Source organism: Cryptomeria japonica, chromosome 2 (genome assembly GCF_030272615.1).
Source record: "Cryptomeria japonica chromosome 2, Sugi_1.0, whole genome shotgun sequence".
Lineage (NCBI taxonomy): Eukaryota > Viridiplantae > Streptophyta > Pinopsida > Cupressales > Cupressaceae > Cryptomeria > Cryptomeria japonica.
The window spans coordinates 87,118,974-87,191,062 of NC_081406.1; the positions used below are offsets into that span (position 1 = coordinate 87,118,974).

Sequence of the window (72,089 nt, forward strand, 5' to 3'; positions counted from 1 at the left end):
AATTGGGAATTATCATGATGAAGTCTTGTGTGATATTAATATGCCTATGTATATTTGTCATCTTTTGTTGGGTAGACCTTGGCAGTTTGATAGATAGGCAGTACATGATGGGAGGAAGAATAGATACACTATTGTGGCCAATGGGATGAAGCAAACCTTGTTGCCTTTGGAGGAACCTTTGAAGAATGAAGTCTGTACGAATGCTAGAATCTGTTTGGTAGATGGAAGGAAATTCATGGATGGATTGAGACATGAGAATGTGTGTTATGCCTTATTTCCTAAGAAGAATGAGAAATCAGAACCAGAAGGAGAACACCCAGAAGAGATAAAAGATTTGCTAACAGAATATGAAGACATCATTTCAAATAATGTACCCAATGGATTGCCACCTGTAAGAAGTGTTAATCATTGCAAGGACTTGGTTCCTGAAGCTAGTTTGCCTAACAAAGATGCACACTGGTTGACACCGGTAAAGAATGAAGAACTGAATAGACAAGTGTAGGAGCTGATGAAGAAAGGTTTGATTAGGGAGAGTCTGAGCCCTTGTGCAGTATTATCAGTATTAGCACCTAAGAAGAATGGAGAGTGGAGAATGTGTACTGATTCCAGAGCAATAAAAAAGATCACAGTGAAATACCGGTTTCCTTTTCCTGGGATGGATGACATAATGGACTGTTTGAGTGGAGCAAAATACTTTATAAAGATAGATTTGAAGAGTGGATATCATCAAATCAGGATCAGAGAAAGTGATGCGTGGAAGACAGTATTTAAGACAAATGAAGGACTATATGAATGTTTGGTGATGCCTTTTGGATTGACTAATGCACCGAGTACTTTCATGAGGTTGATTAATGAGGTATTGAAGAAATTATTGGGTAAGTTTGTTATTGTATATTTGGATGACATTCTGATTTTTAGTAAGACAAAAGAGGAGCATTTGTTCCAGTTAAGACAAGTTTTGCAGAGGTTGAGAAAAGAAAAGTTGTTGATCAATATCAAGAAGTGTACTTTCATGAAGGATGAGTTAGTCTATTCAGGATTTGTGATATCTGAGGATGGTTTGAAGATGGACCCTGAGAAAGTGAAAGCAATTGTTGAATGGCCTACACTGCAAAGCGTTGGAGAGGTAAGATCATTTCATGGATTGGCTAGTTTTTACTAGAAGTTTATCAGAAATTTCGGTTCAGTTTGTAACCCTATGACTGAGACCATGAGAGGAGATTGGAAGGAATTCAAGTGGACAACTGGAGCAAACAAAACTTTTGAACTGTTGAAGCAGAAAGTGACTGAGCAACCTGTGTTAGTTTTATTGGATTTTAATAAAGTATTTAAAGTGGATTGTGATGCAAGTGGAACAACAATAGGAGCAATCTTGAGTCAGGAAGGGAGAGCAATAGCTTATTTCAGTGAGAAATTGAATGATGCCCAGAGGAGATATTCAGTGTATGATCAGGAGTTTTATGCCATAGTTCAAGCCTTGAAGAAGTGGAGACATTACTTGTTGCCTAAGGAGTTTGTGTTATATATAGATCATCAGGCTTTGCAGTATTTGAACAGTCAGAGTAATTTGAATCAGAGACATATGAGATGGGTAGAATTCTTGCAGAGTTACACCTTTGTGTTGAAGCATAAAAATGGGAAATCTAACAAAGTTGTTGATGCATCGAGTAGGAGAAGGAATTTACCAACAAAGATGAGAGTGATAGTATTAAGATTTGAAGATTTGAAGACCTTGTATGATGATGACCCTAATTTTGTAGAACCTTGGAAAGCATGTAGAGAATCGATTATGGTAGATAGAAGCAAGTGGTTGGATTACTTCATTCAGGATGGGATGTTATTTAGAGGAGTTCATTATGCATACCTAAGAGTTCTATGAGGGAGAATCTGATAAAGGAGAAACACAGTGGAGGTTTAGCTGGACATTTTGGCATTGACAAAATAATAGCATTGGTGAGTGAGCGGTACTTTTGGCCCCAGATTCATAAGGATGTTAAGAGATATGTACAGAATTCTAGAGTTTGTCAAGTTGCAAAGGGTAGTAGTCAGAGTGTGGGATTGTATAAACCTTTGACAGTACCGGTAAGGCCTTGGGAGGATATAAGCATGTATTTTGTACTTGGATTGCCTAAGACATCGAGAGAGAATGATTCTATATTTGTGGTAGTGGATAGATTCTTGAAGATGGCTCATTTCATACCTTGTAAGAAGACATCAGATGCATTGCATGTAGCAGACCTCTTTTCCAAGGAAGTTGTGAGATTGCATGGATTGCCTAAGAGCATAGTTTCAGACAAAGACACTAAGTTTGTTGGTTATTTTTGGAGAACACTTTGGAAGAAGATGAAGAGATATTTGAAGTTCAGTTCTAGTTTTCATCCACAGATTGATGGACAGACATAAGTAGTTAACCAAAGTTTGGGAAATTTGCTGAGATGTTTAGTGGGAGATAAGACCGGAAGTTGGGATTTGATCCTTGCACAAGCAGAGTTTGCCTATAACAATTCAGTGAATAAAAGTACTGGAAGAACACTTTTTGAGATAGTTATAGAAGTGCATCTTAGAGGTATATTAGAATTGAGAGACATTTGTAGTGAAGACCGAAGAAGTTCAGAAGAAGAAGACTTTGAAGATTACATGGCAACATTGCATATTCAGGTTAAACAACATTTGGAAGACATGAACAAAAAGTATAAGGAGAAGGTAGATGAGAAGAGGAGACATAAGTAATTTGAAGTTGGCAATGAAGTGATGGTATATCTGAGAAAAGAGAGATTCCTGATTGGAACTTATAACAAGTTGCAGATGAAGAAGTTTGGACCTTCTAGGATTTTGAGGAAGTTTAGTTTTGGAAATGCATATGAAGTGGAGTTACCAGATAATCTGATTATTTCACCTATGTTTGACATTGCAGATCTACATGAGTATCGTGAACCAGAATTCAGTGAGGACAGTGTTGCAAACTTGGAGAAACAGTTGCCCCGGAAGGAACCAGATCAGATTGAAGAGATTTTGGATAGTAGGATTGGGCGTAGTACCCAAAGTAGTCAGTATAAGGAGTATCTTGTGAAGTGGAAGGACATACCAGTTGAAGATTCATCTTGGATTTCTCAGGTAGAGGTAGACTGCCTTGGTTTTCCTTTGACCCCAACAAAGTGCTCGAGGCTCACTTTTTCAATAACCCCGAATGTCTGATGCACGAGCATCCCCAGTTCATAACAATCTTGCATCAACCAAAAATATTTTATTTTTGTTTTGCTTTTTGTTTCTAGTTTCAGTTTTTCTTTATGTGTGTCCCAGTTTTGGCTCACCGGATCCTATGGAGTTGGATTCTACTTGAAGACTTGATCATCTTTCTTGCTTCCTGACCGCATCGCATTTGGATAATTTTTCGACAAGATATCGCTATTGGTTTCTTTGACAATTTCTTGTTACCGGTTGACAGTTCTCGTTACCAGTTGCTTGGACCTATTTTGGCAATCTACCAGAACCCCTTCCAAAGCTTGTAGAGCCTTGGGCGTTGATTCTGATGTTCCTTGGCGTGTGGTTGACCTTTTCCCACAATCTATGTTCCATCCTTTGGATTTTCTGGAGGAATCTCTTGGCAAAGGCCAACCTTGTTTATTTTACACATCAGGTCTTGTTCTTTGGGTTTTGATCCCTTTTGGGCCGACTGGATCCTTTGGATCAATATATATAATTGTAATTGCACATTAGAATAAATCAATTAGAGAATCAAGTAGCTAGACTATGCGTAGAAGATAGATCTTATGATTCAAGGTCTCGGTTGTGACCTATTCTGTATGTTCTACCATGCCTGTGAGCTGGTATGTTGTAACCCGGTTGTTACCGGTTGGTTGTAATCAATTTTAATGCAATAAAACAATCTATTTTGCATTGCCTCCATCATATCTTATTGTCTCTGTTGTGTTTACTCTTGCTGACCGGTCCAGATTGACCACTTTGAGGTCCCTCCTCACTTATTACTGCTTCAATCTCTCTCTCTACCTCTTTTTATCTATCACTTCTTATCTCTATCTTTATATTTATGTCTCTCCCTCTATATATTATCTCTTTCATCTCTATCTATCACTCTCTCCTCTCTTTTTCTCTCCCTCTCCCTATCTATCTCCATTTCTATATCTATTTCTATCTTTCTCTCTATATCTGTCTCCTTAACCATCTCTCTCTCTATATAAGAAGATGCATTGTTGATTTGAATCTATCAATTCTCCATTAAGATATTTGTTGCACAAACAACATCATTTGTCTAATTGTATGTAAAAAATAGACCAATTTTTTTTTCTATATATTTATCTCTGTCTTTCTATCTTTCTATCTTCCTCTATCTTTCCTAGGCTCTCTCTCTCTCTCTCTCTCTCTCTCTCTCTCTCTCTATCTATATATATATATATATATATATATAAATTCACACTCCTTGTTTCGCCCTCCTTATCTCTATCCCTACATGTCTATCTCTATCTCTATCTTTCTATCATTCACCGTCTCTATCCCTGTATATATACCTCTTTATTAGTTGACAATCTGTCTCTCTCTGTCTCTCTCATGTCTCTACCTCTCTCTTATTTACTCTCTCTCTAATTTTCTATACCTCCTTCTCACTCCTCTCTCTATATCTTGCCATCCCTATCTGTCTACCTCTATCTCCATATCTCTCTATGTCTCTCCCTATCCCTCTTTATCTCTCCATATCTCCTTTTATTTATATCACTCCATCTCTCCCTCTCTATCTATTTAGATCTCCCTTTTATTCACTCCATAGCTCTCTATCTCTTTTTAAAATAGTGTTATTTTTTTTTTTTTATCTATATGTATCTTTTTACCCCTCTCTCTCTCTCTCTCTCTAAGTATAGATGCATAGTTGATTTGAAGCCATCACTTCATTATTAAGAACATTGTTGCATAAACAACACCGTTTCCTAAATAGCCTACCAATTGACAATATACATTGCACAAATGTATGCAAAAGGAAAACCAATTTTTTTCTTAATTGACGTTCCACATTTCAACGACATACCCATTACACACCAAGGTGCAATTGCTAGTATATTCTTCTTGTTATATTTACATTCATGTCAAATCTTTGTTTCACTTATATAAACTACTAAGTACTACTTTTACATAGGAAACACTTGTCCTTTATTACTTTCCATTTCAATTTTACATTATTTCTTAGAACTTTTATTAAAAAATTCATTAAACATTTATTTCATTAAAATATTTTATTTTCATTAATATCTTAAGATAGTACTTTTTACAATCATCAAAGTACTATTATGCCCCTACTTTCTACTTTTAAGATAGAAACTTATTATTACATATTTTCCAATGTTCTACATAGATAGCAAAGAACAAAGTTACATGATAACACCTTGCAAAATAAATTACTCTATACATGTTCTTTTTTCAATTTATTTTAATACCAAAATCATTTTAGTTAGATTTAGTTTTTACATTAAAATTTACAACTTGTCCATCATGTTACGCTCACATTCAATTTACTATTTAATAACATTCAATTTTCTACTTCCAATGTACAAATGAATTTTAATTAATCTCTCCCACTTGATATTTAAGCTTGTCCACCCTGTTATGCTCACATTGAATTTACTACTTAATAACATGCAATTTTCTACTTCCAATGTAAATGAATTTGAATTAATCTCTTCCACTTGATATTTGTTTCTTTTGGGATATATAAATACTTTCTTCTATTTTCTTATATGACTCTCTAGAATGTTATGATATTGCTATCACGATTCAACTATGTAGTTTTTGAGTCAAACTCATTGACCCATGATTCATGAGTAGTGTCAGCAAAACTCCGAGCTCCCCCCTACGGGGGTTCTAGAATCGAGCTTAATAAGTGAATTCGTGGACTTAAACCTGCTCTAATAAGGGCCAGAATCGTCGACTGGGGGGCCCGTAACCGTCAATATCGTTAAGGTTACGGCCCGTAGGGGCCTCCCACCCACCCCAACCCACCCAACCCTTCCTCCAATGCCAAGGATTTGAGTGAGCCCTACTATTCTAAAGGGGGACTCGTGCGTACAAGCAGTCGAGAAGATGTGATCGATCCTCCGTGTTTCCAACTGCCTCTCCTCTCCTTGGCCTTTATGCTCGGATGGGTCGATATGTGTACCAGCACCACTGGGTAGGTGGCGCGATCGCATGCGTGTATGGGAAAGTCTCGATCTTTTTTCTCTTTTTTCATTATCATCCTAGCTTTGTTGTAGCATTATCATCCAACTATCGGGCCACAGGATTACGATTTAGGGAGTGGGATTCGATCCAGCCACAGGTTCCCCTACAGCTACCTTGTTACGACTTCACCCCAGTCGAAGACCCCACTGTGGTATGCGCCAATAGGACCAAACCCAACTATCCAACTATCTTAGTAGGGGTAGGGCCACCCCTACCACTACTATAGTGGTGGGGGGGATTGGGATTGGTGATTCTTGGTCCGATGCTTCGGGCGAAACCAATTCCCAGGTTGTGACGGGCGGTGTGTACAGGGCCCGGGTACATATTCACCGCGGCATGTTGATCCGCGATTACTAGCGATTCCAACTTCATGTTCTCGAGTTGCCGAGAACAATCCGAACTGAGGCAACCTTTCTGGATTTGCTCCGCCTTACGGCCTTCCCATTGTCATTGCCATTGTAGCACGTGTGTGGCCCAACCCATAAGGGCCATGCGGACTTGACGTCATCCCCACCTTCCTCCAGCATATCACTGGCAGTCTCTTGTGAGTGCAGCACTGAGTGGTACGGTTCACAAGAACCCATCTCTCGTGAGAATGAATGGTACACTTAGCACTCATTGCATCTAGGTGATGCTCATAGGGGTGAAGCATTGATCCTTCCTCGGAGTTTCTTCCAAACCCATTTGTAAAACCTTGTTGTATGTTATGAACCATCCATTATAGAGCACTTCATCACTTATCTCTAGAATATATTATTAATCTCTTCTACTTATAATTATTTAAAATAATAATATTCAATTAATACAGTTGTTTTCACACATCACTACGCTGAGCACATCCACCGCAAAAATAAAATGAAGAGAGTAATATTGTGGTATTTAACTAAAGTCCGAATTTGCCATTTGAAATTGGAAGACCGTTGATACCACTCTGGTCTGTTAAGACATTTATTCATTTATATGTTTGAAAGATTTATTGAAACAAGCGATGGCAGCCTCGGCAGCATGCGGGCAGACATTGTCGCCATGTATTTCCACAGCAAAAGGATCTAACATGTTATCCACCGGGATCTCTGCTAGGCATTCTTTGAAAAGATTCAATTTTTCTAAGATTCAAGGTGGGTGCAGAACTAATATATTTTCAATTTCTTTACTTCTCATTCCATGTTGTCTGCTAAATGTAGCTCTAGTTATCTTTCTCCAGTACAATCACAATGGGCTTCCTTGTTTTTATATGAATCATATCGAATCGATTTCTATAAAATCCACGAGTTCAATCGCAGAGAACTGAGGAGGACACAAAGTAGTATGACTGACTTAAATCCACTATAACATGAGACATCAATAGCCCTAGAAATTTCTGTAACCAAAACTAGATTGCCGGGCTTGCATGTGAATCTGATATCAGGGTTTTACTTTTATCATTATCGTCTTCTGTCTTGGGCTCTGGTATCCAGGCTTCCAATGATTACCTTTTTTGCTGTTCCAAAGGCTTCCATTCACCAGGAGACTGAAGCTAATGGGCATTAAGAGTTCATTACTAAATACTTTCACCATTAATCCATGCCATGCTATATTAAATTTCTCTTACTGATTTTTTGGATCTCGTTTACCAAGAATCCCGACTCCAGTGATCTTCAATGGGCAAGAGCTGGAGTGTTCTAAGAACTCATAAGTGCCCTAAGAATTTTTTTTTGCTTGTTTTGCTCATGCTAATTTTAATAATGCTTTTGTTTTATATCTTAAAAATGAATTACAAAGCGGAAGGATGTAGTCAATCCCAAATAAAGAATTAGTAATAGATCTGAATGAAAAAGTCTAGCGGTATCCACAATATTTTCGCTTAGTAAATATTGGATGATGCTGCCGGATAACTTGAAGCACACTCCAGTGGTCTTCATTATTTCTAGATCCAAACTCATGAAATGTCTGGAGTTACAGACCACCTTATTGTGGTGGGAATACTTAAACCTGGGCATGTTCTTATGGATGTGCCCACTTAGCACTATCCATTCTTTTGTTACGGATTGTTGCTGGGACTTGTTTGTTGGCATCAAATGAATTAGGAATCTGAGGAATTTAGAAGCTGCCATGTCACGAGCTTCTTAGTTTACTGTGGTTACTGTCTCGACGTGTCTATTTTTTATGCTGATCAAAAACTCCATGGTAAAAGGATAAATATCCAAAAGTTTTGTTAAATAGATCTTGGGTTTTATTCAGTGTAAATACTCAACCAATCAACTGTACCTGTATGGCATAAACAACTGTATCATCTTTTTATCGGGTCATCTTCATTTCTAACATTTTCACAATACAATATCTTAGACAGGATGAGCAATAATGGAAGTCATGGGAGTAGTGTATCTTACCGTCAAAACATATCTCATCAACGTTATTCAACTGAACCTGTAAGTTGGATTCTTCATTGTTAGATGAACTGGATAAATCGAGCGAGATTTTAGGGATTATATGAAACTCCCCAAAGTTGGCTTATAGAATGCTACAAAATTAATCAATTTCAAAATCAGTAGAATGATACATTGATATCCACTTACACCAAAGGAAAGCATCTCAGAAAAACCCAAAGCTTGAAGAAGCATCTGAGCAATCTTCTTTTGTTTTGAAGAGCCTAATGAATATTACAATCTATTACTTGATAGTTACCTTGGTGCAAAATTATTTCAATCTCGTTTACAAATTATTGCAGAGTCTCCAGACAGAGAAGAGCATTGAAACAATAATATCCTAACTGATTCCCAAATGATGTCTAAAGAAGATCAAGACTCTTCAGGAAAGAAAGTAAAAATAAAATCAATATTTTATTGGAAAACATCCTCGGAGCCAGCAAAACAATCTTAATCTATATCAGTGTGCTAGAAACTCTTGTCAAACTGAAGCAAAGACCTTTACTGTAACTTTTCTAATGCTTTCATAGAACCGGGGATGATGTTGCAGTTGAACATCATCAAAATTTCAAGCCGGTTCACTGTTTTTATCTCTACTAAAGAACAGAAAACTGAATAAAGCCTCTGGATCAAAATATAACCACTATGACCCAAGACCTATCTGCAAGCGGTATCTCAGATCCTTTTGTTAGAAGTATGGTTGCCGTTGCACCAAAAGATTGACCTATTAATGCCCGATGCAACCACTAGACTTATAGAATCCACAGGAGGCGGTTAAGCCATGTCACAAACCTGAGTGTTGTGTTGCACAACACAAGGAGACCAAGGGTGCACACCTTGCAACAATCCCCCTCCAGTGCAAGTGAGGGGTTTGAACTTGTGACCTAGGCTCTGATACCACTTGTTAGAAGTACGGTTGCTGTTGCACCAAAAGATCGACCTATTAATGCCCGATACAACCACTAGACTTATGAAATCTACTGAAGGTGGTTAAGCTATGTCACAAACCTGAGCATTGCACTATACAACACAAGGAGACCAAGGGCGCACACCTTGCAACACCTTCACAGTGACTTTGAACATCTATTGTCATGTTATGATTTTGGACAAAGTTTATATTTATTAAAATAAGTAATTGCCAGCACACAATGACTATAATTTGCACACAAAGAGCACAACAGAGCAACTGCCAGAATCTTCTAGTGGAACATTAGGACCGAAGTAGCATATTTCAATATCAACAATGAACAAAACACCAGAGAACTGCATTACTTCCTGTATTCTAGACAAGTCCAGTAGGGCCCAGTGAGAAACAATCTTAACACTCTAAGTGATCTTGTCAGTGACCGCATACTCAAATGAATTTTATATCAAGTTAATGTGAAAGCCACAATGATCCCATACAAATGCTGGCAAGGTAGCCACAAACCTTTGACATTAGGAAGATTTTTCAAAAACTGAAAACATAATTGGCAGTAAACAGCAAGCATAGAGGAAAATAACTTCCTCGACAAATTGTTGTTCTTTCAAAGTTAATTAATCTGTTGACTTATTAAATGAAAAACCAATGAGAACCAGAATCTGGAATATGGAGAGAACCCCAAAATTGAAGGGAGCGATGTCTTTGAGTCACAAATATAAACATATCTTCCTATAGCTCTTGTTAATCCTGTATGATGATTTCCCTACCTCTCACCAATGGATTTCTCTTGACCAAAAATTATTGGTCTTTGATATGGTCTCCTTATTTCTCATCTTCATTCTTCATCTTGATCTCACAGTTTTCGCCTACTAATTAAATTATTAACGCGTCCCAACTCAAAATTTGTTCCTGTTCAATTTTGCAATCACGTGTTTTGACTTCACTATCTTGAGTTAAGTTTGAAGTTTTTTTCTAGGTTGTGTTTCAGCCTCAGGCATTTTAATATTGTAACTAGGTATCAAATTTTGTGCCCTGAAAATGGAAATGTGGTGAAGAACAATTTCAAGTCTTGAGAGAATGCTTTACGTATCACATTAAATATAGGGAAAAAAAGATATGCTGGGAAATTATTATGATGAATCAGTCCATGCAGAATGATGAATTTTAATGTCCTTTAAATCAAATTGGTCTATAGGACCTTTGAAATGAATCTTCAATTATATAATGTAACATGTCTTTTGACTTCACTATACAAATATCACCAAAGTCGTTCTTATCATTATACAATTTATTGCCATCCCTCTAGGCTCCAATCATTCATGTCTAAAATTTGTCATAGGTAGAAGAGTCATCATTGTGATTGCTATCAATGTTACAATCCTTATGTTTCTCATGGTTCGAAAGTGCCATTAAATGTGTTGGGAATGCACTATAAAAGGAGAGGGATATAATTTAGTAGCCATTCATTTCCATAGAAGACAAAAAAATCCTTATAGCATCATTTCTAAAATTCAACATCTTAGAAGTGAAAGTACTCAAGGAAATTTGATTCTTGTAAGTTAGAAGTTCTTGATTATTATTTGAATGATGAAATTGTTTGAATATTCTTCTTCCAATATTAAGGGTAGGGCAAGTTAGAAGAAGATGTTGTTCGTGCCTAACATCATTAGTATTGTAAATTTTACAAATTTGAATGTTCCAAGGAGTTTTTGGATTAGTCCAATGCCCATTTTCATTGTGCATGCTGTAAACATTAGTACTTATTTTAACAATATTCATTTTATTCAAGTTGACAATATTGAAACAAAAATTTTGATTGGTCAAACTAGGGTTAACAAAGTATTTGTAATATCGCTACTTCCTCTTATTAATAATTCTGTAATTTTTTGGAACTCTATTAGAATTTAGGATGTAAGGTTCAATTTTAACATTATTGATAAGATTATTGTCTTTAATATTCCATATCTACCCAAGCTTCAACGTCACCCTTTTTTAAGTTTATGGCGAGTGCTAATTATATTAGAAGCCATAAGAAGTTTATTTTTACAAGTTGAGCAACTTGTATTTATATTTGATATGTCTAATCATTGTGTTAGACTCCATTGAATTGCAACACAATTCAATTAAAAGAATGTGGTATAATGTATGTGATGTCCCCTTTTATAATTTTTGCTATTTTCTGATTTTTATCTAAATTATGCAAACTGAAATGGTATAAATATAGACAGCTGCAGCTGCTTATCACAACCTTGAACTGTAGCAATCAAAATGGAACTAACAATATAGAAAACTCAACTTATTTATTCACCAATAGCACTGGGATTTTAAAGAATATAAATATATTGATCTGGAAATGCTAAGTTAAGAATTACATGGGGTAGATACCAACTAACTGAACACCATATGGCAAATCTGGAAGGTTAGATTGATGATCGGATAATGAATGCGGTAAACTGTGAGCAGATTGTTTGGTATCTTAGACCCTTTTGCTGTCCCCCAGATCTCTGTTGATGTGCCCAATGACTCCTGAGTCTGGCCTGCAGTATCGATGAAATAAACAAAACTAAATTCATAGCGAAACAAAATTCATAGCACTCCTTTGATGGCACTACACTGTTTCTTCTTATTTCTCTATTGTGATGTTGCTCTCATAAACTAAAAATGCACAAATGCACGAAAGCAATGATGGACTGATATGATAACGAGAATATTGGAGAGGCATGGTTGTTGAAAATGAAGATTGTGACCTCAATTTATAGGCTGCGAAGGTTGATTGAATGGACAAGATTGATTGGCAATTAACAGACGAGAACACTTGAGAGGATGAGTTAAGCGATGGCAAATGGGAAAGCTGCATTTGCAAGTGGAGGAGGAAATAGAAATGAGGAAGAGTTAAATGAAAATATGCCATTTGAAAGTGGAGGAAAGGAGTAGTGAGGAATAAGTTAAGTGGAGAAAGAGAGGAATTAAAATAGAAAAAGGGAAGAGTTAAGTGTGGAGACAAATTAGCAAGTGGAAGAGTTAAGTGGGGTTGAAAATAAATAGAAAAAATTTATTTATTTTGCCTACATTTGGTAAATAATTAAATAAATTTCGAATTAATTTAGTTATGATGTTTTTGAATGAAGGGATTAAATAATTATGAAAACAATTAGAGGGATTAAACAATTAGGATAATTATTTAATCGTAGAAGAATGATGAAAACTGATTGATTAAGGACGAATAATGAATTTTAATTAAATAATATAAATTTTTTTAAAGATTTTAGAAGAAGTAATAATTAAATAATTAAAAATTATGTAATTATGAGGAATTTAGAAGAATAAAATTAGTCCTAACAAGCCTAGGACAATTTTCATTGTTGACAATGTGCACCATATGGATGTCAAAGCTGCTTTCCTTAGCGGAAACCAAAGAGACTCGTATGCAACTGTAAGGCTTTATTAGACCATTTTTTTTTTCCTTTTGCATGCAAATTGAAGAACTCGTTGTATGGTTTGAAGCAAGTTTCTACAACTTGCCAACAAAAGGTTTTTGTCTACTTCGTTATGCTGGTTTGGTTTGGGAGCAGTCCAACCGCAACTTGTACACATGTCAATGGTGAACTCTTGATTGCTCTCTTGCATTTTGATGACTTGTTTATCGTTGGGAGTGGCATTGACATGGTTCATGTGTAAAAAATAATATAAAATGAACCTTTAATGTGACAAATTAGTCTTTTTACTTCTCTTTCTCAATATGCAAGATGCCATTTTTCTTGTACATCGCAAGTGTGCATTGGGCCAAGTAAAAAGTCACGTATTCCTTTCGATTTTCAATTTTAATTGATTGCCTTTTGTATTCTAGAGGATGTTGGTGCTACACTGTATACATAAATGCTGGGTAGTTTGATTGACATGATTCATATTAGAGTGGATGTTTCCTATGTTGTCACTCTATTTTCTAAGTATATATTCAGTTCTAAGGAGAGGGCTATGCTTTGTAGACATAATTTTTGTGGGGGATGAAGTTAGTTTTCTTGGTTACATAGACACATTGCATTAGATATTTAATAATAGAAGGTCTTCTGCAGGATTGGTTTATCATCTTGGCTTAGACGTTGGTCCTTATTTTCAGTAAGAAGCAATGCAACATTGCTGTTTTGTCACCAAGCTAGAGTACAAAGGGGTTGTCACAACCTGGCTGGAGGCAGTTGGATTTGGGTTGATTTTTAAAGCTCAAATTTTGACAGGAGCAACCTATAATGTTGAGATTGGACAATTGAAGTGCTATCCAATATTATATTTAACAATTGCTCTAGGGTTATGTTGTTCAAATGGATTATGCTAAGACACAACACTAGGGCGTAGACAATTTTTGTCAAATCCCTTGATATAATCAAGCTTTCAAATTCAAAATTTTGTTGGAGTTGAGGAAAGTTAAGGTGGCTGGTAATGTAATGATGTCTTGCTTGGTTAATGTTTGCAAGCCAGCAGTAATGGGGATATTCATGTTGTAATTTTTTTTGTAACCATTAATGGACAACATTATCAGGTTCTGTTATTATACTTTATCATTAGGGTTTCTAATAAGCTGGTATCCAATAGGGCTATACCCTACTTGTGGTGCCTAATCTCTCACCACCATTTGATCATCTTGTAAGCATGATTTCGTTGTATGCCATTCTTTGTTTTAAGACAAATAGAATATTTGGTTACATCTGGTGCTCACCCTATTACCTTTTATATGTTTCTGTGCTCTTGTTATTACCATGTAAAGTGAATATTATCGATCCTACTATGATTTCACACTAAATTATTGTAAGGTGTCATTGGGTTTTTGTATTGTCACAACTATGATTCAATTCAAGGCACATTAGACTGTGAAGCTGTCTTTAGCATTTAAAAAGGAAATGAGGAAATAAAAAGGTAAAAGCTAAATGTAACTTTAAAGTCCCAACCTGGCCAGCATGGTCACTCCACGTATAAGGCCCTTGTGGGAACAAGGAAATTTTACACTTTTAAGTTTTTAACTATAAATATTAAAAGTTATGTCAAAAAGTGAGGAATTGGAGATTGCACTACATTTTTTGTGGAAGCAAGAGCAAAGGCGTGTCTATCTGTTAATTTTAGTACTTTCAGATTAGATAACACTCAGAAAATCAGAATTTGTTACTAACTAGGTTTAATTAGATTTATTGTTTTCCAGATTTAAGCATAGTAAGAAATGAATGCATAAAGACAAGACAAAGATACCCTAGGAAAACCTCCTAGGAGGAAAGACCTAGCCAGAAAAGATCCTCAGATCTGATTATGGTTTTAGATTCAATTGATAATTACACACTTATCTGGAGTATAGAGGTTGCAGTCACAAGGAAGATGATACAGAATGTTACACAACTAGCTTGCTGGCAGTGATCATGATTTGCAGCCCTTCTACCTTGTCTTGCTGTGCATAACAAGGGTTAATTGCACCTTCCAACTAGATCACAGTCCTTTGCTTGAGCCTCCAATGGAGATCACTGTTTTAATGATAACTTGCTGTCTGCTGTGATCTAATTGGTGATCTGCTGCACATAAATGGAGTTCGCTGTAACCTAACTGGTAATCTGCTGTGTATGAATGGAGTTTGCTGTGATCTGCTGTGTATGAATGGATTTCGCTGTGATCTGCTGTTCACCAAGAAGTTCGCTATATTCTGCTTCTCACAAAGGAATTCGCTATCTTGCATTTGTATTTCGCGTTTTACTTGAACTGCATTGATTGCCATTGTGAGGAGTGTATGCTTTATTTATAGGAGAGCAAACCCTCTAATCAAGTCGGCTTTACCCTTTTAATTTGTAAATTAATTTATTTAATTTCTTTTGTTTGTAGAGGATAGGGTCGACCCTATCAAGGTGTAGCGTGGAGACCTTTTGGAGTAGCCAAAGGGTATAGGGCCTGGTCCTATATATTGGAGAAGGGGCTAGCCCCCTTAGGCGTATTTCAATGTTGCCCAAGGCAATTGGAATCCGCTAGGCCCTAATTATAAACAACACTCCCTCTTAATTAGGGCAGAGAATCATAACCATAATCTTCCGTCTTGCACACAAGCATAGACTGGATCCACCTTGCATTGCCCGCAGAGGGTGGAGAGGATCTTTTCTACCATCTTACATTGCCCGCAGAGGATGGTCAACAATTACACTAATACCATCTTACATTGCCCGCAGAGGATGGTTTAACAATTACACTTCTCCCTGAGAAGTTTTTACAATACCATCTTACATTGCCTGCAGAGGATGGTTTAACATTTACAATACCATCTTACATTGCCCGCAGAGGATGGTTACTAATTACACTTCTCCCTAAGAAGTTTACAATACCACCTTACATTGCCTGCAGAGGGTGGTTAACATTTACAATACCATCTTACATTGCCCGCAGAGGATGGTTAATAATTATACTTCTCCCTGAGAAGTTTACAATACCACCTTACATTGCCCGCAGAGGATGGTTGATACAACACAATGAATCACTGAGATTAAGACTCCCTCTTAATTAGGGTTTCATTTTCCACAATACCAAGTCTGTCCTTGAAGTACACAAACTTCACTTTGGATAGAAGCTTGGTAAGAATATCTGCAACCTGCTCATCAGTGCTGACATACTTCAGCTGAATAGCACCTATTTGCACCATATCCCGAATGAAATGATAGTGGGTTTCCACATGTTTTGACCTGTCATGAAACACTGGATTGATAGACATTTTAATACAACTCTGGTTATCATAGTGAATAACGGTAGGATCCCATGGCTGACCAAACAGCCCAACAAGAAGCTTACGAAGCCACACTGCTTCTCTGGAAGCTACACTTGCTGCAATATACTCAGCTTCAGCAGTACTCAATGCCACTGAGGATTGTTTTCTGCAAGCCCAAGAGATCATTGCAGATCCCAAGCTAAAACAAATACCGGAGGTGCTTTTTTTGTCTTTGACGCTTCCAGCCCAGTCTGCATCTGAATAACCTTCCAAGGTTATTGGAGTGTTAAGTGGATACTTCAGCCCAAAACCAATTGTGCCTCGCAGGTATCTTAGGATGTGCTTGGCTGCAACAAGATGAACATGTTTGGGCATGCTCATGAATTGGCTGAGAGCATTCACAACAAAACATATGTCTGGTCTAGTGTTAACTAGATACATCAGTGATCCAATCAACTGCTGGTACTCAGATGGATCTGCAAAATCAGAGTTAGCTGCAGAAACACTTAACTTCTTTAAGTTAGATTCCATAGGAGTAGACATGGGTTTACAATCCATCATTCTAAATCTTTTCAAAATGTCAATAGCATACTTTCCTTGACTTAGAAAAATTTCGTTAGATCTTTGCCATACTTCTAGGCCTAGAAAATAATGCATTAGACCTAAATCTTTCATTTCAAATTCTGGAGCTAGTTCTTTCTTGCATCTAATAATAAGTTCATCTTTACCAGTAAGGAATAAGTCATCCACATAAAGAACTAGAATTAACATTTCATCATTGGCTACCTTAAAGTATATGTTAGAGTTAGCATCATTTTTACAAAAGCCTAGACTTAGCAAGTATTTATCAATTCTTTCATACCAAGCACGAGGAGCTTGTTTAAGGCCATACAGAGCTTTCTTTAACCTGCACACATGGGTTAATCTATCCCGAATCTCATAACCCTCAGGTTGCTCAATATAGACTTCTTCTTCAATGACACCATTGAGGAAAGCAGTCTTAACATCCATCTGGTGTAGTTTCCAACCCCTAGCAGCAGCAATGGCTATTATCGCTCTAATAGAAGTATATCTAGCAACAGGAGCAAATGTTTCTTCATAGTCTATGCCTTCCTTTTGAGAAAAACCACGAGCTACAAATCTAGCCTTATATTTTTCAATACTACCATCAGCATTATGTTTAATTTTAAATAACCATTTAGAGGAAACAACAGATTTACCTTTGGGTCTTGGCACAATGTCTCACACATCATTCTTGATGATTGACTGATATTCTTCATCCATAGCAAGCTTCCAGGCATGATGAATCATGGCTTCTTCAACATTGCAAGGTTCAGTTTCAATGAGATTGCACATCAAAGCAATGTAGTTGGAGAATACCTGAGGTCTCTTAGTTTCACGAAAGGTGCCACTTGGAGCAGCAAATCTTTCAGCTTCTTGAATGGTGTTTCTTACCCAAAGAGGCCTCTTTTTGGTAATGACAATGTCACTAGGAATATCTGTGGGATTCATGGGCTCTGGTGGATCATCATGATCATCTTGAGGTGTAGGTTCAACTTGCTTCCTCTGAATCTCAGGGTTAGTATCAACATTTATATCTTGATTGTCATTAGCTTCATCAATAACACAAGAACCTTTCGATTTCTTAAAAACAATGTCTTCTTCAAATGTAACATCCCTACTTACCTCAACATACCTTTGACCTGGGATGTAAATCCTGAATGCCTTGGAGGATTCACTGTACCCGACTAGCATGCCTTTCTTTCTGGAGGGTTCCAACTTTGATCGCTTTTCCTTGGGCACATGAACATAAACGGGACTTCCAAAGATTCTGAGGTGACTAATGTCTGGTTTGGATCCTGTGAAGGCTTCTTTCGGGGTCATGTTCTTTAGAACACGATGAGGACATCTATTTTGGATATACACTGCTGTTCTAGAAGCCTCAGCCCATAGGAAGGTCTGCAAGTCTTGATCGTGGATCATAGCCTTTGCAGCCTCCACAATAGTCCTATTCTTTCTTTCAGCAACACCATTTTGTTGAGGATTGTATGGAACACAAAACTCCCTCTTAATTCCTGACTCAACACAAAAATCATAAAAGCTACCGGAGGTGTACTCACCTCCATTGTCAGATCTTAAACATTTAATTCTTTTACCAGAGGAGTTTTCAGTTAATGCTTTAAACTCTTTAAATTTACTTCAGACTTCATCAGATTCTTTAGATTTCAAGAAGTAGATCCAAGTTTTCCTAGAAAAATCATCTAGGAAAATTACGTAATAAAAAAATCCACTAGGAGATGCTATAGACATAGGACCACATAAATCAGAGTGAACAAGTTCTAGTTTGTCTTTAGCTCTATTTTCACTTTTATGAAATGGACTTTTAACATTTTTGCCTATAGCACAACCTTTACAAGTGTTATCATGAATTTGACTGAGTTTAGGCATACCTTTGACTAACTTTTCAAGGGATGGAAGAGCTTGATAATGTAAGTGTCCAAGTCTTCTATGCCATAACTCACAGGATTCCGGAGCCTCATTAATAAGGGCTTGAATAGGGTTAGTAGAGAGCTTATAAAGACTATCATATCTATGACCAATTATATGAGTAGATTTAAAACTAGCTTTCTTAGGTCAAGCAAGAACTTTTCCCTCAGAAAATGCAATTTGATAACCTTTATCTTCTAGAGTAGAAATGGAAATTAGGTTTCTTTTAATTCCAGGAACAAACAAGATATCACCGAGGTGCAAGGAAATACTAGAATCTAAATTCAGAGAAGTAGAGCCAGAACCTCTTACCGAATAACGAGCGTCATCACCAATTACCACGTGAAGGTTGGTATCCTTTTCTACTAAGCTTGAAAGGTGATCACAGTAACTTGTGACGTGTCTGGAGGCACCACTGTCAATCAACCATGTATTGCTATCTGAGGGAACACTGCTAGACAGAGCGGAGATGAATAAGAAGTCATCATTTTGTTCCGAGACTTCAGTTAGGTCGGCTTCACTTTGGTTAGGGTTATTCTGACATTCTTTAGCATAGTGACCAAATTTGTCACATCTAAAGCATCGGACACGCGAGGTATCTCTTGGTTTCTTCCAAGGGTGTTGGGAACTAAATGGTCTGAATTCCCTATTTCTTTTTGGATAAGGTTTCTTCCAATTTCCCCCTTTCTTGCATTGAGCTGCAAGCATGTGATGATCATCTACATGGGGACTTTTGGTTTGCCCTCTTGTGATGAGGCGAGACTCTTCTTGGATGCAATCATTTTTAAGGCGATCAAGGGAAGATAACCCGGTCCTGCCACTTATGGTTTGGATAAATGACTCCCATGAGTGAGGTAGACCATTTAGGGCAATCATGATAAGGTCTTTGTCTTCCATGTTATGGCCAATTAAACCTAGCTGATTCTTTAGTTTTGAAATTCTCATAAAGTAGGAAATAACAAAATCTTCTTTAGCCATTTTGATATTAAGTAGTGCTGTCTTAAAGTAATTGCCCTACTGAGATTGTTAACTTCATATGTACCTGTTGTGACGTATTCACACATCGCCCCATTGCAAATGGGGACCCCTACTTTTTTCGCTTTGTGGGGTTTTGCTTTCTAGGTTTTAGAGTTTTGTCTGTTAGCCTTTGCTTTTCAAGTGTCGCCAAGGGGATCACCTGGATAGTAGGCTCTGCTTGAGCTAAGTTGGGTCTTTGGGGCCCTAGAATTAGGGTTTCTTTGAAAGTCTTCCTTAGGGCTTGGTTTTGATCTTGTTGCTAATTGTGTCTTGCTTGGTGAGTGAGTATCATTCTTGAAGGTCCAAGCTAGGTCAAGTTGGTGAGTGATGAAGTCTGATCTTCAAATGCCCTGAAATTTGGCTAAGTCTGGAATGTCCTGATCCTGAAATTTGGCTAAGTCTAGAATGTCTTGATCCTGAAATTTGACTAAGTCTGGAAAACTGAAGAATCCTTCAAAAACTAGATTTTGCAATATAACTCCTGGAGGTCCGAAACCACTCTCAAACATCCTGGAAGTATATATGGAATATAACTTAAAGTATAAGTGATTCTTTCACTTATACTTAAATGTTATATTCCATAAAATGATCTTGACGGAGAGTCCAAAATGTCAAATTTCGCTCCTGACCCTTCCAAAGGGTCCAAAGCGAATTTTGCTCCTGACCCTTCCAAAGGGTCTAGAGCAAAATTCTCCATAAGACATTCTACTTTGACCAAAACCTAGAACTAACGCATTCCCAGGCTTGAATGAAGGTAAAAGCGCATGTTTGAATGAAGAAATGTGAAAATGAAGTTAGGATCTTGGCCAAGAATAGGGATTTCGCTCCTGACCCTTCCAAAGGGTCCAAAGCAAAAATCCTTGAAGACCTCAAATTCTCACTTATCAAGGCCAAATTTCTAGTTCCTAAGGCGTGTTTGAAGGTATTTTTGAATGTTCTAGCCTTGTCAAGATTGAAAGATGAAGGATTTTAGTCAAGAAGATGAATTTTGCTCCTGACCCTTCCAAAGGGTCCAGAGCGAAATTCTTGAAAACACTCATTTTTCCTTTAGTAAGAGTCAAGACCAAGGTGGAGATGCATGAGGAAGGATATATGTTTGCCTCCCAAAGAGGATGAAAATAGGAAAAGTCAAGGATCCAACCCAAAAAGTGATTTTCGCTCCTGACCCTTCCAAAGGGTCTAGAGCGAAAATCTTTGTAGCTCTCATTTCCTTCTTAATTTTGATTAAGTGATGGTTTCTAAGGCACGTTGGATGATAAACTAGTATGTTTTTTGCCTTGAGGTGGAGTTCGATGATTTTGAAGAACAAGATTTTGGCCTAAAGGAGAATTTCGCTCCTGACCCTTCCAAAGGGTCTAGAGCGAAATTCATCATAAACTTCATTTGCTACCTTGTTTGACCTTGAAACCTTGTTCCTTAGGTGGAAAATGATCTAAGTTTGCTTCTTGAGGTGGTTTGAAGTTGGAAAAGTGAGTAATCTAGCCTAGAATGAAATTTTCGCTCCTGACCCTTCCAAAGGGTCCAGAGCGAAAATCCTCCTAAAGTTCATTTCCTCCTTAGTTTGACCAAATCTTGATTTGCAGGGTATCTTGAAAGGTAGGATAGACATCTTGTGGCCTTTGGAAATGTTTGAAAGCATTGAAATGTGAAGGATTTTGGACCAAAAGATGAATTTCGCTCCTGACCCTTCCAAAGGGTCTAGAGCGAAATTCCTAAAAACACGTATTTTTCCATTGAAGGAGGTCCAGTCCTTGGTTTGTTATGGCGTGAGATAGCATGTCTTTGCTTCTTGAGGTGGTTTTTGAATTGGAGAAATGAAGAATCTAACACAAATCTTGATTTTCGCTCTTGACCCTTCCAAAGGGTCCAGAGCGAAAATCTCCCTAAGATGCATTTCTTTCCTTGTTTGGCTAAAATTTGGTGTCCAAGGCATGATGAGAAGGAGAATGAACATGATCTTGCCTTTGAGAGTGTTTGGTAGCTATGAAAATGAAGGATTTTAGCCAAGAAAGGAAATTTCGCTCCTGACCCTTCCAAAGGGTCCAGAGTGAAATTCCTTACAAGCCTACTTTTTGACCTTTCTTGGGCTTAAAAACTTGTTCCTAGGGCGAAGATAGATGATATTTACCTTGCAATGAAGTTTCAAGTTGAAAGAATCATGATTTTTGGTCAAGAATGAGATTTTCGCTCCTGACCCTTCCAAAGGGTCCAGAGCGAATTTTCTCAAAATCTCTTTTTGCTATCAACTTTGTGCTAGATCAAGTGTGGGCTAAGGTAAAATAAAAAAGGAGTTGCCCTTGAGAGTGACTTCAAGTTGCTAGAAACCATTGAAGTTGAAGGAATTGAGCCAAATGATGAAAATCGCTCGACCCTTCCAAAGGGTCCAGGGCGAAAATTCTTCAAACACCTATTTTCCCTTGCAAAATCAAGTCAAACTTGGGTTGGACGTGAGAGGAGAAGTGTTTTCTAGCCTTTTGAGGTGAATGCAACTTGAAATGATGGAGGAATAAGCCTAAATTAAGAAATTCGCTCCTGACCCTTCCAAAGGGTCCAGAGTGAATTTTCTCTAAATCACCTTTTTTCCCAATTTTGTGCCAAGCCAAGTGCTGACTAGGGCGAGTTTTGATGGGAGAGGTCCTCAGGAATGACTTTGACTTGGCAATGATTATCAAACGTGAAGGAATTGAGCCAAAAAGTGATTTTCGCTCCTGACCCTTCCAAAGGGTCCAGAGTGAAAATCTTAAAACCACCTATTTTCCTTGCAAGTCTAGTCAAATAGGTTTTCATGGCTTGGATGGGTGCAAGGAGACATGTTCTTGCCTTTTGAAGTTAATTGATGTTGAAAAATGATGGAAATTAGCCCAAACCAAGGATTTCGCTCCTGACCCTTCCAAAGGGTCCAGAGCGAAAATCTTAGGATCACCTACTTTCTTTGCAAGACAAGTTAAAATTTTGATTTTTATGGCCTAAATAGGAGTGAGGCAATGTGTCCTTAGTCTTGGAGGTGAATTGAAGTTGAAAGGATGGAGGAACATGCTCAAAACTTGAAAATCGCTCCTGACCCTTCCAAAGGGTCCAGAGCGAAAAACACTAAAACCATCCTTTTCTCCAAATTTTGTGCTAAGTCAGGCCTAGACTAGGATGAGAGAAGCTATTTGGAATGCCTTGAAAAGATGTTTATCCACCAAAGATGCAAATTTTGAGCTAAAATTGGAATTTCGCTCTGGACCCTTCCAAAGGGTCCAGAGCGAAATTCTGGATAGGGCCTGTCCCTAGAAAGAGTCTTGAACTAACTTCATTTTAATATCTTTTGTTGATGATTTAAGGTGTGAAATACTATGTTGAAATGAATTTATTATGTCCTTAATCATCTTTTGATTTGTTTTTACAGATGAAAGAAGATCAAGCCAAGACAAGGACGACCTTCTCCAGTCCAACATCAACAAGGATGACCTTCTCCAGTTCAGCATCAACAAGGACGACCTTCTCCAGTCCAGCATCATCAGGGACGACCTCTTCCAGTCCAGCATTTGAAGGAAAGGTACACCATCTATCCTGCACATCAAAGACAAAGGAGGTTAAAGCAAGGGTTCATTGAAGAAGCAGACAGTTCCAGAAGAGTTAATTAAAGTTAGCTTCTCAGCATCATCAAATTGAACATCGACCAAGTTGCAAGTGTCAGACAAGGTGGCGTCTCAGTCATCACTCCTCCAGTCGGGTTGGTCCACCTCAGTGTGTCCAGATTCAATGTACCCGACTCATCAAAGATGGCACAAACTTCGATGTACCTACCCTGGTTATCCATTGGTCGAATATTCCAGAGAAGACATGTGTCCAAATAATGCAATTATTTCATTGGCCAGATTTGAGTTGTTGTAACAAACCCTAATTAGGGTTTTCATTGTAAAATCTCAGCCATTGATTATAAGTTGATTTGAGCCATTGAATTGTATTGAGGGCACTATATAAGCCTTGACTCCTCATTTAAAATAGCTAATGGTTAGCTAATAGACAATAGGGAGAAAACAATTGATAGTCGGTGAATAGGTAGTAGAATAGCAGATAGAATAGCAATTAGAGTAGACTAGGAAGAGAAGACAAGACATTGTTGCCTTAATTGTAAAGGCTTCTTTTTCATTGAAGATATGGTGAAATATGTCGTTTCATTGCAATATGCATGGTCTCTTGTTGAATCTTCATTTTAGATGATAGATAATTAAATTGAATGAAAGAAGTCGTTGAATGTACCTGTGTGGAATCCGTATAATCCATACCACTAACCTCTTATTGATTGTAAGTGCACCCTGCGTGGTCAACTGGCATAAAATGAGCTTAATCTCAAGTCGTCACACATCTATTGTTCATGCATTAACTTGAATGATGATCAGTATTTGATGGTGTCCGATTTGAATATATTTGAAGTATCCCCCAGAAGATCGCACTGAGTTGGTGTTGAATTGTTCAACTTGGTGGTGAGACCCAACCCAGTAGGACTCCACCCAGTCGTTCATCCATCTTCTCGCATTCTAGGTAGTAGAGTAGACGTCCTGAACCCTGCATCTTTTGTCATTTGTTTGTCTTCCAGTTAGTTAATAGGACCTGTGATTCCAGCAAATTAGACGTTTAGGTCGTCAAGTGTAAGTCCCCTTGTGATTCCAGCAAAATCACATCATACCACAGAGAGCTTATCCACATGTAGAGATCCTACATAACAGAACCTTGGAGTTACTCCGACTGATCCTTCAGCGAGATCTTCAGCAGTCGGGACCTTTGTTCAAGAGAGGATAAGATATTTCGGTATTTTATTCTGTGTTTGCATGTGCATAAAAAACACATCAACAGTACCTTGTAGATGGCTGAACATTTCCCTTGTAGTGGTAAATGAGGCAATAGAGGTGACTAGGTGGTCTTTGACTGAATCAATGAGAATCTTTCTGGCCTTGACAACATCCTTTTTGAATTGTTTTAGCTCGGCTGCATCCGTAGGCTCAGTTAGCTCTTTCGCTTCTATGAATTGGAGAAGATCTTCTTCCTTTAGAACCAACTTGATTCGAACTTTCCATGCAGTAAAATTGAGATTCCCATCAAGCCTATCTTCAACTTTCAGCCCCATTGACCTGGCCTGCAAATGCGACAACAATCTGGAAATAAAGGAGTATTGAATTCTAAATCTGAAGTTTGATCTAACCTATAGCTCTGATACCATGTTAATTTTAGTACTTTCAGATTAGATAACACTTAGAAAATCAGAATTTGTTACTAATTAGGTTTAATTAGATTTATTGTTTTCCAGATTTAAGCATAGTAAGAAATGAATGCATAAAGACAAGACAAAGATACCCTGGGAAAACCTCCTAGGAGGAAAAACCCAGCCAGAAAAGATCCTCAGATCTGATTATGGTTTTAGATTCAATTGATAATTACACACTTATCTGGAGTATAGAGGTTGCAGTCACAAGGAAGATGATACAGAATGTTACACAACTAGCTTGCTGGCAGTGATCATGATTTGCAGCCCTTCTACCTTGTCTTGCTGTGCATAACAAGGGTTAATTGCACCTTCCAACTAGATCACAGTCCTTTGCTTGAGCCTCCAATGGAGATCACTGTTTTAATGATAACTTGCTGTCTGCTGTGATCTAATTGGTGATCTGCTGCACATAAATGGAGTTCGCTGTAACCTAACTGGTAATCTGCTGTGTATGAATGGAGTTCGCTGTGATCTGCTGTGTATGAATGGATTTCGCTGTGATTTGCTGTTCACCAAGAAGTTCGCTATATTCTGCTTCTCACAAAGGAATTCGCTATCTTGCATTTGTATTTCGCATTTTACTTGAACTGCATTGATTGCCATTGTGAGGAGTGTATGCTTTATTTATAGGAGAGCAAACCCTCTAATCAAGTCGGCTTTACCCTTTTAATTTGTAAATTAATTTATTTAATTTCTTTTGTTTGTAGAGGATAGGGTCGGCCCTATCAAGGTGTAGCGTGGAGACCTTTTGGAGTAGCCGAAGGGTATAGGGCCTGGCCCTATATATTGGAGAAGGGGTTGGCCCCCTTAGGCGGATTCCAATGTTGCCCAAGGCAATTGGAATCCGCCAAGCCCTAATTATAAACAACACTATCCTCATCACCTTTTATAATGGAACCATAGAAATTTCCATTACATCTGGTGAAGTAGTCTTTAGGACTTCGCCATGGAGTTTTTGGCAATATTTTAGTGGTCTGGTTAAGTCTCTTAAGAATGCAAGGGGGATGTGTGTCTATCATCTTAGCCATATATTTTATTTGCAAGTTGCATTGATACACTGTAAGGACGGTTCCTTGTGTGTTTGTAAAGGTCTCTTGATACTATAGAGTGTTCTTTTACTTTTTGAGTCTTGATACCTAACAGTCATGCTAGGTTGGTGGTGCATTTTATAACAAATGATCAGTAGGGCGTAGAGTCTGCTTATGAGTCTATGACTTATAGTACAGTTATCGTAAAACTATGAAAGTCTTTATGGGTTGGGAGGAGTTCAAGAGATGTGATTAGTTGTTATGTTAGAAATTAGTGATGGAATGCCATTAATGCTAAGTGCATAATTTTCTAGTTTTCATACATAATACTATTTGTATGTCATGTCCAAAAACCAGCAATAGCAAAGCACACTTTTCAGTATATGCACATAGTATTTGTGTTTTAACTCACTAAATAATAACATCAGAATCATTTTTTATCATTTAATTTTTTAGCATTCTTGATTGCAGCTACTCCACTACAGTCAGTTTCTGTCAGCAATGCAAATTGTTGGAGAAAATCTAATACGTTGACTGTCTACGCTACTGTTCGACAGCTAACAGGATCCATTACAAAACCAGAGGGCCTTCGTTTTGTTGTGGTAATTCTGTTGTGTCATCTGATCTTTTTGTTCTATTCTAAAATATTATATGGGATGGGAGTGGTGCTGTGTAAAAGCTACCGATGTTTTATACTTTGGCATTTCAATTTCCTAATCTTTGATGGCTTTTGTTGGTTCTGCTAGGTTGCTGCTCGTTTCAATGATATTATAACCAAACCTCTTGTTGAGGGTGCTTTGGAAGGTTTTAGAAGACATTCTGTCAGAGAAGAAGATATTGATGTAAGTTAGGTCCAGTCGAATTATAGTTTTGTATGTAAACACTAAATTCTGCTTTGAAATGGACAATCATCAGTTATTAAGTCGAACACGTATAAAGTTGTTTCAAATTAGTGTGCTTAGATGATTGCCAATATTTTATATCTACTGTTTTATTATTTTATTTTTGGCACATTATCTGTGCAGGCTATTGCAAACAATCATAAATTTCCTCTTGTTGAACAAATTGCTGTTTTCCAAAAGACAACAAACTTTAGTTTATGCAATAATTTGGGCTTGTTGCAAATAGAGTCCATTTATAATAATATGTTATGAAGTTCTGTTGCTCTGCTGGCAGACTTAAATCATTAAGCCTCAATCTATGATCCTGTGCCAGGAGATGCATTTCCTTAGCTTATCAATATGTACGATGCCTTGTTGAACAGGTGATCTGGGTGCCAGGAAGCTTTGAGATCCCCTTGGTTGCACAAACTGTGGCAAAGTCAGGGAAGTATCATGCAGTAATATGCATTGGAGCTGTGGTATAGATCTTTCTCACCATTTTAATTTCTTTTTGCTCATTAGATTGGAGAACCAGTGATTGTATTTGCCTTATGTGTATGTTAGGTTCTGTTTGTCTTGATTGGAAACAAGGTTAGACATAAGTTTAATGATTGGATTTGCTTTTAATGTCAATGTTCTTTGCATCTTTTATAGGAAACTTGGTTAGTCATAAGTTTGATGCTGTATTTGCTTTTTCCCATGCATGTTGCTTAAAATTAGCCTAAGAGAATATCAGCATATTTTTCTTGCTATGGACAATTTAAAATTATTATAAAAAGTATGGTAATATATTTACAATTTCAGAACTTGCTACAAAAAAATATTCCACAAATTAAATTTGTGGACAAATTTAGATAATGTGAACTCCCTCTGCATTCTTTGTTTGCTTGCTAGGGCTTCAGTCACATTATTAGATGTTTCATTAATCTGCTCGAAGAATCAATTTTCTTTGTTCCCTTTAAAGGCAGAAATAACTCTCCATCGTGAGCCTGTTCGGGGTTACATTTTAGAAGTTTATTCTCTTTGAAATTTCAAGGTGTCTTTGGAGGGATCCATGAATGCTCTTTCTTAAGCTTATCTCTATTCATTTTTCATCTCTAACAACTGAAGTGCTAGAATTGCATCTGTCACGTTTAAAGGTACATTGGTGGAAAGCCTCTTACTTTCTAGAAGTTTAAAAGCCAGATGGTTTCTTGGAACAATTTTAATGTTATCCTTCAGGGCATGCAGACTTTTGCTCTAAATTTGAGATAAGTTGATTGATTGTTGTATGGAAAAGTTGCAGTTATGTTTAGTTTTATAGAAATGGTTGATTAGCAAATACTAAATATAGAACATTGGATGTGAATAGGATGAAAAGTGTAAAGTTCTGGGTCTTGAATGTATTTTCTAAATTTTTAAATTTGTAGTTATTTAGAATCTCAGAGCTTAAATATCCATCAGTAAGGGTGAATGTTACATTAACTTCCTTCACACAATATGCATGCATGCAGTTGTATATGTGTAAATAGCTGTATTTATGGTTTCTCTATATTTCTTCATTAAATATATATTATCTATGCATTCAATTCTGTGTTCAAAATAAATGAGATTGACTTATGGCTTATTCAGGTAAGAGGTGCTACTACACACTATGAAGCTGTGGTGAATTCTGCATCATCAGGAGTCCTTTCAGCTGGTTTGAATTCAGGTTGATAGTTTAACATGTTACATATTTGTCATTTTCATTGATTTATTGCTTCCTTTTATTATAAACTATTCTGGTCAATATTTTTCTTTTGGAATTTATTTTAATTGTCCTTGAATGTTTGGGAGTAATTATGTTTAATAAACAACATCTTTATCTCTTCAACCTGATAATAGACATACGTAGATGCTATGGTAAGAGAATCGTTTAGGAGACATACATAGACGCTATGGTAAGAAAATCATTTAGGAGACATACATAGATGCTTGGTAAGAGAATCGTTTAGGAGACATACATAGATGCTATGGTAAGATTGGGCTTTGGAGACTCCTAACACATGAAGGAGTAGGGCTTGGTATTTAGAAATACACAATGCAAGAGCGAGCAGGGATTGGGCTTTGAAGATACTTGATATAGGAGGTGTCTCTGGAGATACTCAATGTGTGAGGGAGCAGTGAGTAGAGTTACTAAATAGTCCATGTAGCTTAGGAGTGAGGTATGGAAAGGTTTGATGGTCGAGAGTTGGAGAATGGGATGTCAAGTGCCATTTGAGTGTAAGGGATGAAAAGGGTCTTGGGTTCGACAAGGGAGCGGGAAGTTGGGGATCCAAGTTTGACATGTCCAATATTGATATGGGTCAAAGATTGGAGATCAAGGATGTGGGATACTTGATACTACAACGATGAAGGGAAAACCGAAAGTTTGCATACTTGAGAGTGATGGAGTGCAATTTGGGTTTAGGGTTTTAGAATATTAGATATCTTTAAGGTATGTTGGTAGGGAAAAGTTTGGGAGCTTGTGATATAGTGAAGGTTGAGACTGTTAATGCATAAATAGCTTCGGTAAGATAAATGATTGAATGAGAGATAAATGAAGTCTCTCATTCAATCATTTATCATATCGATTATTAAAATGAATAACCTCAAGCCCTCAATTGATAAACATTCTTTATTTGTATATGATGCTTAACTATTCATTATTATAGAATCCCGATTTGATAATCTATAACACTATTTGCATTTACCGATTATCAAATCGGGTTAACCATTGCAAATCCGATTTAATGATTATCAGGTAGACCGAACATCAATTAGTATCGATGTTAATTTATGCTTGCACCGATTGTTATCGGGTGGTATAATAAAAACACACCGATTGATATCGGGTGTTAAGGCAAGCCTTCAAAGTGTTAAATATAATCATACACCGATTGGTATACATCGATGGTTATCGAGTGTTGAAATATAAACATACACGGCTTGGTTAATAAATGCCATGTACTATTGTTATAGCAGAGGGGCACGATCAAGTGATGTCTTGATCGGCCATGTCCAAAAGACATGGTCGGTCAAGGCATCGCTTGATCATACCCAGCCCGCTATATATGTCAAGTGGTATGTGTGAGAATGGATATTGAAATTTATAAATGCTCCTCTCACCTGCCACACAAAAGAAGATAGTCAGATTCATATGTTAATTCAGTAATATATAGAACAAGAAAAATATAGAATATAACTTGCATATTGAATGTAAATTGAACATCATTTACAGAGACTTGGGGTATTCGATACCGTTTGGGATTAGGGTCAGGGGTGACCAATTTCTTCGAATGGAGTGCGAGGGAAACTGAACTCTAGAAGCTTGTGGAAGAGGGGAGATTGAAAAGTAGGGTGCAGAAATTGAAGAAAAATGATGCTGGAAATGGAAAGGCAAAAGTCTCGAGTTGTGGGGGAAATAGGAAAGTGGGGGTGATGCATATGTGTAGACAATAAGGAAATTTTGGAAAGGCTGAAGCATGGATACTCATGGAATTTGAGAGAAAAGCATGTCAAGGATGGGGAAGTTCTTGGAGGAAAGGGAAATGCTACAATCTTGCAAGGAGGCTAGGAAGGTGACAATTTATGGGAAAGCAAAAGGCGGTAGGAGGCAAGAAGTTTGTGGAATTGCAAAAGTGCATGTAACTTCTGCAAATTTGCAAAAGGAATCAAATAGGAAGCAAACTTTTGGGGATGTGAGGGTGTGGCAAATAGGGTGATTTTTCGACTTACACATGAGGTGTGCATTTCTTTGGGGGAACAAAATGTGACGAGGATCTATGGGGATGAGGTTGTGGGGAGTAGGGTTTGTCAAGGGGCCATATTTCTAATAGGAAATAAAATATGATATAGACTTTTGAGGATGTGGGCACATAAAAGTGGGCAAATTTCTAAGCAAGGTTTGCAACTTAACAAGCAGAGCAAGGTGGGAACAAAGTGAAGGTATGACAACGTGAGAAATCTTGAGATCTTGATGAAAATTGGAAGGTTTACCTGGACATTTTTGTACTTATAAATTGGGACATCACACATTTTCTTTGGTATTAGCCTCAAAATTATGACATTAATTTTCAAGTTGATCCATGCTCTAGATGCCTTCAACATTTTCAATCTCTTCCTATTTGCATTTGCCCCAATTGATATGTAGAACCGAACAATTTGCACAAAAAATGGAGTTTAGGAAAGCAATTTAAATTTTAAGCTAAGTGAACAAGGAGAACACATAATTAATTGAAATGGAAGGAAATAACTTCACTGTATTAAAATAATAATTGTAAAGAATACATAAATGATGAAAGTTTGAAGAAGCCTTCTTGAAAAACTATTTATTGAACACAAACATAGGACTAATCAAAGAGAAATATGGATGATGAACTTGGTTTGGAACACTCCTCAAGACTCCTACAAATGTTGCTAGAATATCTTGTCGTCTAAGGCTTGAAGTTTATTAATCTCATAGGGGGTCTTGGATATTTGGGACATTGCACCTAAGCATAAAAGATAATAGTCCCAACTCCCAAGCTCAAAGTTGGGTGTTCTGCATGGATCTTAAGGGTGAATGAGAGTAACCTTACATTATGATTTCGAAGTGGGGTTTTCAAGAGGATGTTGGCACATAGTTGCAAGGCCTCTTACAATGAGAGGAGTTATTAGATGGCCCCATGGGATGATGTGATAGGCAAATTGTGCATGGTGGCGAAGGAGCTTGTAGAATTGGGTGAGTCGTAAGGCAAAAAATATAATGAACCACTTCCCAAGCTGAAGTAAAAATACTACCTCATATGTTAATTTACCCTTGATTCCCTTCAGATATAGTTGTGATCACATACGAATCAGCTTTGATGAGAATAATTTCTTTGCTCTATATTAAATGTATAATTTTTCAACCCTTCCTATAGTTTTGGTTAAGGTATTTACATTTGCAACTTTTTGTGCATGTTGTCATTTATGGGACCATCAGGAGTTCTTTGGGATTCCAAAACTCTTTTCTGTTAGCCTGATTTGGCTCTTAACCAACCATTTCCTATACTGAATTAAAATACAATCTTATTTGTCAATTCATCCTTGATTCCTCTCACATTAGTTGTGACAAAGTAATATTTTCAGTTTTTATGAGAATTAGATCTTTGCTCTTCATTGAATGAGTCATTTGTCAAGCTATTTGCATATGCAAGTCTTCAGAGCAAGTATGGGGGGTTTTTCTAAAGCCAGATGTATTCCTACTAATTATTTTCTGTGGGGCACTAAATGGAAAGTGTCTCATTTGGCGATATTATATGTAAATTTTGTTTGGATTGGTCTTTATTCATCCATGATTAATTAAATTCTAATTATATAAGCAGATTATATAAAAGTAGTGTTAACTTATGAGTTGAATAGTGAGCTTTTCATGTAACTGGTGAGATTGAGTACAGTTGTTGACTCTTTGTTACTATTGTAGGTGTACCATGTATATTGGGTGTCCTAACCTGCGATACAATGGAACAGGTAATTGTACTATCTGATTTTGCAACATCAGACCTTCAGCATGCTTAAAGTATTGGTTCTGATAGAGAACTTTGCAAAGCTCTCTGTGCTTCAGTGTTCCCTCAAGGGTGCCACTAGTTGAACAGAACTTTGAATCTGATGTGAAATTTGAATATGCATATATTTCAGGAAAAAATTAGCACTTTTCTGTCTTCAATGTGTAAAATAGTATAATAAATATTATGAATTTTGGAGGCCCTATTGATTTTCTAGTTATTTTCTTCAACAAACTTATCCAATTTTGGGCACTACCATTTGGCTTATGTCTATGGTTGCATTGAGAGGGGAGATTATCAGATTTTTAACTCATTATGGGTTTTGTAGGCCATGGACAGAGCTGGTGGTAAAGTTGGAAACAAAGGCGCTGAAGCTGCTGTAACTGCGGTAAGGTCTAGTGAATTGTTTTGATGTAGATGGAAGTTCAAATTTGTTTTACTCTAAATAGAATTTTTTTTATGTAAAGCATGCTTGTAAAATATAGTTTATTGTCTCTTCAAATTCCTAGCGTATTTATTCATTTGCTTCTATAGTTTTTCTTGAGATCCTCCATAACTTGTTAAATGTTCTAAATGTTGGAACTTTGGTGTGCTATTCATCTATAGGAGAGTTCCTAAGTGAGAAAAATGTTGGGACTAATTATGTAAGAGTTTGTTTGTAGACTATAGATCAATGTTGGAAGCCTCTGTGGTAAAATGTGGTAAGAGTTAGACTTTGTGGTATATTGGAGTATGTGTAGTAGTGCTAAAGTATGTGTTGCATTGTTGGAGTATGTGCAGTAGTGCTGAAGTATGTGCATCATTGTTAAGAGTGTATGGACTGGCAACAAAGGATAGGCAGATTTTTTGGTAGGTGCTTTGGAATATTGCAGTTCATTAACGTGAAGTCTCTGTCTAGCAAGCCATGATTTGGTCTTGATGCTACAGCAGAAGACTGTTTAAGCGTCAGCAGGTGTTTTAGTCAACAACTTATAACTTGGTTATAGTGGGATTGTCTAGACTGATGAGTATGTTGCCTGTTGTGGAGATTCCTTGTGTGAGCGATGTGTGGCAGGTGATGGTGACATTCTACAAATGGTTAGGATGTTGAGTTAGTCAAACTTCCTTGTTTACATCCAGTTTGGGATATGGAATAGACTAGGATGATGCTTCATTGATGCCTAATAATGTGATGATGCTGTGAGTGTGTGGAGGTTGTACACTGCAAGTTTGTAGATTGAGGAAGGTGGAATAAGGAGACATATTGTATTTGGATGTTGCTTTGATAGACTAATACAATTGTTTGCTCTCTTTTGTTGGGTTTTTGTCAAAAGGGTTTTCTAGGTTAAATCTCGTGTCTCATGTGTACTATCAATTGTGCATGATTTCACGTTCTTCCATAATATTTTGCTAATTGAATTGAAACAAGGAAGTTAACTGTAATTTGGATTACACAATCTAAAGTGCTAGGGCAATTAAGCTTCTAGTTTTCTGGATTAATTTCCATCTAAGTTGCTGGTACGAGTATGGGTATGAGGACCTGGTATGTGGGTACGAGCAATTTTTTTGCCCTTGGGTACATCCGTACATGTATATATATACAATTTTTTTAAAGAAATATACAGAATTGTAGAACTAAATACATTTGATAGTATGATACTTCCTCATTGATCAATGCCAAATGCCAATTTTGACATACAATTGATGGCACTTTATCTCAACTCAGTATTACTCTATGTTACTGTTGTGTCATTTTCACACATTGCCCCATTGCAGATGGGGACCCCCATTCTTTGCTTTGCTTAGGTGTTTAGTCGTCTTTTAGTTCAGTCCTAGTTGTTAATCTTTGCTTATGGGAGGAGCTTGGTTGTTAGTCCGGGATTGAGGAGAGTTGCAAAATGTTGTCATGTTGTAGGGTTGTCAAGAAGAAGTCAAGGTGAGCGAAATTTGGGATTTCCTCCTTTCCTCCTTGCGTTCGTTTTTTCCACCCTCTGAGGGTTGATGAAATCAAGAGTTGAGCGATGGAGTTTAGTTGGCAATAAAATTGGAAATTTCCTTCTACATGTCAAATTTCCACTCCTGGTAACTGAGTGCAAAACATGAGGGAAATGAAATCTTCCTAGTGGAGATCGATTTTCCACTCCAAAAGGAAATCTACAAGGCAAAATTTGATGAAAACTAAATCTTCCTCCTAGGTGAGAATTTCAACTCCTTACTTGTGTTAGATGATTTTCCACCCTTGTGTAATTGATAAATTTTAAAGAAAAGATTGAGTGAAGGAGAAATCTTCCTCCTAGAGGTCAATTTTCCACTCTGGATGAAATTTGCTAGTTAATTTGGAACGAGGAAGGTCAAAAAACGTGGAAATCAAAATCTTCCTCGTGCGTGGTTAGTTTCCACTCCTTCCTCCTAGAGGTTGAATTTCCACTCTTCAAGCAAAGATGAGCAGTACAAGTAAAAAATGGAACAAGGAAGGTGGAAAAACATGGAAATCAAAATCTTCCTTTGTGCGTGGTCATTTTCCGCTCTTTCCTCCTACTTGGCGATTGTCCACCATTGCTAAATTGAATGATGAATGGAAGAAGATAAAATTTTAAGGCACAAAAACAAAACCTTCCTAGTAGAGTGCAATTTTCCACTCTCATTTCTAGATCAAGCCTTGAGCAAAATTTAAACAAAGAAATCAAAATCTTCCTCGTGCGTGGTGATTTCCACTCCTTCCACGTGCGTGGTGAATTTCCACTCCAATGTTTGATGAATTTTTTAAAGATGAAATTTTCCTAGTGCACGTGAAATTTCCACACCTTCCTCCTAGGTAGTGATTTTCCACTCCTATTTTTGTGCAGTTTGAAGGTGATTAAAGTTGAACTTGTGCAAAAACCAAAAGCTTCCTCCTTGCTATCAAATTTCCACTCTCCATTTTGTGCGATTTAAAGTGAGTTAAGATTGAATTTGAATAAAGCTAAATCCTCCTTGGTATTGAATTTCCACTCTCCATGTGCAAGCGGTACACATTAATTGATTACAAAAATCGCAAGGGAAAGAGAAAGAATGCCGACTTCATCATTAACCAAGGGATGCAAATTCTATTGGCAAAATAAAAGTTTTTTTAAAGCAAAGTCGGCCTAAGGGAAAGATAGTGAAGGGGTGCGATTCTTGAAGCAAGACATATAAAGTGAATGAAGGTGCTTCATTCCAAATCAAATTCGAACCTGCCTAAACAAATTCGCATCAAGGAGAGAGCATTCCAAATTCGCATCAAAGAAGAAGTATTTTCAAAATCTCAACTAGCATAAGTGGAAATTGGAATACAATACTCAATCGAATCTTGTCAAGCATTGAGAAGCGAAGTTCAAAGTAGAATCGTAATTTTGGGAAGGAGAGGGCTGATCAAAGATCAAAGTACAAATCGCTTCTTGCAAGGGAGAAGCAAATTAATCTACACTTGGAGGGCAATCAGATTCAGAATTATACATTTTCGCACAGCAAAAGTGCATTTCTGGATTTTTGTTGTTGAAAGGGTTTTAAGGGGTCTGTTGTATAATGCAAAATGTCTTTGCTTTTCAGGTTGGATGCATAGGTGAAGCATGAAGAAAGGGCAGCAAACTTGGAGAGGACATCACAAGGTTTGCAAGTGGATAGCAGGGAAAGACTTCACAACATTGAGTGAAGGGTCAAGTGATTCAAGAAGGTTGTTTGGCGTGGAAAAGAGCATTCTAACATTCATTAACATTGCAAGAAAGAGAGCATTATATCATCAAGGATCAAGACTTTAAGGCAAGGAAGGAAGGTTTTCATTTTCCAAATGGATCGAATTCAGGAGGATGAAGACACAACAAAGGACTTCGCCAAGGCAAAGACTCTGAAAAGGCTACACAATGATATCAAGAGTCAAACCATTCAAAGGAGGAGGTCAACAGATACACTTCACCATTTAAACATTGCAAAGGAAAATATTTTACAATCTTGAAATTTCTCTAGAAGTCCAAGAATCATTGATAGTACAACAACGAAGGAATCTCAATGAAGAGAGCCGGGATAAGAAAATTCAGGATGAAAAGCATCACTAGAAAGAAGATTCCTAAGCAAGAGGATGAACTTGCACATGACAATCAAGCATAGGCAAAAGGAAGATCAAGATTGAGCATAACATCACAAAGTCTACATCAAACATCATAAAGGAAAATTCCCAAGTATGGAGATGAAAATGCAAGTGTGATCAAGGCAAAAGATAGTTTCAGAAGAGTTATTCAAAGTTAGACTTGATCACTAAGATGATGCAATTTGGGAATATGATCTATCCCAATCAACATCACAATTGGTCAAAAGGGCTTAGTAATGTTGAATATCAAGAGATATGCCTCAATCACAAATATGTTGTGATTATCTACATGAGGAGTGATGAGGTGGAATCCAGTCATCATCCAGCCAATCAAATTGTGACAAGTCAGCACATCCAAATACATTGAACCTGACTTATCCTACGAAGAAGACAACTACACATGTGACATGTGGCACTACATTGAATATTGTTTAATGTACATAACCTCAATTCCTATTGGTGAGAACTCAAAGATGGACATGTCCCAAATAATGTAATTATTTCATCGGCCAGAAGGAAGTTTGTTGTAACAAACCCTAATTAGGGTTTCATCTTGTGATCCTGGCCATTGATTCGTGAATCGATTTGAGCCGTTGAAATGTAATGAGCTCTCTATATAAGGCTCATTCTCCTCATTTGTAAAGGTTAATAGTGGCTAGTCAATAATTAGATGTTCATAATTAGATATCAGAAATAGAGTATAATAGGACAGGGAAGCTTGTAATTGTTGCCAAGTTATGTTGAAATCAATTCAATACTTTCATTGAAGTTTTGGTGGATGTATTTGTTGTGTTTCTACATTTGCATGGTTTCTTGTTACTTCTCAAAGTTAATTAAAGTTCATTGATTATGGTGGATGCTTATGAATATGTTGTGATGAATCCCTTGGTTCATACTTTTTGTGCTAAGTTCGATTGTGGATAATTATTCAAGTTGCGCCATCATTGGGTATTTGGGTGATGTATTCGCAATATGAAAATTTTCCATTTCCTTAGAACATTGCATCAAGTTTGTGTAGTTGTTGTGATCATAGCTAAGCAAACCTTGGTTTGAGGGAGTTTGTCTATCTAAGTAACATTCATTGTCATCATTGATCTTAGGAGTAGCGTAGTATTTCTCAACCCTTTATCCTTTTGCCCTTTTTTCTCAATTCAATTAGGATTCATGTTCTAGTTGTATTTTATAAACGTAAGTCTCCTTGTGATTCCGGTAAATCACATCAACACATTGAGTTTATCCCACATAAAGTCGCTTGTATGTATTAGGAACCTTGGAGTCACCTCATTTGATCACATAGCTTATCATTCGAGAGGTCTTTGTTCAAGAGAGGATAAGATAATCGGTATTTTATTTTGTGTTGTAGGGTGTCATAAAAAATACATCAACAAAATTGGCACTAGGAGGGCATGATAATGAATGAGCACTTGAATGAATGCATGAACAATTGATGCCGGAGCTTATCAAGTCATATTTTGAAGCAGTCACCAATAGAATTTGCACAAGAAAGGAAGGTGATCGTTGGACTATCAACTGGATTTGCAAAAAAGGGAAGACATTCAATGTTTGTATCATCTGCAGATGGAACCAACATGAGATTTCAAAGCTAAATTCGAGATTTGCTAGATCTCTTTGATGTTGAAAAGCCCAAAAAAAGAAAAAAATAAAAAAAAAGAAGTGAAATTTCAAAAAATCAGAAAATTCAAAAGAAAGATTTCTCAATGGATGGACAATAGTTTCATGATTTGTATGGCAAAGATGATCAACAAATTGATATTCTTCGACTTTGGTGGACGTTGAATTCACAACTACATCCACGAAGTCTGTCCGAATTTGCATCAAGTAATAACTGTAGAATTCATAACATTGGCAAACACAATGAGATGCATTGTTTAACGTTTTTGTCAAGGATGGAATTAGCATTGTAAGGGAAAATTTCCTTTTCAGAGGTACATGAGCCGGTTGTACTCTCAAAAGCAGAAAGGGTTAAGTATTGAGAAGGATTTGTGCGTAGAAGATATTTTGTTCCCTTGTTGGTGCCGGATTCACAACACAACTCATTTAGAATTCACACGTTCATCATGTAGCGAGGCTATCTACCAAGCTAGAGTGTAGTTAATTTTGGAAGAATCATCAAAGATGTACACTAGAAAAGTCGCAAAATGCTCACCTTCAACTAATCAACTTAGCATCAAAAGGAGAAGGTATTACTACAGTATCCAATAGTGAGGATAGCAAAATCGAGCATAACAATTAGCGCAGTACAGTTGAGAGCAAATTTGCATACCTTATATTGAAGAAGGAAGCATCTGTTAAAATTGGGGATGAGAAAGCAATGAAAGATGCTCAAGCTATTAGAGATCAATGTGTTGGATTAGCCCTCAAGGAGGAAAGTCCATTGTAGAAAGAGGTAGTCCTTGATGAATTTTTATTCTTGCTATATAAGGAGATTCTTGAGAATGAATTGCAAGAAATTTCATGCATCCTTAGAGAGAAAGACAATCATATGGATATGTTGAACGAATAGCTACAAGTTATCATAAGTGCGCCCAACTATGAAGAACAATTTGAGGGGGTGCTGAAAGACATCATTACTACAATTCTATTTGAAGGGGCGCTGAAAGATCTCATGGAGGAAGTACAAGAGGAATCATTGTCAAAATTTTTGGAAGACAAACAAGTTGTTGCAAGTAATATGATTCACCATCAATTTTGACCTCTCAAGATATTGCTTAAGGACGAGATACCAACAAAGATTGTATTTGAGGATCAACTAAAGGAAAATTTTAATGATCAACCTATCAAGGAGTCCCTAATTTTTGAAGATATGCTTATGGAGTTTCATAAGGATGCGTGGTTTAATGCAAAGAGATGAACAAGATGTTATTACAGAAGTAGAGGATGTTGAGCTATTCAAAGGGGCGCCTGGTTTATTTCAAAAAGAACAAATGAGAGAGAATCAACAAATCATAAATGCGCGTGGAGTGATGCATCACCAATGGCAACCTCTTGAAGCAGTTGATAATCTTTCTTCTTATGATGTGATGGTGGAGAGCACACAAGACTCGCCATTTGAGCATGAAGCACGCTAGGTTGTCTCTATCCTTGCTCTTAATCCTCGTTTTGAAAATTATGTATATGATTATGGGGGGTTAGGAAAAACAACTTGCATTTGGATTGACCATGGGCTTGATGAATTGCCACAACTTCTTATCTTGCATGAGGTTTTGCTTGAGTATGAGAGATGCATTGTGAGAGCCTGCTTCTTGGAGTATAGGGACGAATTTGCCCGACTCTGAACAATTCCTTTTGCCATGCCCCTGCTGCACAATTTGAGAAATCATGTCAAGTCGTGTATATATGTCGCTCTTTTGAGTCGTTCTAGGAGTCTTGTATATAGTTTAGTATAGTCTTAGGATAGGTTTTCTTTTTTGTGTGCCTTTAGTTTAGTTGTTTTTGAGCCAAGGTATTGATTTGCCTTGGGTCATTTGACTCAAGATTATCAAGTGGCTCAAGTAGTCTAGTTTGGTTTTGTTTGCTTTAGCTTAGTTTGTTCTAGCTTAGCTTGCTTTGAGTTTTAGTTTGCTTTAGTTTAGGCATCCTAAGTGGGAGCCTTTGTTTGTGACAAAGGTGTTTGTGTTGTTTTCTCATGCACTGGCACATTTTGGATCTTATGTCTGGTCCATTTCCTAGATAACTATTTATGAAATTCCTTAGAATCTGATGTCATTCTTCTCCAGTTTTATCACTTGGTTAGTGTTTGTACTTGACTCAAAAGGGAATCACTTATTGTGTCTAGATACTGAAATCTTTCGATTACTATATTTTACACATTTAATGAATTGTTTTAAGTCATTGTGGTTTCTTAGGTAAAGTCGTGGCTAGTGAAAAATCTTAAATCCTGTTGCAGCGCCATTGCAATGCTCAAACCCATGTGGGTTTCATTTGCTTACGAGCCAATGCATGGAAAATATGTGGAAAAAAAGCAATACCAACAGAAAAAAAGAAAAAATCAAGAAGAATAAAAATTGAAATGAAAATGAAATATCAAAATACTTGGCTTTGGGAGTGCGGACATCTCTACAACTACCAAATGAAAATTTACCGGAAGCAGAGCAATCTTTGTGAGATTACAACGATAACCTCGTCGGGGCTATAGACGCTCATTGGCAGCGAGGCTCTATCTAGGATGCTTTTGGAATTTGGATAACTCACGTAGTTAATCACAATAAATTCTACGGGTTACAATGGTCTTATGAGTGGGAATGAATACATTTGCACACACCTAGGTAATCAAAAACTAAGTGCCTTGATCCAGTTTGGGATTCTTCTTCCTTTTTGAGTATGTTTCCTAATCACTTGATAGGTTGGGTTGAATTTTTTGGAGGTTCTAAGTGTGGATTGAGTTTTTATCTTTGAAATGTTTAGGAACATTTATTTGAGGTGACGCTAGATGTTGTGACGTTTCCACACATCGCCCCATTGTAGATGGGGACCCCCATTTTATGCTTTGCTTAGGTGTGTAGTTGTCTTTTAGTTTGGTCCTAGTCATTAATCTTTGCTTATGGGAGGAGGTTGATTGTTGGCCTGGGATTGAGGAGAGTTGCAAAATGTTGTTATGTTGTAGGGTTGTCAGGAAGAAGTCAAGGTGAGCGAAATTTGAGATTTCCTCATAAAAAACACATCAATAGTTACCTCGAGTTTTTCGGGATGGGGATGACATGGAATGGGGGTACGTGTTTTCAGGATGGTGATTTTTTTTGCCAATTTTGGGGACTGCTAGGGGACAACAAATGGGGTGACTATATAAAGTATAGGGAAAATTTATAGAACCCATGGATAGATGCATGCATATGAAAACATTATAGAACCCCAAGTTTTAACATACAACATTTGTGTTCAAAATTCATTGTCAATACTCAATATGCATTCATAATTCAGATTTCATTGTCAATATGCATGTCATATTAAAAACATAACATAAAAAATGCCCAAAGGCTACACTTCTGCCATATAGTTTCATTTTCAATTACAATATGAAAATATAAATAAACAAAGTACATTGCTGCCCCTAATTTGCATTTCCTAACACTTCATCAAAATCAGAGTCCTCCTTTGAGTCTTTGCCATTGTCATGGTTCAGGTCCATCTCATCCGACAAAATCCCAACCAATTTGCTCAGTGTCTCCTCCTCATCTACCTGGGCCACGTCTTCAAGATCAACATCCCATCGTAAAGCTGGAGTTTGCCAATACTCTAGAGCTAAGCTGTAGGGTTCGCCCCCCTCGACCCCTGGTATTGGTTCGGTTCGGTCCTGGTCCAGTTCGCCTGTGGTCCGGATAGGGTCCGTGATTCACAGGCCTTGTTTGGACCAGGTAGAACCCAGGTCAAACCCGGGGGTCTGATGGCCCAAAAATTTGTGTTTTTTTTGCAAAATTTAATTTTTTTTGAAATCCACCACATAAAAAATTAAAATATAACCCTAAAAGTGAGTATAAAACATTAACTTGGCTCATTTCACACAAGAAACATGACTAAAGGCAAGGGGAAACGAAGATGTGGGATATAGAGCCAAAGCATACTGATTTGGATGCTTTCACTTCTCAGCTTGTTGCATTTGATGACTCAGATAGCGAGCAAACTTATAGTGCAAGTGGCATTGGCATTGGTTCATCTAATGTCAATGTCAATGATGAGCAGGATGAGGAGGAGGAGAATGAGGATGATTAATTAGAGAATCCATTTGATGATTAAACTTTAAATTGTTGAAAGTTGAAACAATGATACTTGAATATTTTGTCATTTTGATATTAAACTTGATGTATATGATGCTGTTATGGTATGATCATGATGCTACGATTACAAGTTTATCTTGGTTTTGTATGATGCTTTTCAAAATTTTTCTGTACCGGCGTACTGGTTCTTTGAACCCAAATTGGTGCCCAAACCCGAATTGGCAACTTAGCTCTAGAGTATGACGACCGTGAAGTCGAAGAGCACCACTAGCTTCTTTGCTTGTCTAGAGATAAGTCTATTCCTCCTGATGGAGTGGATAAAGCCATATGTGGACCAATTCCTCTTAGAAAGACTGTCCTCTTCAACCAAGACCAAGAGCACGGGTCCATTTGGCCTTCCAGCCCACGAACATGGCAAGATCTCTAGTCCATCCATCTCGGGCTGACATACTTGATATGAAGAATGACAAGTCCTATAGCTCTTGTGAACTCGGAAGGCTGGCTGTCCTTCCTCTTTGCAAGACACTTCCTTAAATTCAAAATTGATTGCTTAAGGAATTAGCTATATCATTGCTAACAAAATACCTCTTGATAAATTAATAGATTTATCTTCAAATGGTTGCCAAGAATTATATTTCTGAATATTATTATTTGCTGCAATTAGTTTCTATTCCAAATTGAATACTTTCATTCCTTGATGGATGATCTGATTTTCATTTATTATTCCATGAATTTCTGATCTGCTCATTTGATTTCTGTTCCCAATAAATGTCTTTCATTGATTGATGGATTCCTTTGCCAAATGATTTCTTCTCCCCTTTATATCTTTAAAGTTGGATGGGGAGTCACATCTTTTTCATAAGGTCCAATGCCCTTACAAGAGTTGCACCACTTCAAGACTGAGCGCTGGCCTTTGACTAACCCCAGTTGGCCCTCTTTCAAATAATTATTTTTTCCCTAATACTAGTTGGGCTTCGCTTCATTTATCTGCTACCACCTAGGTTTAATTGCTATTTATTTCGGTGAAGGCTACGATTCAGGTGGGGGTGTGACTTCCTTGGACAATGATGAGATTAGTATTTTTTTTAAAAATTTTTTGCTAACATTATTGGTGATGCCTCGTGGTTGATTGACTTAGGTGTATCATTTCTATGACTCCTCATAATGAGTGTTATTCTAAGTGCAAAAGATTTAGTTGATGACAGGTTTTCCTTGGTGATAATAACTCTCTCAGAATAGGTGGCCAGGGAAAGGTAAATTTGTCATTCATTGATGGAAAAGTGAAGACACTCTTGGATGTTTTGCATATTCTAGGTCTAGAAAGAAATCTTGTTTCTATTTATAAGATTATTGATTTTGGAATGCATGTTACTTTTGATGAGAAGGGTAAGTAGGTTGGCTATGGAAAATTTGGTGATGGTTAAATCAGGTATCAACTTTTGTGCAATTCAGCCAATGTAATTGGAATTGAATCAAGTATGTTGTGATGCCATTGATTGGGTTTTGTAGGTGAAGAATGCTTGAAATCATGGGAAGTAAATATATGGTGAAAGGATTTTTAGATTGTTTTATTGGTTTTGACTTTTGTGAAAATTGTGTGTTTGGAAAGCGAAATGGGGTGAAATTTGCGTTAGGAAGCAGTATAGCAAGTGAGATTTTGGAAGTGATTCACATTAGTGTTTTCAGTTATGTGGATATGTACTCCATTGGTAAGTCTTAGTTAAGAAAACCTGGGTATATTTTCTATGGGGGAAGTTTCAGGTTTTTTAAACTTTAAGAGTTTAAAGCACTTGTCGAGAATCAAATAGGTAAGAAAGTAACACTCACAAGGTAATATGATAGTGGAGAGTTTTTCTCTAAAGAATTTGAAGGATTTTGCAAACACATTGGAATTTGTGAAGTAGAGAATGCCATTGTAAATACTACAATAAAATGGGTAGCTAAAAAGATGAACACAATCTTGATGGATTGAGCCAAAAGCCTATTGAGTAGTGTAGAGCTACAAAAAAAGTTTTGGGCTGAAGTGGCAAGTATTGTTTTTTATTTGATAAGCAAGTATTATTTTTTACTTGAGGATAAGACACCATAAAGATGTAAACATGTAAGAAGCCTATTGTTACACATTTGAGAGAATTTAGTTATGAGGCGTTGTTCATGTATCTGAGGAAAAACAATGTAAATTGGATTTTGAAGTTGAAAAATGTAATTTCGTAGGTTATGTTGAAATTGCAAAAGGGTGTAAGTTTTGGAGATGTTTTCAAGGAATTTAGAGTTTTATTTAGGGATGAACAAGCGAAGGAAAAGAGAGCAACGAGATGCATTTTGAAACAACTAGAGTTGGAAGATGCATCTGCAAATGAACAAATTTGTAGACATAATAGTGAGGATGGAGAGGAAGAATGCCAAGATGGAAGGTTAGAGGGAAATTTTGAAGGAAGAATTGAATTATGATGAGGTAGGTTTTCTAACACCAATGAGAAGGTATACAAGGCAACGAAAATCACCTGATAGACATAGTTCACTAAATTTCCATTGTGTTAATATTTTTACTTGTATTGTTGGTGAATCAAATTGTGTGAAGGAAGCTCTAACTTTGAAGGAAAGAAAGTCTCGAAAGAAGGCCATGAAAGAGGAGATATTGGCCTTGGCAAAATGTAAGGCTTGGGACTTGATTAAGGAAGTCCGTTGGCTGCAAATCAGTGTTTTATGTAATGTCCCTATCGAAAATTTTCAAACTTGCAAATTCTTCAACTTTTAGTGCACATGCATTTTGTCAAGCAGTTGGTGGAAAATTGGAATTCACTGATCAAGAACCACTGCAACTATTTGAATTATTAAAGAATGCACAATTGCAGAAATTATTTCTGATTCACATCAAACTGGTTGAAACCCTATAGAATCTGATATAAAATTCAAAATTACCTTAAATGCTGTCCAAACTACTCAAGAACTCTTTGTGACCCCTCCTAACTTCCCACATCTCCTTTATTTTCCTCTTCTCTTGCCACACAAGGTGGTGGCCAACAAGAATAGAACCTAGGGTAGATAACAATATTTTCAAGAAAATGCTCTTTCCTTCATGTCTTATTCACTGCTTCAAGCTAAAACATTAAACTCAAATTCGGAAATATTTATCAACCATGCAACACAAAATCTCAAATATTTGATACATTGGTGAATCTTGTATGAATCCACTCAATCAGCTAGGTGGGTTTCCATGCACAAAATTGATTGCCAAAAGGGTTTTTGTCCATCTACTAAAGAAAACGAATAGAGTTAAATCTTTTAGAAAAGAGAATTCGATAATGATCAATGGATGATTAACCTTTTACCCAAGTCCTACTTAAATAACTTTTTTGTTGCTTTTTAAAAAAAAGCACTTTTTGTTTAGTTAGTTTTTCTGAAAAAGCATTTTTTCCTCATTTTTGCCCAAGTGTCTTGAAATTCCCCGTTTAATTCAATTTTACATTTGGGCCCAAAAATAAGTCTCTTTTATGTCTCCATATATAGCCCCTTTTAAAATAATTAAATATAAGTTGGAACAACAAAATATTTAATTATTCATTAGTTTGATATTACAATATTACATTAATACCCTCCTTTAATGGACAATCTGCTAACTACACAAAGTTTATACCTAAATTTTTCAAATTTGTTAGGACTCAAGGACTTGGTAAAAATGTCTATAGTTTGATCCTCAGTTGGACAATTTTACAACATCATCGATCCATCTTCTACAAGTTGTTGTATGAAAGGACAATGAAGCACCCATTGATTGTCACAAAACAAGTGTGAAGGCCCTGATTGAGACTTGTGTATGTCTGAAAGCATTCTCCAAAGTCATATTGTCTCACATGCTACTTTGGATGTTTTGCGATACTTTGCTTTGGTCAAGGAAAGAGCTATTGCCTATTGCTTTTTATCGGTCAATGTGACTGCACCCGCAACCATGCTGTAAACAAATCCAAAAGTGGATTTTCTTGTCATCAACAAAACTTGCCCAATATGAATTTGTGAACCTATCCAACCTAGGATCTTTTCTTCTACTGTACAAAATGCGAAAGTTAAGTGTCCCTTACACGTATCTTAGCACCTTCTTCATTGCAATCCAATCTTTTGCTTTAGGTGTTATTATGAATCTGGAAATGTAACTCACGACATAGCTCACATCAGGTCTAGTGGGTGTAAGATAGATAAGTCTATCCACTAGTTGCTTGAATGACTTGTTGATTACTTTTGAGTTTGTTTTGGTTGAAAGCTTCTGCCCTTTCACTATAGGTATAGACCTCATCTTGAACTTGTTGAGCAAAAGATCCTGTTTGGCAAACCTCTACACTTGGACAATAATGTAGGAGGCTGCCTAAATTTGTCATGTCAAAAGCTGTGGTCAAATTACATTTGATTTGTTCAATAAAATGAACCTCATTGCCTGTAATGATGATATCATCTATGTAAGTGACCAGTAGATTAATATCATTGTTGACACTTTTATAGAATCCCTGTTTTTAGATTGAGAAATAAATATACCACCACATGATTGCCAAACCTCTACACCTAGGCAATAATGTAGGAGGCCCAAATTTGTTATGTCAAAAGCTGTAGTCAAATTACATTTGATTTGTTGAATAAAATGTAAAAATCCTTACTGGGGACTGACGATACTGTAATGTTTATGACCAGATTGTGCAGAGTGATACTATTTAATACTGTAATGTTTATGACCAGATTGTGCAGAGAGATACTATTTAATTTAATCAGTGATCTTTGAAACGCCTATGGATTTCATTAGTATAACCAGTGTAGGCAATTTAACCTTCTTGCTCCACATCACATGGATTGGACTACCATTTTATACATTCAATATTCAACATTGCGTAGATAGAACAAATAATACATTAAATAACTGTTGATTTAAGCAATGCTGGGTGCACCTGTTAATCTGCAGTATTGTTGATACCAGTTTTGCCATGGTGATCTTCCTGAAATGTCACCGCAGACTCATTGATTAGCTGCATAACAGTCTTCTGCTCCGGACTTGATTCCGCTGATTGCTAATCTTACGCAGAATGGGCTATACCCGATATCGGGCCTCCGCATATGTTGCCAATGACGCCTCCCTTGCAATTGGACTATCATCACCTAGTCTCGGCATAAACTTGCATTGTCGGGGGCTTATGCTGTTGTAACCATTCTTCGGTGTTTGCCAGCCGACTCCCGTCTCCCCTCTACGGATTACACAACTTCCTCCTAATGGTCTGCCAATGAAAAACGACCATATCCGTTGCGTGGTAGTGATGCACGTGACTTTCAGAGTCTTCAGACGCTCACGCTGAATGGAATGTAGACTGCATGAGAGACTTTACCCGCATTCACCATTATTGTCTTTTCATCCCTTTGACTGGTGTGAGGAACACACACACGTCTCTGCAATCTTCAAAGATCCATGCTAAAGTTTAACTTCTCGGATCAATGCCTGGTTCAATATTTTTGGTTCCAATAGGCCAGTACGGGGCTGACGAAAGGAATTCAATTTTCTAGTGTTGATATCACTTAGATGATCAATTTTCATCTTCAAGTATGATGCTTATCAAAGAAATCTCCTCCCCTCTCAACTCGGATGCCCATCCTTTTATTTTCACCAGTTGGTTCAAAAATCCCGTAATGGTTAGGATTATTTACGGTGATTAACAAAAATACAAATAATGCCTTTTCATCATAATATATGTAAATATTAATTTTTATATAAATGAATGGGAGATTTATATAAAAGAATTAATATTTTTATACATACGTCTATCATTTATTTTTTATTAGGGGACATGACATAAAATGAGCCTCACTACCTATAATAATCATATCATCTACTATTCTACGTAAATGATTAATAGAATGATATCATTATTGATGCTTTCAACATACAAATACTCGTTAATCTTTATGTAACATGCCTTGGGTGCGTGCTATAGGCCATAAAGAGCTTTTGTTAGTATGCATACTTGATGCTCCTTGTTTGAAAATTGAAAACCTTGAGGCTGAGTCATGTACACCTCTTCCTCGAAGTCACCATTGAGGAAGGCATCTTAACGTCCATTTCATGGATTGTCCAACCAAATTTTACCACCATGGCTAGAACTAGGTGGATGCTCCTCATGTTTTTTCTAGGGGCAATGGTCTCCTCATAGTCAATACCTTCTCTATACGAGAACCCATTAGCCACCAACCATGCTTTGTACTTGTCTAGTGTACCATCAACTTTGTACTTGTTAAGTGTACCATCAGCGTTGTACTTGACTTTATAAACCCATTTGTAGCTAATGGGTTTATTCCTAGGTGCAAGATCTAAAAGAACCTATCTTATTTTTCATTAGGCTTTGATGTTTGGTTTCCATGGCCTTTTCTCATTTTCCGTTTTCTTCCTCCAATGCTTGAGGTTCATAAACTTCTTGAATGTTAACCATAAGCGCAAAGTTAAGTACGTTTTTTCTCTAGATTATCTCCCTTTCATCATTTCATCATCCTGAACATCACTAACAAGTTTTCCCACCACTTTGGTCTCTTTTAAGAAACCTCTCTTTTCAAATTAACATTGCCATCATGACTTGGGTTGCTTGGTGCTACATCATCTGGATGTTGATCTAGGTTATATTGAAGAAAATCCTTTGGTAGCGGTACTTGCCTGGGGCATTCCACATGCTTAGAATGAGATTCATGATCGGAATCATCCCCCACTTGTCGGTGGAGCTAGTGGAAGTCGAACACCTAAATCCCAAACTTGATCTCAAAAGAGAGCTGAAATGTCTCAATTTTTTCATCGATCACAACATCCTTGCTGAATGTCAAGTGGTTAGTCTCAATATCAACCAGCCTGTAGACTTTATGAGTGTCACTATATCTTGTAAGCATCAACTTCTAACTTTTTGAGTCCAGTTTGCTTCTTTTTGTATTTGGAATATAGACATATACAATAGAATAAAAAACCTTTAGATGACTCACCTTTAGTTTCCTCCCAGAACCAGCTTCCTCTGGCTCCTTCAACTTCATTGCATGTGTTGGAGATCTATTGAGAAGATAAAATGTAGCGTATACTGCCTCAGCCCAAAACTTCTTGGGAACACTTTTGTTCTCCAACATATATCAGGCCATCTCTGTAATAGTATGGCTCCTCCTCTCAACTACTCCATTTTGCTGTGGAGTATAGGGTGTTGTGAATTGACACTTGGTACCATGTTTAGCACAAAAGTTGTTGAATTTTTTGAACAAAATTCATCTCCATTATCAGACCTAAGAGTGATCATTGAACAACCAAACTCTTTCTACTAATGCTTTGAACTTTTGGAATTCCTTAAACACTTCAGATTTTGTTTTTAGGAAGAACACCCCCATTCCTACTAAAATAATCTTCAAACAAGAGAAACTGGACTAGCTGAAGGACCCTCGATGCTCTGCAAGCCTGTCCTTTTGAAAAATGAGTTCTATGTTTCTTCTTTGCTTGGACAGCTCTGCAAACATTGTGTATCTACTGCAAGATTTAAGGGAAGGCTTCTACCATATTCTCTCCAGCCAATTAAGGGAGATCGATTATTTCCTTTGATGCAACTTTGTGGGGGACATAATTACTATGAGTGATTAATATCACAGAAACTCATTATTATATGCAGCGATCTCATGATTGAGATCAATGAGGTTGTGAAGAGTTTAAAGAGCAATCGGAATGGTTAATGGTTACAGCCAAACTAATTAATATGCAGTAATTAAAAACATGTTTCAGAGCATTGATTCGATATTGAAAATATATTATACGACAATAAGCTTTTAACGAGTATTGATGATTAAACATTCACAAAGGCACAAGTTGTCTTTAGATCATGATGTTTTTGAAGATAATTAAAAGTCTTTTAAGACAGCGATTTACTAAGGTTAATTTGTTAGTAATAAACAACAAAAGTAATTATCATGAAGTCAGCAATTCAAAAAGGAAAGGGTGTGATTGAAAACAAAGATATTAATTTTACTTGAAAGGGAATGTTTATGGGAAGACATGTCTCTTCAATCCAAAGAGTAAAACTCTTGGAAGTAAAGGCCTACATATGAAGATTAGAAATGGAGAAGTGGTGTGTAGTATGGTGTGAGTGTGTGAAATAAAAGATATATCAGATCTGCACATTCAGATCTGTACAGGAAAGCAAGTAATGATTTATTTTTGAAAGAAAGGGCAGAAATATGAAGTGTGATTCAGATTCATATTGAAGAATATATGCAGCCCATGTATAAAGGCAGATATATATGAAGAACATATGTGATGTGTAAGAGCAAGTTTTGAAGAAAGATAGTGAGATATTTATGATCGTCTTGTGAAAGAAGATTATGCATAATTGTAATCATACTTGTGAGAAGAGTTGAAGGTAGAATAAATCATATTCAAAGAGATCTTTTGAGATAGCAATTTAAGTTATCCATCATTCGTTGAAGAAGCAATATATTAAAGGTGGAACTGTAATTTGGAAGTTGGTGCGTAGCAGTGGGGGTTGGTGCCTACAAATTGTGGGGATGGGTATCTCCAGTGGGTTGGTGCTCACAAATTCAGAAGTGGGAGTTGGTGCTCACAAACAAACTTAGGGGTTGGTGCCTCTAGTAGGTTGGTGCCTACAAATTGTGGGGATGGGTATCTCCAGTGGGTTGGTGCTCACAAATTCAGAAGTGGGAGTTGGTGCTCACAAACAAACTTAGGGGTTGGTGCATCTAGTAGGTTGGTGCCTACAAACATTGTAAAAGAACAATTATATTAAAACATTAATTTGTCGTGGTTTTCTCCCTTTAGGGTTTCCACGTAAAACATTGTGTTATTGTGTTCTTATGTGCATTTACTAAGTATTACTATTGTGAAAGTTTAATTTGGTAAAGATAGTTGTTATACTGATTCACCCCTCCCTCTCAGTATAATAGTGTGCTCTCCATGAAGACCTTGCTAACCAAGTGGGAAATCCGTCCGTACAACAACATCAGACAAAGGAGAGGAAGAAGGATTTCCTAGAAATGAACTAACTAAAATATCTGAAGATAATATATGTTGCATCAAAGAGATACTCATTTCAAAAGAACCAAGAATTGAAGGAAGTGAGTCAAAGACCTTATGAAGGGAGTATAGATTCTATCCTAAAGACAACCAAAGTGCAAGAACACTGAAGAAGGACAAGTAAAGGACTCATTCGTTGGATAGCAAGTGGTCAAGAGGATAAAGTTTATTGGGTAAGTGTGTTCCAAACAACACTACGAGGCATAGTGATAGATCGGTTTACAGAAGTTGATGCACAATGCACAGCCTCATGTGATGCATTGAAGAAAGCATTTGAGGCAGAATTTAAACTGCTGCGAGATGACAATGAGATTTTAGTAGAAATTTGCAACCCTAAACAAGAAAAACATGATAATGTAAGAGCCTATAGTTGTAGGCTGAAAGAACTGTTGCTGAAATTGGAATCAGTTGGGAGATGGATTGAAGAAAAGATGGTTGATTGAAGAATAGATTCCCACACTGCAGAAGAAAATGAAAGTTGTGCCTCCATCCTCCTATGCCGATGTGTATAATCAAGTGATGGACATAGAGTGTGAAGGCAAGACATCCTCTCGAGAGAAGGGGAAGATGGAAGATGATGACACCATAGAAGACAGCAGTGACAACAAAACAAAGATGGCCTGAGCCTTGCAGAGGGATGTGATGAGGATGATGAAGGAACTCAAAGCCAATAGAAATTACTAAAGAGAATAAAGAATTATGGTGTACCAAATGAAGGTCAGACTAATGCAAACTGTCCAAAAAAGTTGTTTTGCAATATCTGCCAAGTGATGCGATATTCCATCAAAGGAATATTGATACAACCTCGAGACAAGAAGCACACAAGTGCTCTTTCACATAGGCAATAAGTTGCTTAGTTGATTAAGATTGTGTTTAAATTTAATGAAATTGATAGTAAAAAAATTAAAATTTAGTGGTAACCAAAGGGTGGTTATTACAGTATGGTACCTTGAAAGGAAAGATTGCATCCTTTGTTTATGCAAGAAAGCTCCATTTATCACAATCAAGAAGATTGAAAAAATTTCATGTTTTGTAAGGGATTACAAAATAAGAAACTGGATTTCCTTGAGAGTTGAGAATGACAAATGCCTTTAGTTACTTCATCATTCTTAGCAGCTATAAAGCAAGATTTTTGTTAAGTATTTGTTTTTTTAATCTAAAGAATAAACTTAATCATAGTTATGTACTGAACCAAACAAATCATTCGATTGCAATCAAGTTTATTGTCTCAAAACATTGATTTCATTCTTCATGTTCTGTTCTCTTTTTTGTGAATTCACTTTATGGAAGTCTTCTAGGTTCGTTAATTGCAAAAATATAATAAGATACATTTAGAAGTTCTTACAGACTCATCTTTGCAGCTTCTAGCATATCTTTTTGTAATATCAAGCAGTATTTAATCTTCACTTGAATTGTGTTTCATGCAGATTGAGATGGCTTCATTATTCCAACATCATCTGAGATTTTGAAATCTACAGGATTATTGTTACAGGGAATATGGTTGTTGCACCATCCATTAAATAATTGAATGATGACTTTCTAGGTCAGTGTAACTACAAGAGATTTTATGGCTTTTTCACAAGCTCGTGAGTGATCTTCACTGCTCTTTGGGTTGAATCTCTACTCAAACATCCACCCCCTAGCTCCCCTCCTAATATGATGTACCAAATCTGGCTGTTAACGTTTAATTTTGCGAGTATGGAAATCAGATGGAACACTAATACAGTTAGAAATATATAAAATGTTTATGCAACACCTCGGATGCACCTTTAATTGTATTAATTAATAAATTGAACATTAAAAAAATTGTTATATTTTGATTTTTAATTTATTAATAATTATGATCAAAAGTGCATCCTAGGTGCTGCATAGATATACATTCAAAGATGTTTGTAGCAGATGAAAATGATAACTTTCAAGTTAGTGGTAAAGAACAAATGGCAGTCAGTTAAACAAGTGACATCAACAAAATTAGCGCATGTCATGACCCAAATCCTTTTTCTTTAAATAATAGCTTTCAACCAAATGATTCATCTTTGAATAAAAACCTCAACATAAACCAAAGGTATATAGCTACGTAAAAGCTTTTAGCATCAATCTTTTGGGTTATGGTTAGATATTAGGATGTAGGAAAGATAGATTGGAGACATGATATTAAAAAGTGGAAGGGGAAATCAAAGCATACAAAATGTGATAAATACAAGAAGGAAATTTAAATTACAAATAATGTGATAAATACAATAAGGAAATTTAAATTACAAATAATTAAAAAAAAAGATGAATCAATTAATAGCTAAAAATAATAGGAGGAAATGTTTAATTATTAAATTAAGAAAATATTAAAAATAAAATTGTTGGATCAGAAATTATAAGTATGAGAGACCAAAAAAATTATGATATTAATTATGTTAAAAAAGTAATAAAAATATGAAATTAATGATACAAACAATAACAAAGAAAATACATATATGAATATTTAGAGAAAAACATTAGATCATACAATAGAGGTAGTAAAATTTTCTTATACTATAAAACTAAGAAAATTTAAATTACTATAAAACTAAGAAAATATTAGAAAATGAAGCTGATATGTATTATTTCAATGAATAGAAATGTTAAACAAAAAGACAAAAATGTTTTAAGAAAGCAAATGTAAAACTAGAAATTTATAGTGCTTGAAAATTAAAGTACGTCTATATTATTTCTAATCATATATTTTAAATATTTTTATTATTAAGAAATATTTAAAATATATAAAGATTATATTTTTTATATTATATATTCTTGTTATTTTTCATTTGTGATATATTTAAAGTTATTTTGGATGGACATAAAATACTTGAAAACAAAAGGGAATCATATAGGACCACCAAACATAAAGCCTACGAAGGTAAGGTAGGTCTATAGAAGCACAATCAAGAAAGGACACGTAGCAAAAAACAAAAGATTAGTATTTGGTGCGAAAGATGGGTAGGTAGGGGAAAGCCAAAGATAGTGAAAGTGAAGAGAATTAGCGACAAAGAGAGGGGACCGAAAAGAAGCTCAATGTGAGCCCTAGGGTGAGACAAAAGGAAGAGTGGGAAATAGAGACGAGAAATACGGTTTCTAAGGGAATACAACATTAGTTGCGAAAAGAAAATTAACTCCATTTATTGCCACAATTGAGGTTGTTGGCTTGGTTGTCAATTTTTATTACTGCTTTGAGTTTTCACTTGAAAACAATTCATTTTTGATGATGACATTCTTGTCAAACAAGTGTGGTGCTTAGTGGTGGTGTAGTGTTCAACAAGGGTTCGTTTTTTAACGTGCTCATCTCTAATCTCTATTATTGATGATTTTCTTCTTAAGTCTAATGCTAATAAAATGAATAGTATCACCATTATATAGTGACTTGCAAGAGCATACAATCTTATAGACACCAAAGCCTACACAACCTTTAAGATCTTTAGATGATAGGATGAGGTTTCCAATAGTTGAGTGAAGTTTAGGGGCACATTTTAGGCCTTTCTAATGAAGAATCTTGGATATCATATTGGAATGCAGGGGAGGGTGAAAACATAGGACAAGTATTTTTTATAAGGGAATGTAACAATTATTCCAAACCAACAACACCTCAAACGAGCTCGACTAAAGAGTGGGGAGAAACACTCAATACATGACACAAAGGAGTTTGAGGGGGGGAGACTTACCTTTCCGTTGACGACAAACCACAGTCAAGGCAATACTATTATTAGGAAAATCCAAAGAAGGACCAAGCGAGGAGATCCCTTAGATTTTCTGTCCACAACTGGAGCAAACTATTGGTGCAAAACAACATCAGGAACAAACTCATTAGGAGCAAACCATTGCTACAGATAAGGAGCAACAAGAGGAGAAGCCTCAAGGCCAGAGGAGGCAACACTAGTAGAAACTAGGGGGCCAACAAAGGCCTAAACTGTAGTAAGATGCACAACCACATCCCGAGAGGAGTCATCATCCGCATGTGAAGAGTCATCAGAATCAAAATTAGAAGCCTTGACAGTCAAATGATCAGTAGTAGCGTAGCAACACCTTTATGGCATGAGAGAGAACAATCCAAAGCTAAGTGACTTGTTGAGAAGCAATTCCAACAGGGAAAGGGGAGGCCCTCATAATCCACGATTGAGTTCATGGCCTATTCCTAACCATAAGAACCACATTCCCAGGGAGAGGCATATAGATGTCAATGTCGATTAAAATACGAGCAAAGGTAGAATGACCCATGGAGGAGGTGGAATCATTAACCTTCAAGAATCGACTGATAGAGTTACCAATGGCCTTGTAACAAGAATGCTCTTAGAAATGAAGGGGAAAATTGGGAAGGCAAATCCATATCAGATGCTAATTGAGTGGTTTGGTAAGAGGGTTAAAAGAAGCTGTCCAGGGTTTGACCAAGAGAGAGTTAACCCCCCAAGCCCACAACTTGCCCAACACCAGGTCACAATCATTAGAAGAAGCAAATGAAGCAATGAAAAAACCTTTAGCACAAGGGTAAAGCTCAATGCTACTAGCAATCGAAGGCTTCCAAGGATCACTCACCCAACGATGGAGGTCAAGGAGAGAAGGCTAGAACCCAACAAATCTACACATCAACCCACAATGTTGGTAGAAATCAATATTTTTAACATCTTGGCCACAAACCACAACAAATGAGGTTTTGGCATAGGGAAGGGGTGAGATTTCCCCATGCGAGGACGAGCAGTTGTAGATCTAACAATACGGGCAAAGCTCTGCCCACTAGCAATAGAGAAAGGTCCAAGAGGGATCTTGGTACCCGTTGTATCCCTGACAAGACCATCACTATAGGATGGCCTAGCATGACCACCATATGAAGCAACAAGAACAACATCACCACCCACCAAAATGGACTCAAGTCTAGGCCCAACCCCACTCAAAAGGGACACCCTGAGTATAGCAGGTCTCAAACCAAGCAAGGAAGCCACTGTAGGAGCGAACATAGCAATTGCAGGTGGAGTAATAAACACTATGGGAGTTGCAGTGCCAATTGATGCCACAAGAGTTGTAGGGGTCGTAGAAGTGGAAAAAGCCATTTAAAAAAAGACCTGTATATACTCCTCTTCTGATTGTTGATAAAACTCCAAAGCAAAATGTAATGTTGAAAATTGCATACCCTTACAATTTCATCTATATTTTGTATCTTCTTTGGTGTCGATTCCTTTAAATTTTGTGTAGGCTCATTTGAGATCTTGCATCAATCCTTTTCCTTTTCAAGGTACTTAAACTTTCTTTATAGCAATAACCTTTTTATGTCATTTTTGTGTTAATCGTATATTTTTCTCATTTTCCACCATGTTTTATTTAGCATAAATTGTCTAGACATGAGCATTTAGTGTGAATGTGCGCGCATAATGCTAGCATCCTATGATAATTTATTGTTCAAAGTTTATTTCCAAGTGTTTTCCAGTCGTTGAAAGAAAGTTAAGGTAGTAAAACAACTTCCAACACTTACAGGTTTAGGTTTGACCGATACATAAGCTGATTTGGCATAGCAATGGGAATGACTCAATGCTTAGCCCGTGCCTTTGAATGGTCAAGGAATTGATGGTTCACTCTCTTTTGGGGGTCATAGGAAATCGCAAGGCATGTGAAATGCTTACATCGGTGCATTTGAATAATGCCTTAAAATCTTTTTTATCTCCATTGTAAGATTGGTGGGGCCCAAGCATGTTGCACAATAGTGAAGGGGAGTAAAGATAATGAGGTAGAAGGGTGCCATGGGAAGAAGGGAATGGTAGGGAGAAGCCGCGGAAGTAGGATGGAAGAGAAGTGGGGGTAAGAGGGTAGGGATGTGTGGTAGGATAAGTGATACGATGGGGTCATAGGGGTAAAAGGATAAGATAAGGATGAGGTGATAAGGAAGGTGCTAGGAGATGGGGAGTTATAAGGGATAAGGGATGCCGTGGCAAGGAGGGGTGTAGGCTAGGATAGGATCAGGGTAGGAGGTAGCAAAGGAGTTGAAGGTGGGTCAGGATAGGATAAGGTTATGGAGGGTGGGTTAGGATAGGATAAGGGAAATAAGGGGGTAAGGAATATGAGATGCGGATTTGAGAATGTAGGAAATGGTAGTTGGGAGGTATAAGGGATGGAAGAAAGGTAGGAAGTAGGGGGATGGAAGGAGGGAAGTTGAGGGGGTAAAGGTGAGAAGATGGAAGGAAGGGTGTAGGGAGTAGAAGTTAGAAAGTGGGAGGATGAAAATGGTAGGAGATGATAAAGGAAGAAGGATGAAGGATATGAAGGGGTAAGGGATGGAAGATAGAGGATGAAAGGAGGATGGGTGGAAGGTGAAGGAAAAAGGATGAAGGGATAGAGAGGTAGTGGAAGAAGATGGGAGTGAAAGGTGAAGTGGAAAGGTAGGAAGTAGAAGGTAGGGAGTAAGGATGGAAAGGGGGAAAAGGAGAAGGATGGGTGGAATAGGGATGGAAGTAAGGAAGTGAGGGTGAATGGAAGGAAGGAAGGTGAAGAAGAAATGGAAGGGGTGAAATGAGGGGAGATGGAAGCATGTGCTAAGAGAAGGAAGAGGGAAGTGAAAGGAAGGGTAGATGGAGGATGGGAGAAGGTAAGAAAGGGATGAATGTCAAAGGAAGGGTGAGAGGAAAGAAGGTGAAGAAAAGATGGTGGGAAGTGTAAGTGGCAACTTCCATTCAAAGGCACGGGCTAAGCATTGAGTCATTCCCATTGATAATTTTAGAGCTTTATAATAGTTATAGAAACTTAACATAAATAAACATATATAGTATGCATACCACAACATAATGATTTACCCGGGGAAAACCCTTTTGGGAGAAAAACTCCACACTCCAAAAGTCGCCCAATCTATTATTTGGAAATTAACTACAAATTACAATATCTTTGCATAGCAAGCTTCTTACATGAGTATCACCAACAAAGATCTAGAGGCAACTGAACAACTATCAAACTCAAAATACATCACAATACTCAATCGTAATGTAATGCCCTCATAAAATAAGGTTGCCTTCTAGGGCAAACACAACACACAAAATATCCACCGTTAGATCTATGGCCTAATGATAAAACAATAAAGATTTACGATGTTAAATTATACAAAAAATGTGGCCTTGGGGGCGCCATCCCTGAAATCCCTTATCGTGGTACCTCTCATGGACCCCACAAGGGTGGTACCCCCCTTGCAACCCCCCACACTCATTTATCAATAACAACCTTTTATTATTGCAAGGGCGAGACACCATTTTTTTAACACTTGTTAGTGTTTGAGATAAGTGATCTGACTTAAAATGATTCAAAACATTTTGTTAACCTCTTTCTTTTCCATCTTCTTGTTTCTAAAACACATCTTTTATTTTACACAATCTCTCTGGAAACTCTCTCTCTTGGTTCTCTTGAACTCTCACGTTCACATACAACTCTTTACACCTTGTTACAAGTTTCTACAGTATTCTCACAATATTCCTTTTAACTCTCTTCCTCTCTTTAGCTTTCTCAAACCTAGCTGGTAGCTTTGTTACTTTTATGTTATGTACCTCTAAGCATCTTAGGGATTTATCATATCCCTTATCAAATCAATTTTATTTTATTAAATCTATGAACATTACATGGTGTTTTTTTCTCATAGACTAGGGTTGACATCATATCAAACATTTTATCTTTGTATCACTACTTTTAAATCTTTTTATATATCTATCTTAATTATTGTGGAGGTGGAAAATCCAAAGCATGAATTTAATTGAGGCAAATTCGTAAGCAACCCCAAACATTTTTCCTCTTCATGTGTGCAAATATTTAAAACAAATTCAGTCACATGGAGACTTGTGTTTCTTGTTTTTGTTTATTTCTTTTATTTAATCTTTCACATCTCATTTCTAGTTTTTTTTTCATATTTTTGTTTTATATTATTTGCTAGCAATGTTCATTTGGGTTTTATAGATTAATTGAAATGTTAAGTTTGGTATTCATGTTTTGTATGAATTTTCTATTAGTGTATGCATTCTCTATTAGTGATCCATATGAGATGACAGTGTTATGCGTACAAGTTCATATATCATGCTATTGTCCTTAGCCAAGATCTCCAAATTTTAAGCACAAATTCCTTAACATTTTTATTTTTCATTTTTGTAGTAAAAAAATTATTTCTTTGTTTTCATACATTTTCATCAATTTTACTCTCAAAGGAACCTATTATTTCTTTTGTTAGCATTAAATTTCCTACATTACAACTATGTCTATTATACATCACATCATTGATCAAATATAGTTTATCAATTGTGGATGATTGCAAAACTACCACAAAGGAAAATAAGATTAAGGGATTAGAATAATTTCATGTGTTCTTGGATGAAATATAAACTTTGGATTGATGAGATAAGTTGTACATTTTGTGAGTTTGGTATGCTATTCATTTTGGGATTGTACTGACAAGTTAGTCCTAGAAACAGGTGCAAGATTTGAAGTGTTGCATTTCAATTTAAATGAATTATATTACTCATTTATACCCACTCTATTGGGAGTTTATGATGATGGATGAAATTTAGGTGATATGAGGATGTTATATCTCTAGTTTGGTAAAGGTTGGAGATGCTTTGATGTTGCTTGAGAACTACGAAACCTCGCTTAAATTAGATGAGTTGTTGAAAGTGTAAGGAAAACCTTAGATAGGACAAGAAATTAACACATTTATTATAAACATTATTTAGTCACATCATGATAACAATGAATACTGTACATACATGGACAACAATACAAAGTAATTTCTAGCAATATAATTTCTCATAGTTCATGTACACTACATTTTATCCACAATATTACAATTTGATTACATCATAATGACCAATGGATAATTAATGATTAATAATACCTGAAGCCTACCATTAGTGCTTTGCTTGGTCATCTCCTTGTCCTTAATCTACCAAGGTTCGTCTTGGGGTGCAATACAAACCCTCCAATGTGGATACAATTCTTATCCACCCCTCAAAGTAGATTTTGTGGCTTATGGTGAGAGCATGGAGATCAGACCATCATGGTTCATAGGGATAACCTTCTCAAAACCAATTACCTAAGGTGTTCCTACCATTGCTAAACTAAGATACCAATTCCATTTTAGGATATACCATATCAATACTATGAAGTGGGACTGATCTTTACCTACTTATGCTTCATTAGAAGTTCTCTTTCTTGTAGTCCATCAAACAAATAAGCAATAGAGGACATCCATCATCGACATGCCATTGGCACCAAGGCCCACATGCTCCTAGTGGAATCCATGTTGCTATCTAAGCGGTATGACTAATAGTTGAGTGATATAATATGCTCCTTGATTACTGTCAATCTTGAACATGGACAAGCTTATATATAAACGAGTCATAGGATTTAACCATCAATGATCACCTTAGATGGAGATGGGTAGCTTATGTATTAGAGGTATCTAACCTCTACCAATGTCCTCGTAGAGCGATTGCTCCATCTATTGCCATTAAAGTTAGTGGCTATACTCGACTTAACACTATAATTGACAAAGAGGAAGAGGTTTCATTTGAGGAGAAGTTGGAGTTCCTCAATTAAGATTGACAGGCCATCAAAAGCGTAAAGCTACTTGTTGTTTTGTAGCTTTCTTCTATTATCTTTAGAATCCATTATTGGTTTTAAAATATTTTTGTTTTAGTGCTTGTTTTGCTTTAGTCTCACTCCCAGCGAGACTTGTTTTGTTAGCCATCTTAGTTACTTTGTAATGGTTTCAAGCCCTTTCTTGTGTTTACCTTAATCAAAATGTAGGATGTATATGGATTGGGAAGTATGGTATTAAATATCTTTAGGATCAAAAGCATCCAAGGATTAAAATTGGGTAAACTATACCAAATTGGCTATAAATCCCCTTGAAAATGACTTTTTTTTTTAAAACTTTGTTATAACTAGTTTGTGTATCGATTATGTTGTTCAAGGATTCAGGTACCAATATTTTTGTGAGATATTGATCCCACACTAATAAATCATAAATGATAAACCTCTTGAACATTAGTTCATAATTCAAATTTATCTTAAGGTATAAAGAGCCATTCAATAACTTGGTCACTTACCATTTTCTTGTGAGTTTAATGTCTTTTTAAATTTTAAGTTCTCTAATTGTAACTTCTCACAAAATCAACATAATATAGACTAATGATAGATAAATAGCTTGGCTCAAGTTCATTTTATATAATTTAATTTTATGTGGTAACAAATCTTCATAAACTATCAAATATTTTTTTGAGATCTTTAAAAGGACCATCCTCTCGAGTCTTAAAAAACTCAAAAGTGTAGAAAAGGTGAATCCATTCTTGTTAATTAGCCTAATTAGCTAATAATTTTTTGAATCATTGCGATTCACTTGATCTTTAACTTGAATCTGTAGCTTGGAAGTTGCAAAATCCTTTATTGCATCTCACATAAAATATCAAGGATTCCTCAATGGGTATCTGCGTCTCCTCGTTCGATGAAGAATATACTATGCCTAGCCTTCCTAGCTAAGATTATCCTCCTTGTCCCCTTTGCTAGCTACAAACCTTCCCCTAAAGACTCTCCCATTAACAAGGGGACCCCTGTTACATGTCCATCCCCTTCTTTCTCTCTACGTTCTAAATATAACAATCTTGTTAATAAAAATATTCCTTTTATTCATAGTCCCTAGAAGCCCAATCCTTAGGATCCTTTTGAGGATATTCCTAACTGCAATATTGTGTCTTTCTTAGAGAGAAATTAAATAACTTGTGTAAGGTAATCAATATACAAAATGATATTCTCAAATGGCAAATAGCCTAATGACATGCTGCTAAGAAAAAGACAAAAATCAGAATCCTTTTCTCTAGCTAAATCCCTAGAGTGGTAAGCTGAGGAGATTGAGGAAGGTATTTGGGATTTTGTTAAGAGTTTGTCTGAGAAGTTTGACAAGTGAGAACAACTAGAAAAGGAGGTGGAGGATACAATGATTATGATTGAGAACTTTCGAAAGGGGAGAGGCTTAGAGAAAGATGTAGAATCACTCAAAGTGAATCAAGATAAAATACTTACAAATATGGAGGATATTTTTTCTTACTCCAAATACTTGGTGAAAAACATTGCTACTACCCTTTAGGTATTCTAGACTGAGATGGAGAAAAGAGAAGAAAAAAACAAGGTGGAAGAGTCCACTACTCAAGTGAATTCCATCTTCTCAGACATTGCTAAGAGATCTTGCATTAAAAAGGTAGTGTGAAAAGGAAAATATTGTTGGAAAAAGGTTGTGATTGATGTCAAAGGTGTTGAACGGTGCTATCATTGATGTCAAAGTAGTTTTTCAATTGATGTCAAGGTATTCAAAAGAGTACAATTATTGTCATGTCTATGTTTGTGCATTTGAGTTCTAGAAGCATCTCGAAGGACTGTGACATGTCATGTTGATGATGTCTGTTTTTTATATAATCTTGCATCTATTACTATTGTTTGAGGTGATCTAAAAAGCATTTGTAGAATGTTAAGAGGTATGTCTCTTAGACCTAGTGTTTATATTGGCAATTTATTGTGCTCTGCATTTTGCTGCAATTGAGAGTTATGGTATGCGGTTTGGAACCAAAGTAAACTTACTCATGTTGTATTAGATTCTAGAGTTTCATGAATTGAAATTTTGTAGTCAGAAAGTTAGTAATTACAAAGTGCTCACTATGTGAGGCAGCTAATTGGGATACTGTTCTGGTTTGATGTGCCAAAGGTTTGTAATGTGTGCTTACTGGAGATAGCATTTGAATGACTATTGAGACTAGATAAGATTACATTGGGAAACACATAGCACGTTTTTCTTCTGGAGTAACACGTGGGATCTTGGACTTGGCCTAGTACATGTTTGGTTAAGGAATCTGTTTGTGGCCAACTTGTAGATATTGCAGTTATGTTTTAGGTTGACATGTTAACGTAATTATCATTATAATTCTCATATATAGTTTATCTAGGTTCATTCCTAGTGTGTTCGTCATTGTCAGATCTATAAGAAGAAGTAAATGTGTGAGTATGTGGGTGATGCAATGTGAATAACATCCCAATCATTGTGTGGTTTCATCAGAAGATTATATGCATGTGTGAAGTAGTTTTGATGTTGTTCAAATAAGAAAGAAGTTGATTATTCAACCTTGAATGTTCATAATTCATATCTTTTGTATTTTGGTGAGAGTGGTGTCTCACATCCTGAGTTGGTGCTCAAATATTGGATTAGGGGATTGGTGTCTCTTGTAGGTTGGTGCCTCCAAATGTAGTTGGGGATTGGTGTCTCTAGTAGGTTGGTGCTTACTTCATATTGTAAGTGATCTATTATTTTGTGATGTTGGATTTGGACAATAGATCCAAGTAGTCATTCTCATTGTAGTTTTTTCCTTAAGGTTTTTCACATTTATTTGGTGTTCTCTTGTGTGATTGTGTGTTTGTTCTTATCATTTGAATTGTTATTTTAACATTAATGTATGATTAAAAAATGCCACTAATGATAACTTGGATTAGAAGTTGAATTTTTGCATATATTGATTCACCCCCCCTCTCAATATATTGCGTGTCCTTCCAATCTATTGTTTAGAGATATTCCTCCTATTGATGATATTAAGCAAAGTGGTATTGCTAAAAGGGTTTCATTTGAGGAAAAGCTAGAGTTCCTCAATTATGATTGAGAGGCCATCAAAATATTGACGTTGCTTACCTATTTGTAGCCTTCTTTTGCTATCTCTAGAATCTATCACTAGTTTTCAAATGAGATTTGTTCTATTAGCTGTCTTGGCTTTTTTGTAATGGGCCTGGGCCCTTTCTTGTGTTTACCTTAATCAAGTGTATATGGATTGGGAAGTACAATAGTAAATATCTTTAGGAACAAATCCTCTGAGGATTTAAATTATGTAAGCTAAAGAAAATTGGCTAATTCCACTTGAAAATGACTTTGCTTTTTTAACTTTGTTATAACTAGTTTGTGTATTGCCTTTGTTATTCAAGGATTTATGTACCAATCTTTTGTGAGATATTGATCCCACACAAATAAATTATAAATGATAAATCTCTCAAACATAATTTGTAATCATAAATTCAAAATTCTCTTAAGGTATAACAAGACATTCAATAACTTGGCCACTTACCATTTTCTTGTGAATTTAATGTCTTTTTAATATTTTTGTTCTCTAGTTGAAACTTCACACAAAATCAACATAATATAGATTAATGATCAAAGTTGTATGGACACAGATACGACCATTTTTTACGATCTCCAATATGGGTACGACTCATAAAAAACAGATACACATATATTTAACACAATTTTCCAAGTTATTAGAGGAGATTTTCATTACTTCAAAAGCAATATAGACACATAATTGCTACATAAATAATTATGAGGGGATTTAACAATTTACGATATGCAAAAATAGTAGGGTTGCATTGGAAGATAATTCTCATTTGATGTAGGTTTTGTTTATACCAATTTTTTTAAAAAAAATTGTATGAGTGAAGTTTTTTAAAATTAAATCTAAGAAGATTTAAGTCTTTTTTTGAAAAACTCAAATCACATAGTATTTGACACGGTTGGAAATCAAGGTTTTTTGGGCATGCATCGGTACAATATCCAACATGTATCTGGCTGTATTGAATACACATCCATTTTAGATAGGGGAAACACGCGCCCAAAAAGGGAAACAAGAGTTTCCAGCTACTCTGTTAATGATAGATAAATAGGGCTAAAGTTCATTTTATAGGATTTGATTCTATTTTGCAATGAATTTCCATAGAATTTCAATTATTTTGTCAAAATCTTCAAAAGGACCATCCTCTTGATTCTTCAAAATCTCAAAAAACTCATTAATTAGCCTAATTAGCTAATAGTTTTTTAATCGAAGCAAGTTCACTTTCAGGTCACATGATTGAACTAATATAAAGAAATGATAAATATTGAATTAAGTATAGAGCAGATGAATATAATGATGAGTTGAAAATCTATCAACTTTAACGTCAAGAAATACCACCTGAAATAAACTCAAAGTACACAAAATAAATATATAATATATATTTTTTATTTTTTATTTTTTTGATGAAGGATTTTTCATCCACAAAGTCTTATTAGCTATCTGATATGGGAGCATGAGCCTTAGGCTGAAACCTCTTAGGCTAAGATGCAAGGACTGAGGGGTATCCATTCCGTCAAATTTGTCCGGAGCACAATCCCAACCTCATCCTTTATGATGTTGTAGCTTTGCACTCAACAAGACTTGATTCCTAATAAACTGATTAAAAAATATTCAACTTCACACAAAACAAAAACCCATTAACTATAATATAATTTTCACCATTACAACAAAACAAATATATAATATATAACCTATGAAAAGTCTTAACTACATCTCGGAGTCTCCTAACAGTCTGCCTCTATCAAGGAGAATAATGATAATCAACCTGCTTTGAACACAAATTTGTCCACACATGGCAGTCCAAAAGTTGTGACTATATATATTCAGAATCTCTAGCTAATGGATAAATCTTGCAACTCTATCAAGACAGGTGGGCTCTACTCCACATAAAACTATGGATTTCTGTGTACGGCAGGCACGATAAAGCCATTGGATCTGGCACGAGGATAAACACTTCATACCCATTTACACTTATTTCTTCACTCTCATCATAACCTATAATACAACCAGGACAGAGTCAAGATTTACTCATTACTCCACTACATGCTTCTAGAAAGCCATTGGCAAGCCAAAAAAAAAAAATTGCCCACTTTGCAAGATGCTCTGTACGGGTATTAGTGAGCAGCCCACCACATGATTTTAGAGCCCAGAATAGTTTTATTGTTCTCAAAGTGCTCATAAAATTGAGAGGCACTCTGAATACTTATAACTCATAGTGTTGGCCAGTTTGCAGGATATATTCAGTGTTTAGTGTTTAGTGTTTTGTATATTTAAAAAAGTTTAGAGTGTGTTGTTTAAGTTTGATCATTGTAAAGGTGTTGTTTAAGTTTGATCATTGTAATCATGAATTTTTATGAATCTATGAAACGTTATATGCAGAGAAAGAAATATCAGAAACTTGAAACATTCTCATGGAGGAGGAGGAGGAGCCTGAGAAGCTTTAAGATGGGAAGTAGGAAGATGAAAAGTTTTAGGGTGAAGTTGTCTCCCAAGTTAAAGCTCAGATGGTTTAATCCCAAGATTATGCTGGTGAAGTTAAGGGATGCATATGTTAATATGATGTTAAATGTGGCAAACAGCAGAATTTTATCTTCAGAGACGTTGTATCCTAACTGCAATCCATTTGGTGAGAGGTTTTCAAAAGAATATGACAAGAAAATGCTGATAGAGATCTACAAGTCCCTTATCATTCAGAGCCAAGGTCAGATCAGGCAATTGCAGGCCTAGTGCTATTGTAATTTCTAATATTCTTGTGCTTTTTGCATTTGGGTATGCAATATGTTTCAAGATTCAGAAGCTAGTGATTGAATAAATTGCAGTATGAGCGTTCATGCTCTAACTTGTGCTGCAAATAGTTGTATGGTCATCAATAGATGTAATTTCTTTAAATTTGTAATATAATGTCCATGACTTCTGCAGATTGAAGCTTATATGGCTAGTTTATACATAAAGGATTTTAGCTTCAAAAGCATTTCTGAGGAGCTTAGTTGTCATTGTCTGCAACTTTCTAAAAATTGTAAACCTCCATGAATGTTAGGTAGATCTGTTCTCTTTTGGCCCTTCAGGCGATTGTAATGTAAGAAGAATGAGATTATCGTTTACAAACAAAATGCTGATTACTAATTTGAATCTTTATACCATAATCTAGACCCTCTGGGTCCCTGAAATTCAATACACATTTTCGATGAAATAAGAATGTTTTATTCATTTACTATTGGTATGTATATGTACATGTATGCATATGTATATGTACATATATCTGTACATATATGTATTCATATGTACACATATATACACATAAATATAATGGTGAATAGAAAAACGACTATTCAGTTCTTAGGATGCATCAATATATAAATTATTTTTATATACAATAATCTATGCATTGGTGCATCCTAAGGGTCAGATAGCCGTTTCGGTGAAATGAGCATACCACGTTAATTTTCATTTAATTTTGGGTTTATTTTCGGAGAATGTATTAATACGATAATGATAATAGTAAGTGATACACTTTTATGTTAAATTTAACTCTCTTCTTTTTTTTAATTTTTTAATTTTTTAAAGATTTCCAACCTTTTATTCATTCTCAATTTTACACACTCCTATACATCTATCTTTATGCCTGTCCTATCCACATTTATCCTCACACATTCCTATAATTTAAATCATTTTGAATTTCCATGCATTCACCCATAAATTTCTTTCTATTTCGCATCTTTCATTTCAAGTCATTTCACAAATTCTAGTTTCTTAAATAAAGTTTGATGAGTGAGATAGTTATAATGGAATACTAATTTATTGTTTATTATTGGTATATATTTCTAATGTTAAAATTTGCATACCCATATCAATTCCAATTTACTTTTGGTCCATTTTGGGAGAATGTCTTTATATGATTGCATAGCAACATGTGACACACTTTTGATTTAGGAGCATGCTTGGAGGAAGGAAATCCCACATCACCAATATTTACACAGTTTGTTTGTAGTTTTGGTTCACTAGTCAGCTGTAGAAGATGTCATCATAGTTTGCTACATTTCACAAATGATCCTTGTGGTTTTGGAAGAAAATTTAGGACAAATATTTAAATATTAAACTCAAATTTGAGAAGAACAAAATTTATTTATCAAACTATTTGGTTTTGCAAATCTATGTCAAATTGTTCAATAGCCAAAGTCATGGAGTTGCTTTCAGCACTAGAGAATTTGAAGTTTGTGACAATTAAGTAGGAGATCAAAAGAATTATTAGACTAGATGGAGTGAACATTAGGCACCACAAAAATCTGTTTTTCATTTTTTAGTTTTGGTTCAAGAAATTAGATTTGATTATCCATTTACATTTTCAAGAATTATTGATCTTTGTGCCACCTTGTGGCTCATTAAGATCATTAAGGATGTTGGATAAATCTATATTATATTCCACAATAATTGAAAAAGAAAGTAGAGTATGGATCATCATCTAGGAAGTGCATCAAAGAAGAGAACAATGAGAAGGTAGATGATAAGTTCAATAGAAAGGAAGCAAGGCCAAAGAATTAGAGTGAGATGACAAGGGGTATGATGCACTACAAACATGTGAGAAACAATTGTGAGGATTATATGGTGGTATTGGAAACTTGAATGTAGAAATTACACCAAAACTAGAAACATGTTGTTTCCAACATTAGAGATTTGTGTGTGTAGTAGTTATCTATTTGTAATCTTGTTATAATCAAGTGGCGACATCCTAGCATGTTTCAGATCCCTTTTTGATAGATTGTAATGGGTTTGAGTATTTAATGATATGTGAAGGAGTCTTTTGCAGGTTACATTTTTCTCAAGGTATATCTTGTGTCATTTTATTATGGTTTTAATATTTATGTATGTGGCATTATTGTTGGCTATGGGATTGGACCATCCTTCATTGGACCAATTGTCTTTGTCAAAACCTTGAGGATGATAAGGGTTTTTGAATAGACTATCAAATTAGGGTGACCTACAAGAAACTTTTCAATAGATCACTAAGATATGGTTATAAGGGGTGGTCATGGGTGGATCTATGAGTAGAGGCAATTTATAATAAATTTGGGAAATATGGTACCAAAAAGAGTATAGGGAGTTGTCTTGATAGTACTAGAAAATTAGATGTGTTAAAAGTGACAAGAAAATAAATGATTAGAATGGATACTTTAGAGGAAGAGAAAGAAGGGGACAAAGCCCGATGGATGATGATGACAGTAATATAGATGAAGACAGGGATGGGAGATAGTTTCTTACAAGGCTAGTGCGTTAAGCATAATTATAAGGATAATAGGTTAGGAGAGAGTTCTACATTAAATGTCTTAGGTTAAGTTACTATTATAGGGTTGTAGCTTAAAATATGTACCATTATTATAAAATATTTATTTTTATAAGTTAATGAAATAAAGATGATTTTTTAAGGGGGGAATGGGTTTTTTTTTTCCATTTTTTAGGTGTTTCCCAAGATATATCTTTTTTTTTTTTATAATCATCTTATAGTGATATTTTATTTTTAAATGCATTATTATTGCTAGTTTCACAATTGTATTGTCCTTCATTAGGCCCTCCGACCATGACTACATGAAGTGCTATAAGATTGACCCCAATTTTATGGATGCATGAAAATCATACAAGGAATTGGCAAGCATGGATTGAGGAAAATTGATAGATTATTTGATTGAAGATATTCAAAGGGAGATAAATATGTATAGCAATAAGCTTTGTGAAATATGATCTAGTCAAAGATTGTAATGTCCCAACTTTTGTTTGAATAGAATAACAAGACAAACTTATTTTGGATGTTAAATTAGTTAGATTTTGATTTAATTTTAAATAGAATAATGATATATATCTAATTTTGAAAGATTAAAATGATAGATTTTAATGATAGAATAATTGATGTAATTAGATTTTAAATAAAAAATGATGATATTAATTATGTTACTATTACTATGTACATATATTGATTTGGATTTGATAGGCCGACTTATTAGCATGCAAATGAGTTTAAGTGAATGCAGGATCAATTGAAGATGAGAACATGGTTGAGGAGAGGAGTTTAGCCATTTGGTAAAGAATGGATCGGATTGAAACCATCACACACACCACGTAGAACATATAGCAACTACATTCTAACAAATAATGAGTGTTTTCTATGTGATTTGTTATGTTCGTTTATGATTATTATTATGTTAAAATGAGAAATGAGAATTCTATAACATATCTTCTATGTGATTGAATGTATCGTTATTTTTATGATATGAATGTGTTGACCACCTTGCTATGACTATTTTCATATGATTCATGCTTCATACACAATTAAACGGAAAAATGAGTAAACCAATTACAATGAATACATATATACATGTATATATCACGAGATACATACACAATGTATATACACGTGTATAAACCTATTTGTATATATGCATACATACATGCACTATGAACATGTATGATGGTGTAGACACATTTATAAATACTAATATAAGAGCTCTACTATACATATTATATAAAAATATTTATTACATCAATCAGATTGTATTTAAATCAGGGCTTAATGTTATTTACAACAAATGTGAATTCATATCTAATGTAATATTTAATCCCTTATGCCAAGTTGACTTTATTGCCACAGTTAGTAAGATGATATGCATAGAAACAACAATGAAAAACTAATGGTAAAGGTACAAAGGCTTTACCACTACAAACGTAACTCCTAGCCTTAAGAAATGACACATAAAATTTTTCTGTAGTTCGGAAGGTGTGATTGTGGAAGTTTCTTAAGTGCAATTCGTGTTGGACGTTCAACAAGAGGATGTTTTCTATTATGTATTTAGAATGTTTCTTAGAGTTGTGAGGTTATTTCCAAGAACAGTTTTATGTGTGGATAGTCTTAGCTGTGTAAGACAAGTTTCCTTTCTCATGTGTCATGTAAGGAAACTTCAAGTTTACATGTCATGTAAGAAAAGTTCCTTTCCCTAGTCATGTAAGGAATGTTTCTCCTAGGATGTGTTGTGTGAGGAAAGTTTCACTTATCTTGCATAGTTGATGTTTTCATCAAGAAGGCTATATATGTAAGATCATTGTAGCAACTAGTATGAGATTCTTCTGAGATTCGAAGATTTGTGAAGTGATTCCTCGAAGGAAATTTTTCTCTTGAAGGTGAATAGAAGATTCAACATTTGCAGGTTTTTCCCCGCATTGGGGTTTCCTGGGTATATCCGTGTTATCTGTGTTTATATGTTTTGTTTCTTTTGAATTGCTTCCGCTATTCATTTAGTTAAATAATCCAGAGTATTAAATGTTACAAATCAGATGGTTTATTTTCTCTGATATTTGTTGAGCAATTAATTGGTGCTGGGTTATAGAAATTAACATAATTTAAATTTCAATAACTATTATGTAGATTACTTAGCTATAGACAACCGTTACAATATAGGAAAAATTAGAATAATACAAGAATAACTTGTTTAAGCTTTCCAACCATAATATTGATGGCATTTTTGAAAAAAGACTAAGTTAGAATAGCATCATTTCATCGTTTTCAACACTGCCAGTAAAGTGTGCCTACAAATAGAACACATTGACAGAGAAAGAAAGCAGTGGAACAACTCCAAAATGGAGTCACCTCCCAAATTCGGGAGGTGACTACATTATGTAGCTGGCTAATAGAATAGAAAGATCATTTTTCTGCTTTAGAAACATTGTAGTGGAGGGTCAAATATAGAAGCTTGAGGATCCAAAAACATAACATATCATTCTCAGAAATCACAACACAAAGAGGGAGCTCACTTTATTATCATTCTACCATTATAAAAGCTTGTATCATAGAATCTTTCATTATCATTCTTGCATCACTAGAAGACTTGCATTTCCATTTGTTCTATTATAGAAAGCTATTGGCATTTGCATGAAGATTGCATTAATGAAATGTTATGTTGTCATTGATGTCAATTAACTGATAATGATATTGTTATAATATTGTTTTGTAACCGGTAGGAAGAGCTAGTGAAGGGAACTGTAACCGGTAGGTGAGTTTGTGGGGTGAACCGGTATTGCTAAGTAATG

At 36.1% G+C, this 72,089-nt stretch overlaps 1 protein-coding gene across 2 annotated transcripts; it reads left to right on the forward strand.

Moving 5' to 3' along the window:
* The first annotated feature begins 7,117 nt into the window (after positions 1 to 7,117).
* On the forward strand, positions 7,118 to 53,235 carry LOC131078815 (6,7-dimethyl-8-ribityllumazine synthase, chloroplastic). Of its 2 annotated transcripts, none has more exons than XM_058016591.2 (8): positions 7,118 to 7,343; positions 26,528 to 26,655; positions 26,803 to 26,898; positions 27,321 to 27,416; positions 28,549 to 28,627; positions 32,381 to 32,427; positions 32,791 to 32,850; positions 52,776 to 53,235. In XM_058016591.2, the coding sequence occupies exons 1-8, from the start codon at positions 7,214 to 7,216 to the stop codon at positions 52,815 to 52,817; spliced, it is 678 nt and encodes a 225-aa protein (XP_057872574.2). In that variant the 5' UTR covers positions 7,118 to 7,213; the 3' UTR covers positions 52,818 to 53,235. The 2 variants fall into 2 exon arrangements, with proteins under 2 accessions (XP_057872574.2, XP_057872572.2); XM_058016589.2 differs by having other exon boundaries at positions 7,120 to 7,343; positions 26,528 to 26,658.
* The last annotated feature ends 18,854 nt before the right edge of the window (positions 53,236 to 72,089 follow it).

Excerpts from the sequence above, each read along its gene's own strand:
- LOC131078815 (XM_058016589.2), top strand. The coding sequence starts at position 7,214 with ATGGCAGCCTCGGCAGCATGCGGGCAGACATTGTCGCCATGTATTTCC. Across the intron at positions 26,899-27,320 it reads TCAGAGAAGAAGATATTGAT|GTGATCTGGGTGCCAGGAAG; the intron begins GTAAGTTAGGTC and ends CTTGTTGAACAG. Across the intron at positions 32,851-52,775 it reads CTGAAGCTGCTGTAACTGCG|ATTGAGATGGCTTCATTATT; the intron begins GTAAGGTCTAGT and ends TGTTTCATGCAG.